The sequence below is a fragment of the Pan troglodytes genome, chromosome 10 (genome assembly GCF_028858775.2).
Source record: "Pan troglodytes isolate AG18354 chromosome 10, NHGRI_mPanTro3-v2.0_pri, whole genome shotgun sequence".
Classification (NCBI taxonomy): Eukaryota; Metazoa; Chordata; class Mammalia; order Primates; family Hominidae; genus Pan; species Pan troglodytes.
This window is the reverse complement of record NC_072408.2, coordinates 76,004,467-76,076,555: the sequence shown is the minus strand read 5'-3', so window position 1 is coordinate 76,076,555 and position 72,089 is coordinate 76,004,467. Positions and strand designations below refer to the sequence as shown.

Below are 72,089 nucleotides of genomic sequence, written 5' to 3'. Positions count from 1 at the left end.
GTAAAACAGTAACCTCTGAAGGGAGAGAGATTACAGAAGGCCGATGAATTAAAGAGTAGTTAAAAGCTAGGCATGTAAAACCACACATTACCCTTTAAAGGAGAACTTTAAACCTAACTAAATCATATTTGTTAAATTAGAAGAAAAGTTGTATGTAAGTGTAGTGAAAGCATATGCATGAATGACTGTCGTAACCCACTGATTAGATAGTCTTTGATTTATACTTGCTAAAAGAGTCCTGAATTCAGTTCCCCAACTACTGGGTCACTGTTTTCAAGACTGTTGGCCAGATTAAAGTCCATAAACTTGATCAGCCTGAAAACTCAATTGCAAGATTTAAGCTGTTTGTTCTGCCTGTGGCTTTAAGCACATGGTTAAAGTATATTATTTAAGTTTCTGCTTCTAGAGATGCTTTCAGATTTTCTTTTTAAATTTCATGTTACTTATTTCAACTTGCCATCTTAATGATTAATGCAGTCAATTGCTAAGTTATAACCCTGATATCATCAGGATTCCTTTAAGTAAAAGGTAATTCGAAGCGGTACTGCACTTCCCCATACCTAATGCTTTAACACTGTTTACTGATGGGTCTGGTAAACATGGAAAAGCGGCAGTCTAGTAGAGACCACACAATTCCATCACTCAGAGTTTACTAGCACTCAGAGAGCTGAGGTTACTCTGTTTATTTATTAAAGAACTTTTACAGCATGAAGTTAGCTCTGGAGACCACTCTGTGTGCTCTTTTTCTCCGACTTCAGCAATTGCTAGACCAACGTACACGTCCTGTTTTTATTACACACATTCGAGCCCACAGCTCTCTGCCTGGCCCATTGGCTTATGGCAATGATCAAGCAGATCTTCAGGTTGTAACATCACTGCTAGACCAAGCCACCCAATTGCATCAATTTTTCTACTAAAATTAGAGAAACTCATCTTAAACAACTTCAACTTACACAGAGACTGGCTAAACAAATTATCTGATGGTGCCCAGATTGCCAGCTCACAGGCACAGCCCCTCTTTCAACAGGTGTTAACCCTAGAGGATTGGAACCTAATCAGTTGTGGCAAACAGATGTTACATCCCTAAATTTGGGAAACTAAGATATATACATGTATCCGTTAATACCAACACTCACCTAATTAGTGCACATTAAAAAGAGAAATAAAGGGAAAGAATGAGTAAGAAAGAGACTAGAAAAGACAGATCAGAGACAGACACAAAAAGACTAAGGAGAGAAAGTAGGAAGAAAGGAAAGAAATATTAAAGTTACAGATATAAGAATGCACCTTTAGTAAGGAAGGTTATAAAACATAGTCAGAAAGTTAAGGCATGTTAAAGATTGTCTGTGAAAGTTGTGAAGAATGTTATGAAAAGGAATTTATGCAGGAAATATATAATTTTTGTTTTGAAGGTCTAAACAAGTTTTAAAACGTTAATTGTAAAAAAAATTCTGTGTGTAAACATATTGGCTAAAATAAAAAAGGTATCACCCAGTTTTTCTGTAAACTAGACATTAAAGTACAACAAGTTTTTCTTAAAACACTAACCTGCTCTTTAAAGACTGTAAAAAGTCTCTCAGCACAGGCACCACCCCTAGAATTTCCAGTACACCAGCACCAGCCTGGAGACTACATTCTTATCAAAGGATGGAAAGAAGAAAAATCTCAAGCCAGCCTGAGAAAAGCCCTACAGGACTCGCAGCCTCAACAATGTGGCTTCCGAAGACAACACAGGTCCCAGGCATTATGCTAAAGAAGGAAAAGGCTAAGCCAGATAATTTATTCATTTTAAATTCTCTCACTTTACCTACTACCTATACCTGCTACACTCTATTAAGCTCATCTCTTAAATCTGCCTTTTTTCAGTCCTGTCATCTAGGCAGACACTCCCTTTCCAGCTTCTAACAATATCTATGTGTCAATGTATGTTTTATTCTTCTGTCGTTTGGGTCAGGGTCTGAGGGCAGACCCCTGCAGCTAATGCCCTCAAGTGTGAGGAGCAATACCTCAGAAAACTATCCCAAAACCTACTTTACTCCACCTGTTGCTACTTTTCTGAGGAAAAAGTACTGAGTAATTATGATGAACTGTCACTTAAAAAGTCAAGTTTGGTTGAATTATATACATCTACTTTAGCATTATGCTTATGAATATTAACATCTGAAGCAAAATGCATATATGTTGTTAATTATAATTATAAACATAAAGCATTGTGATGTAAATCTACACTTACAGGAAATGATCATTACAAAGCAAAAAGGCAGGAACCGAAAACCATGGGACTGATAGCAAAACATCCTTTCTGAAAATTAGGGGAATTCTAACTATTTATGTACAGTTAACATTGCACGCAGCCAGACTTCTTTGTAGGATACTAATTTAGAGTAATCACTAAACCCTATTAATGTGCTAATTTTATTAAAACAAATTTTCAGTAATCCTTAATAACTCACAGACAATTAGGTTTGGGAGACAACTAGTTTGGGAGGAGGAAGTCAGAGCCAACTAAGAATTCCTGAAAAAATAACAAGAGCAACTCTGTATTTATAATTTAAAATTCTTTGTGAAATTTCCACTGCCTATTTTCTTGAAATTATGTTTTACATATCCGTGTTTCTCCTTACCAGTCTCTCTCGTTCAATCATGGAATTTGAGTGTCTGTTCATTTATTTATTTTTTTTTTACTTTTCATTGGTGTATTATATTTACTAAGTTAACACATTTTAAATGTACAGTTGAAAGAATTTTTACATACTCCCCGTGTAACTCCTGTGTTAACCATCTATAAGAGAAACACAGATGTGTAAAACGTAATATCAACATACAGGATATATCCAGTAACCCAAAGTCTCCCTATGCCTCCTTCCAATCAACATTTCTTCAAAGGTAGGCAGTATTTTTTTTTTTTTTTTTTTTTTTTTTTGAGATGGAGTCTCGCTCTGTGGCCCAGGCTGGAGTGCAGTGGTGCTATCTCGGCTCACTGCAAGCTCCACCTCCCGGGTTCACGCCATTCTCCTGCCTCAGCCTCCCGAGTAGCTGGGACTACAGGCGCCCGGTAGGCAGTATTTTTATCTCTGTCACCATTAGTTTTTTCCTGTTCTGGGTGTCATAATGATGGAATCAGAGAGTATGTTTTCTTCATGTCAGCTCGTCTCACTCAACATTATGTCTTTGAAATTCCTCCATGTGTTGCCACTTTGTAGCAGTGGCTTATTTTTTTCTGTGTAGTATTACTTTGTATGAATATGCCAGAATTTATCGATTCAACTACTGATGGATTTTTTTCATTCTTTTGGTAAATATGAATAGTTACTATGGATATTCTTATAGGTGTTTTTGGTAGACATATGCACTCATGTCTCTTGACTATAGTCCAAGCAATGGAATTGTTGGGTCATAGGATAGGTGTTTGTTTAGCTGCAGTAAATTCTGCTAGTTTTCCAAAGTAATTGGGCGTATTTAGACTCCTACCAGCAATGATGAAAGTTCTGTTTCTCCACACCTTTAGTATTGCCCGTACTTTTAATTGTAGTCTATCTGGTGTGTAGGAAGTAGCATGTTATTGTTTTTTTTAAACTAGCTCATTGAGATATATATATAAAATAAACCGCATATATTTAAAGTATACAAATAGATTTTTTTTTTTTTTGAGACGGAGTCTCTGGAGTGCAGTGGCGCTTGGCTCACTGCAAGCTCTGCCTCCCGGGTTTACACCATCCTCCTGCCTCAGCCTCCTGAGTAGCTGGGACTACAGGTGCCCGCCACCACGCCTGGCTAATTTTTTGTATTTTTAATAGAGATGGGGTTTCACCGTGTTAGCCAGGATGGTCTCAATCTCCTGACCTCGTGATCTGCCCGCCTCGGCCTCCCAAAGTGCTGGGATTACAAGCATGAGCCACCGCGCCCGGCCACAAATTGATGTTTTAAAATATGTATACACACCTGAAATGATCACCACCAAAACAATGAACATACCCATTATCTCCAAAAGTTTTCTGTGCCCCTTTGTAATTCCTCCCTTTCTTTAGCCTCACTCCCCCATTCCCAAGCAGCCACTGATATGCTTTCCGTGATGATAGTTTGCATTTTCTAGTTTTAAATAAACAGAATCACATAGTATCTACTCTTTGTTGTCTAGCTTAACTCTGCATAATTATTTTAAGATTCACCCATGTCATCGCATGTATCAAAAGTCCATTTTTTTGCTGAGTACTATTCCATTGTACAGCTATACTACAATTTGTTATTCCAGTCATCTGTTGATGGACATTTGGTTTGTTTCCATTTTGGGGCTATTACAAATAAAGCTGTTACAAACATTCGTGTCTCAAGTCTTTGTAGGGACATCTATTTTCTTTCTCTTGGGTAAATACCTAGGAGTAGAATGTCTGGATCACATAGTAGGTGTATGTTTAACTTTTTAAGAAACTGTTAAACTGTTTCCCAAAGGTTGTACCATTTTACAATCATATGTGTCTCATATGTAAAATCAGCATATGAGAGTTCAGGTTCCACCATATCCTTGCCAACACAGGATATGGTCAGTCTTTTTAATTTAGTCATTCTAATAGGTATGCAATAGTATCTCATTTTGCTTTTAATTTGCGTTTCACCAATGACTAATGATGTTGAACATTTTTTTCATGGGCTCATTTGCCATCTACATATGTTACTTGGTAAAATGTTTGTTGAAATATTTTGCCCATAAAAAACATTGTTTTCTTATTACTGAGTTTTAAGAGTTCTTTATATATTATAGATACAAATTCTTTTTTTTTTCTTTTTTTTTTGAGACAGAGTCTCACTCTGTCACCCAGGCTGGAGTGCAGTGGCACAATCTCGGCTCACTGCAACCTCTGCCTCCCCAGTTCAAGCAATCCTCCTGCCTCAGCCTCCCCAGTGGCTGGGATTACAGGTGCCCACCACCATGCCCAGCTAATTTTTGTATTTTTAGTAGAGACAGGGTTTCACCATGTTGGCCAGGCTGGTCTTGAACTCCTGACCTCAGGTGATCCACCCACCTCAGCCTCCCAAAGTGCTGGGGTTACAGGCGTGAGCCACCACGCCCAGACTAGATACAAATTCTTTATCAAATATTTGCTTTGTAAATATTTTCTCATAGTCTGTGACCTGTGGGTTGTCTTTCAGTCTCTTAACATTGTCTTTTGAAGAATAGTTTTCAATTTTGATGAAGTCCAATTTATTGATTTGTTTTTATGGGTTGTGCTTTTGGTGCTGTATCTAAGAAATTTTTGCCCAACCCAAGGTCCAAAGATTTTCTACTATGTTTGTTTTAAGAAGTTTTATAGATTTATGTTTTACATTTAGGTTTATGATCCATTTTGAGTTAATTTTTATGTATGGTGAAATGGTGCAATGTATAGATCCAAGTTCTTTTTTTTTTGCATATGGATATATACACACACACACACACATATATGCATACATGCAAACACACAATTTACATTTAGTAAACAAGAGATAAAACTGTAATCTCAAAAAAAAAAATTTCTTTCTTGGTGGTGATTTCCATTAAAGACCATCTCCAGATCCACTTCCTCTTCTGTGTCAGGCTATTGGCATGGAACTAAGTCTATCTGATGTGTAGTTGAACTGTGTTTGACTGTGTTGTGGTTTTAGTTAGTTTCTGTTCACCACTGACTTCAAGTGTTATGGAGTGGAATGAGGGCTTCTCTTCAGCAGAGCCTGGGATCTGAGAATTAACAACATCTTAGAGATCCACCTGTGCTTCCCAGCCATGTCACCTGGGGGAATCTCTTCCTGCTTTACAGCCAAGCTGTCAGGTTATGGGTTACTGGGAGTTTTCTTTGTTTTTCAGTCTAGTCTCCTGTTTGTGTGTGTAGAGGTCTCTTGAAGCCTTGCTGCTCACCCTCTGGCCTTTGGAGGACAGCTTCTCTGCTCTCCATGAAGGTCCAGAATGTTTCAGAGGAGTTTCTTAGCTTTCCTACTAAGTCTTTAGGCTTTGGTAGTTGAATGTCTGCATTGCTTGTGAGGATTCCTGACCTATCTCAACTTTCACAGTTGGACATTAGAGTGCCTCTGATGGATTTCTCTCCACTCGTCTTCCCTGTTCCCTTGCCTCCAGAAAGAGCTATGAACTTGCAGAAGACTCCACACACCCCAACAGGGGATCTCTCTTAACTTTTCTTCTCTCCTTCTAACTTTTTACCTACTACTGTTGTATAATGACCCATGGGAAAAAGTGAATGAGTGGATGCAGACTTGCTCTGTGGCTGGGTATCTTTGGGATTTAATCTGTTTCACTAGCCCATTATTATATATTGGTGAAAAACTAGCTAATTTCTCATTATTCCCATCCATGGTGTTTTTTTTCCCCAACCTGTTCTTGCTCCAGTGATGAGAGCAGCTGTGGGTCTTATCTTTCCTAGATAAGGGCTACTTTCTGGAGTTTGTGTTTCTTTTCTTTCTAGATTCCTTTGTGTCTTTAGTCCCTTCATTATTTTCTTTCTCTCTTTCTTTCTTATAGAGGTAAGAGTCTCGCTATCTTGCTCAGGCTGGTCTGGAACTCCTGGCCTCAGCTGCCCTAGTAGCCACCATACCTGGACCTTCAGTTCTCTGAAGCAGTTAAAAAAATTATGTCTGGCTTGTTTTGATTTTTAGCATGAGATTGACACTCTTTTGTGATTTTCTATAATAGAATCAGAAGCAGAACTGAGATTTGGTCTTAATAATTTGAGAATTGTACCTTTACAAATAAAACTGTTGATGGTTATATGAATAACTAACGTTCAGAGAGAAGTGATTGGCCAAGGTATAGAAATGAGGTAGGAGCTATCTTAGTCAACTCAGGGCTGTCATATCAAAATACCACAGACTGGGTGGCTTAAACAACAGAAATTAATTTTCTCACAGTTTTAGAGGCTGGAAGTCTGAGATCGGAACTAGCATCATTAGGTTCTTGTAAGGGCTCTCTTCCTGGCTTTGCAGACTGCCACCTTCTCCCTGTATCTTCCTATGGTGAATAAAGAGTTCTGATATCTCTTCTTCTTCTTATAAGGGTACCAGTTCTATTAAATCAGAGCTCCACTCTTATGACCTCATTTAACCTTAATCACCTACTTAAAGACTCCATCTCAAATATAGTCACATAGGGGGTTAAGACTTTGACGTATGAATTTGGGGGTGTAGTGAAGGGGGACAAAATTCAGTCCATAGCAAGGTCCTAGATGAATTATAATCCAACACTTTTGATTTCTAGTCCCTCCAGGGTGGCAAATGTGGGGTCAAGGGACTCAGTGTCGTGTTGTAATTTAAAAAGCATAGGCTGTAAAGTCCAAAAAACTTGAGCTTAAATTTTGGCTCTGCACTAAAACTGTAGGAGCTTGTGAAGGGTCTTCAATGAGCCTCAATTTCCTAGAAGATGTGAGAGTTTGATGGGATTACATATGTAAAGTGCCTATGTGTCTTGATTGTACTTGTAGGATTTTCACTTTTGGAGATGACTGAGCGATTGCAGAGAGAGGCTAATGTCATCGAAAGAAGATTTCATTGTAATTCAGTTATCTAGAGGAGGGGACATGCCATTCCACTCAGGACCACATTTGGAAGCACCTGGGTCAGTTAGAAGGCATAGGAGCAGGAGGAAAGCATGGCTCAAAGACTTTATTGTGATTTCCATGAGAAGGAAGGAGCAAGACAGAGTAAATAGTTTAAAATTTGCTAGTTTGAATAATTTCCACAGACTCTGGACTATAGGGATGGGCTCTAGTTGTTAGGTACCTGGCCCAGGGGTGATTTAGGATAGGACAAATATTGGCTTGGTGTGTGATAGTTAGATACAGCCACGACCCCCAAAGGTTTGGGGGTGTGGCTTTGGATTTGTTGTGTTGCAAATGAAAGGTGTTTTCCCAGGCAAGTTATTTACTGTGTCTAGGAATTAACTAGCAGTCCCTCCCCTGCCAGTAGGGCTCCTAAGATGTCAAACCAGACATCTTACAGAAACACAGAAAGTCATTATTAATACATTATCTCAGTTCCTGGCATATTAGTACATGCTTCATGAGTGGTGGTCTTTTCCATAATCACTCCTGTCTTTCTCTCACCTCAGCAGCTTCTGGAAGATTTTTCTCTCAGTAGTTCTGTCTGGATAACCCAGGCCTTGGTTTTTCCCTGTCATAACTACATCTTGATGGACCACACCTGGGTAAGGCTGAGAGCCCCCCATTAAGAGGGAGCCCTTCCAGATTCTGTTAGGGCAGGGGCAGGACTAGAAAATAAGAGTCATCTGGAAGGGGCCAGCTTTGTTGGGGGATTGATATCTCTATTTTCAGGCTAAAAGAGAGGGATTCTCAGTCTGAAGCCCTATGGGTGGTTGATTTGGGGTCACCACGCATCAGCATCCTGGCAACAGAGAAGAAAACTAGAAAATCTATTCCATCTGACTGGGCTGCCCATATTTAGCTACATGCTTCAGCAGCAACTGTGTCCAGGCTGGTGAAAGGGCAGTATTGGCCTCTCCTCAAGAAAGACTGAGGTCAGGCCAGGCGTGGTGGGTCAGGCCAGGCGTGGTGGCTCATGCCTGTAATCCCAGCACTTTGGGAGCGTGGAGGCCTAGGTGGGCAGATCACAAGCTCAGGAGTTCGAGACCAGCCTGACCAATATGGTAAAACCCCATCTCTACTAAAAATACAAAAATTAGCCAGGTGTGGTGGTGGGCACCTGTAGTCCTAGCTACTTGGGAGGCTGAGGCAGGAGAATCGCTTGAACCCAGGAGGCGGAAGTTGCAGTGAGCCAAGATCACGCCATTGCACTCCAGCCTGGGTGACAGAGTGAGACTCCGTCTAAAAAAAAAAAAAAAGACTGAGGTTAGCAACAGTTGCAATAGTTATAATGAACAGTTCATTTTTCTGAGTTGTCTGGGCTGTCCAGCTTCAGTATGCAGTAAGAGTAAACAAGATTGATACTCTGGACTGAGTAAGCACCACTGGAATCTTTGAACATCAAAGAAAAAGGTGCTGGTAGAAGAAAAAACATAATTTTCTGTTAACATGGCCAAATGAGGCCTTAATTAATTAAGCACCTCTGAATGGCAAAGCGGGACACAAAGACAGGGCACCATTCAGAATACAGAATTATGAAACCCATGGAAACTGCATAAATATCTTTTCTTTCCAAAGTCATCCTACCATAAAGAGATTATCCATGGCTGAATTCGCACCATCAGAGTTCACAGTTCCTGCAAGTGATATGAACTTGGGTCCAGATGCCTCACGGATATTTGCCCAAGCAACCTCTCCAAAATAAAGGTTAAGAAGCTGCACTAATCTCTATGATTCTGGCCAGTTATTCATACACTATGAAACTCAACTTCCTCTTACAGAAGATAAGGATATTAATATCTACTTTGTGGCTTTGTTGAAATCACACCATGATGACTATTGCACATTCACATTTAAACAATAAATAAATGATAGCTTCTCCTCTTCCCATCCCCAGTTTGCTCTCCTTTCTAAACAATAAGCAAGTTATTATCTCAAAACCATACAGTTACATGGAAATTAAACAACCTGCTCCTGCATGACTTTTGGGTAAACAATGAAATTAAGGCAGAAATCAATACATTATTTGAAACTAATGAGAACAAAGATACAACATACCAGAATCTCTAGGACACAGCTGAAACAGTGTTCAGAGGAAAGTTTATAGCACTAAACACCCATATAAAAAAAAGATCTCAAATTAACAATCTAACATCCCACCTAGAGGAACTAGAGAAACAAAAGCAAACCAACCCCAAAGCTAGCAGAAGACAAGAAATAACCAAAATCAGAGCTGAACTGAAAAAAAAAATGAGACTCAAAAGCCATTAAAAAGATCAGCAAATCCAGGCATTTTTTTTCTGAAAGAATCAACAAGATTGATAGACCACTAGCTAGACTAATGAAGAAAAAAAGAAAATATCCAAATAAACAAAATCAGAATGACAAACGGGACATTACTACCAACCTCACAGAAATACAAAAAACCCTCAGAGACTGCTATGAACAGCTCTATGCACACAAACTAGAAAACCTAGGAGAAATGGTTGATAAATTCCTGGAAACACATAAACTAGAGAACCCAGAAGAAAGGTTGATACATTCCTGGAAACATAACCTCCCAAGATTTAACCAGGAAGAAGTTGAATCCCTGAACAGACCAATATTGAGTTCCAAAATTGAACCAGTAATAAAAAGCCTACCAACCAGAAAAGACCCAGGACCAGATGATTCACAGCTGAATTCTACCAGATGCATAAAGAACTGGTACCATTCCTAATGAAACTACTCCAAAAACTTGAGGAGGAGGACACATTCCTAACTCATTGTATGATGACAGCATCATCCTGATACCAAAACTTGGCAGAGACACAACAAAAGAAGAAAACTTCATGCCAATATCCTTGATGAACACAGATGCAAAAATTCTCAACAAAATACTAGCAAACTGAATCCAGCAGCACTTCAAAAAGCTAAGCCACCATGATCAAGTAGGCTTTATCCCTGGGATGCACGGTTGGTTCAACATACACAAATTAATAAATGTGATACACTATATAAACAGAACTAAAAACCACATGATCATTTCAATAGATGCAGAAAAGGCTTTTGATAAAATTCAACATTCATTCATGTTAAAAATCCTCTAGGCATTGAAAGAACATACCTCCAAATAATAAGAGCTATCTATGATAAACCCATAGCCAAAATCATACTGAATAGGCAAAAGCTAGAAGCATTCCCTTTGAGAACCACAGCAAGCCAAGGATGCCCACTCTCATCACCTCTATTCCCATAGTACTGAAAGTCCTAGCCAGAGCAATCAGGCAAGAGAAAGAAATAAAAGGCATCTAAATAGGAAGAGAAGAAGTCAAACTATCTCTGCAGACAATATGATCTATACCTAAAAAACCCATAGTCTCTGCCCAAAAGCTCCTAGATCTGATAACTTCAGCAAAGTTTCAGGATACAAAATCAATGTACAAAAATCAGTAGCCTTTCTATACACCAACAACATCCAAGCAGAGAACCAAATCAAGAACATAACACCATTCACAATAGCCACAAAAAGAATAAAATACATAGGAATACAGCTAACCAGGGAGGTGAAAGAGCTTTATAATGAGAATTACAAAACACTGCTCAAAGAAATCAGAGATGACACAAATAAATGAAAAAAACATTCCATGCTCATGGATAGGAAGAATCAGTATTGTTAAGATGGTTATACTGCTCAAAGCAATTTACAGATTGAATGTTATTTGTATCAAGCTACCAATAACACTCATCACAGAGTGAGGAAAAAACATTTAAAAATTCATATGGAACCAAAAATGGGCCTGAATAGCCAAGGCAATCCTAAGCAAAAAGAAGAAACCTAGGAGCCAGGTGTTGTGGTTCACACCTGTAATTCCAGCACTTTGGGAGGCCAAAGTAGGCAGATCATGTGAGCTCAGAAGTTTGAGACCAGCCTGGGCAAAATGGGGGAACTCCATCTCTATAAAAAATACAAAAATCAGCTGGGCATGGTGGCACACACCTGTAGTCTCAGCTACTCAAGAGGCTGAGGTCAGTGGATCGCTTGAACCTGGGAGGTGGAGGTTGCAATGAGCTGAGATTGTGCTATTGCACTTTAGCTTGGGCAACAGAGTGAAACCCTATCTCAAAAAAAAAAAAAAAAAAAAAAAGACAAAGCTGGAGGCATCATGCTACCTGACTTAAAACTAACTACAAGGTTGGCTGGGCGTGGTGGCTCACACCTGTAATCCCAGCACTTTGGGAGGCTGAGGTGGGTGGATCACGTGAGGTCGGGAGTTTGAGACCAACCTGACCAACATGGAGAAACCCCGTCTCTACTAAAAATACAAAAATTAGCTGGATGTGGTGGCACATGCCTGTAATCCCAGCTACTCAGGATACTGAGGCAGGAGAATTGCTTGAACCCGGGAGGCAGAGGTTGCGATGAGCTGAGATCACGCCATTGCACTCCAGCCTGGGCAACAAGAGCAAAACTCTGTCTTAAAAAAAAAAAAACAAAAACAAAAACTATACTACAAGGCTACAGTAACTAAAACAGCATGGTACTGGTATAAAAACAGACACATAGACCAATGGAACAGAATAGAGAACCCAGAAATAATGTCACACACAACCATCTAATCTTCGACAAACTTGACAAAAACAAACAACGGGGAGAGGACTTCCTATTCAATAAATGGTGCTGAGATAACTGGAGAGCCATATGCAGAATACTGAAACTGTACCCATTTCTTACACTATATACAAAAATAGACTCAAGATGGATTAACGACTTAAATGTAAAACCAAAAACTATAAAAGCCCTGGAAGATAACATAGGAAATAACATTCTGGGCACAGGACCTGACAAAGATTTCATGATGAAGACATCAAAAGCAATTGCAACAAAAACAAACATTAACAAATGGGACCTAATTAAACTAAATAGCTTCTACATAGCAAAATAAACTATCAACAGAGTAAACAGACAACATACAGCATGAGAGAAAATATTTGCAAGCTATGCATCTGACAAAAGTCTAATATCCAGAGTCTATACAATACTAAAATCTATAAGCAAAAACAACCCCATTAAAAAGTGGGCAAAGAAGTCCGGCCATGGTGGCTCATGCCTGTAATCCCAGCACTTTGGAAGGCTGAGGTGGGCGGATCACAAGGTCAAGAGATCGAGACCATCCTGGCCAACATGGTGAAACCCCATCTCTACTAAAAATACAAAAAATTAGCCAGGTGTGGTGGCACACACCTGTAGTCCCAGCTACTCAGGAGGCTGAGGCAGGAGAATCTCTTGAACCCAGGAGGCAGAGGTTGCAGTGAGTTGAGATTGTGCCACTGCACTCCAGCCTGGGCAATGGAGCAAGACTCCATCTCAGACACTTTTCAAAAGAAGACATACATGCATCCAACAAGTATATGAAAAAATGTTCATCACCAGTTATTGAAGAAATCCAAATCAAAACCACAATGAGATACTATCTCATACCAGTCAGAGTGGCTGTTATTAAAAAAGAAAAAATAACAGATGCTGGTGAGATTGCAGAGAAAAGGATATACTTATACACAGCTGGTGGGAATGTAAATTAGTTCAGCCATTGTGGAAAGCAGTGCCATAATTCCTCAAAGAACTCAAAACAAAATTACCATTCAACCTAGCAATGCAATTATTGGATATACACTTGATGAGGTTTGGCTGTGTCCCCAGCCAAATATCATCTTGAATTGTAGCTCCCATAATCTCCACCTGTCTTGGGAGGGACCAAGTGGGAGGCAATTGAATCATGGGGGCAGGTTTTTCCCATGTTGTTCTCATGATAGTGAATAAGTCCCATGAGATCTGATGGTTTTATAAAGGACAGCTCCCCTGCACATGCTCTCCTGCCTGCCACCATGTAAGATGTGCCTTTGCTCCTCCTTTGCCTTCTGCCACGATTGTGAGGCCTGCCCAGCCATATGGAACTGTGAGTCCATTAAACCTGTTTCTTTATAAATAACCCAGTCTCAGGTATGTCTTTATTAGCAGCATAATGGACTAATAAGGTAAATTGATACTGGGAGTGGGGCGCTGCTGTAAAGATACCCAAAAATGTGAAAGCAACTTTGGAACTGGGTAACAGGCAAAGGTTGGAACAGTTTGGAGTGGGAAAGTTTGGAACTTCCTAGAGACTTGGATGGCTCAGAAAACAGGAAAATGTGGGAAAGTTTGGAACTTCCTAGAGACTTGGATGGCTCAGAAAACAGGAAAATGTGGGAAAGTTTGGAACTTCCTAGAGACTTGTTGAATGGCTTTGACCAAAATGCTGATAGTGATATGGACAATAAAGTTCAGGCTGAGGTGGTCTCAGATGGAGATGATGAAGTTGTTGGGAACTGGAGCAAAGGTGACTCTTGTTATGCTTTAGCAAAGAGACTGGTGACATTTTGCCCCTGCCCTACAGAAGTGTGGAACTTTGAACTTGAGAGAGATGATTTAGAGTATCTGGTGGAAGAAATTCTAAGCAGCAAAGCATTGAAGAGGAAGCAGAGCATAAAAGTTTGAAAATTTGCAGCCTGATGATGCAGTAGAAAAGAAAGACCTATTTTTTGGGGAAGAAATTCAAGCCTGCTGCAGAAATTTGCATAAATAACAAAGAGTTGAAAGTTAATCACCAAGATAAAGGGGAAAATGTCTCCAGGGCATGTCAAAGACCTTTGTGGTAGCCCCCTTCTATCACAGGCCTGGAGGCCTAGGAGGAAAAAATGGCTTCATGGACTTGGCCAGGCTCCCCTGCTGTGTGCAGCCTAGGGACATGGTGCCCTGAGTCCCAGCTGCTTCAGCTACAGCCATGGCTAAAAAGGGCCAACATAAAACTCAGGCCATTGCTTCAGAGGGTGCAAGCCCCAAGGCTTGGTGGCTGACATGTGGTGTTGGGCCTGTGGGTGCAGAGAAGGCAAGAATTGAGATTTGGGAACCTCCACCTAGATTTCAGAGGATGTATAGAAATGCCTGGGTGGCCAGGCAGAAGTGTGCTGCAGGGGTGGAACCTTCATGGAGAACCTCTGTGAGGGCAGTGCAGAAGGGAAATGTGGGGCTGGAGCCCCCACACAGCATCCCCACTGGGGCACTCCCTAGTGGAGCTGTGAGAAGAGGGCCATAGTCTTCCGGACCCCAGAATGGTAGATTCACTGGCAGCTTGCACAGTGTGCATGGAAAAGCTGCAGGCACTCAATGCCAGCCTGTGGAAGCAGCAGGGAAGGGAACTATAACTTGTAAAGCCACAGGGGTGGAGCTGCCCAGGGCCATGGGAGCCCACCTCTTGTATCAGTGTGACCTGGATGTGAGATACAGAGTCAAAGGAGATCATTTTGGAGCTTTAAGATTTGACTGCCCCATTGGATTTCAGACTTGCATGGGGCCTATAGCCCCTTTGTTTTGGCCAATTTCTCCCCTTTGGAATGGGTGTATTTACCCAATGCCTGTACCCCCATTGTATCTAGGAAGTAACTGACTTGCCTTTGACTTTACAGGCTCATAGTTGGGAGGGACTTACCTTGTCTCAGAAGAGACTTTGGACTGTGGCTTTTGAGTTAATGCTGAAATGAGTTAAGACTTTGGGGGACTGTTGGGAAGGCATGATTAGTTTTGGAATCTGAGGACATGAGATTTGGGAGGGGCCAGAGGCAGAATGATATGGTTTGGCTGTGTCCCCACCCAAATGCCATCTTGAATTGTAGCTTCCATAATCCCCACATGTCATGGGAGGGACCTGGTGGGAGGTAATTGAATCATGGGGCAGGTTTTTCCCATGCTGTTCTCATGATAGTGAATAAGTCTCATGAGATCTGATGGTTTTATAAAGGGCGGTTCCCCTGCACATGCCTTCTTGCCTGCTGCCATGTAAGACATGCCTTTGCTCCTGCTTCACCTTCCGCCATGATTGTGAGGCCTCCCCAGCCATGTGGAACTGTGAGTCCATTAAATCTCTTTTTCTTTATGAATTACCCAGCCTCAGTATGTCTTTATTAGCAGTATGAGAACAGACTAATACCCAAAAGAATAGAAATCAGTCTGCCATAAAGACACATATATGCATATGTTTATTGCAGCAGTATTCACAACAGCAAAGACATGGAATGAACTTATCAATGGTAGACTGGATAAAGAAAATGTGGTACATATACATCATGGAATACTGTGTAGCCACAAAAAAGAATGAGATCATATCCTTTGCAGCAACATGGATGGAGCTGAAGGTCATTATCCTAAGCAAACTAATGCGGGAACAGAAAACCAAATATTTCACATTCTCATTTGTAAGCAGGAGCTAAACAATAAGAACACATGGACACAAAAAGGGTACAATAGATACTGGGGCCTACTTGAGGGTGGAAAGTGGGAGGAGGGAGAAGATAAAAAAACTACCTACCAGGCATTACGCTTATTACCTGAATAAATAATTTGGACCCCAAATCCCTGTGACATGCAGTTTTCCTGTATAACAAACCTACACATGTATCCTTGAACCTAAAATAAAAGTTAAATATATATATGTATTTAATATACAGTGTATTTTTATATACTATATTTTAGGTGATATATATTTATATATATTTATCACCTAAAAATACAGCTATTAAAAATTGATCACAGTAATCAAGAGAGTGTGATACTGAAAGAGGGAAAGACAGATCAATGGAACAGAAATACACCCACACAAATATACCCAGTTAATTTTTGATAAGGGAACAAAGGCAATTCAATGTAGGAGGGATAGCCTTTCTCAACCAATGATGTAGGAGTAAATGGACATTCATTGGAAAAAAAAAAAAGAACTTTAACCTTGACCTCACACCTTAGGCAAAAATTAACTTAAAATGGATCATGATCTCAAATGTAAAACGCAGAACTATAAAATTCTATGAAAGAACACAGGAGCAAATCCTTGAGACCTAGGACTAAGTAAAGAGTTCCTAGATTTGAGACCAAAATTACAATTCACAAGAGGAAAAATAGATAAATTTTACCTCATTAAAATAAAAAACTTTTGCTCTGCAAAAAAATTTTTTTTAAATCCCTGTTGAAAGGATGAAAAGAAAAATTACAGACTGACAGAAAATATTTGCAAATCACTTATCAGACAAAGGCCTCTTACCTAGAATGTATAAACAACTCTGAAAATTCAACATAAAAAATAAACAATCCCACTAGAAAATTGGACACTGACACAGAAAGACGCTCACAAACATTTCACCAAGAGGATATATGAGTGGCAAATAAACACGTGAAAAGATGCTCAACATCACTAGCCATTAGAGAAATGCAAATTAAAACTACAATGAAATATTACAGCTAGTCTGAATAATAGACCAACATATTATTTTCAGGCTGCTATAACAAAACAGCATAGACTGAGTAAATTATAAACAATGGAAATTTTTTTTTTACAGTTTTGTAGACTGGGAAGTCCAATATCATGGCACCAGCAGATTTGGTGTCTGGTGAGAGTTCATAGAGAGTTCATAGATGGCTGCCTTTTCACTGTGTCCTCACATGGCAGAAGGGGCAAATTAGCTCTCTGGGGTCTCTTTTATAAGGGCACTAATCCCATTCATAAAGGCTTTGCCATCATGATCTATCTAATCACCTCCCAAAGGTCCCACCTCCTAATACCATCACCTTGGGAGTAAGGATTTCAGCATATGAATTTGCAGGGGACACAGTCAGACCATACCACCTGGCAACTCCTGTCATATCTCTGGGATATATGTCATAGATAAGTCATATCTTAAACATATGGAAAAAATGGATTTACCAAACAATCCAGCAGTACATTCTTGGTTGTATATCCCAGAGATATGTAATTTCCGCACAAGAACTTTTACACACATGTTCATAACAGCTTCATTTCTAATGGCCCCAAACTATAAACTATCCAAATGTCCTTTAATGAATAAATGATTAAACAAACTGTGGTATGTCCATGCGATGGAATACTACTCAGCAAGATAAAATGAACGAACCATTGATTTCATTGAATTGTCTACTTGTATCTTTTTGCATCTCATTGAGTTCCCTTATAATCATTACTTTGAATTCCTTTCCTGGAAATTTATTGATTTCCTATTCATTGGGGTCTGTTAGTAGAAAGTTATTATGTTCCTTTGGTAGTGTGCCATTTCCTTGTTGTTTCATGCTTCTTTGTTGATGTCTGTGCACCTGGCAGAACAATCACCTCTTCCAAAATTTCTAGAGTGGCTTTCACAGAGAAAGACTTTTACCTGCATTAGGTTTTAGTGTGCCAGTTGGGAAAGGTGTGGTAACTCCGTTTCCAGATAGGTGCAGTGGTATAATCTCCAATCAGCTTCTTCAGCTGCATTCAATGTCAGCAATAACTCTGAATGTCACAGTGGCCTAGGCTATAGAAGTTTGTGGTTGTGGTAGTGGCAGTGGCAGTGGCAGTAGCAGTGGTGTAGGTTGTTAATGTCTTTGTTGTCAAGGGCTTTTGGGGTCCTCCTATTCTCATTTTCACCACAATGGAGACTTAGCCAAGGGGATCCCTCTTGGTGTCAGGACTGATGGCCCTGTAAGCAGCTTCAGTGGCACTGGATTTCAGATGCAGTAGGTCTTGGGCTAGGGTCGTAGGCTCAGGTTCTTGCAAACCTATTATGGCACCTGAATCTTGTGGTGCAGGTTTGCTGTCTGTGGCAGGGTTGAATGTAGATTGCCCACAGTGCTAGGATCTGTGACTCTGAGACCCCCTAGCAGCTTGGGGCCAGGGGGTTGGGGTTGTAGCTGTGATTCTACCCTTGAGGGGCAGGGCACAGCCCTGGCCTGACTCCAAAGAAGGAGTACTCTGGAGTTTGAGCCTAGGCTGTAGGGTCAGCTATAATCCAGGAGCCAGAGTCAATAGGACTTAATAGCAACTTGGGTTCCTAGGGATAAGGCACTATGTAGTGGTGACTGTAGGCCCTGAGATGGTGAGGCTTGGCAGTATCCCAGACTCTGTGACATCAGGTGCAGTGGCAGCAAGTACTTCTGAATGGCTGATTATGGCTGTCATTTGGGCTCTGGGGGGCAGGGAACAGCACAGCAATGACTCCACCTCCCCAGGGAGAGTAGTATCTCAGCAGCTCAGACTCTAGGGGGCTAGTCCAGCTCCAGAAAAGCAGGGTACTAGAGCTGCTTAGCCTGTAGAACTGTAGCGTGGAGTGTCTTAGTTCAGCCACACTGCTTTGCTTCCCTGGGATTCAGGGTACTATATCAGCCCAGTCTTGAGATGTTCTACTGCTCAGCTTGTCCAAGGCTCCAATTCTCCAGCAGAGCATGGTGCCATTCCAGCTGGGGTGGAGGGGGGTTGTGACTATCCCTGGGATGCAGGGCTCCACAGCACTGTTCCTGTAGGAAGCAGTGCACAGTTTCAGCTCAGGCCACATGGGGCAGGGGCAGCCACAGCTGAAAGAGGTAGACGGAGTTCTACCAAAGCATTTCCCCAGGAGGGACTGCAAAACTTCAGCTCTGGCCCAAAGATTGAGAGGGAAGGGTAAGTGGGGTGATTCCACCTTGACCCCACTGGAGAGTGAGTGCTACGGGCTTCTAATTGGCCGTCTTACTGACATCACTCATCTCTGTATCAAAAAAGAAACAAACTTCTGATATATATATCTTGGAAGAACCTCAAAAAAATTATGCTGAGTAAAAACAGCCAAACTCAAAGGGTATATATTGGATGATTCCATTTACTAACCATTCATGAAATAACATAATAATAGAGATGGAGAACAGAATAGTGGTTGCCATTGGTTAGAATGAGAGAGAGGAGATGGATGTGGCTATAAAGTGATGACATGATAGAGTCTTGTGGGGATGGGACAGTTGAATACCTTGACTGTGGTGGTGGTTATACAAGTTTCTACATGTACTAAAATTGCATAGAGCTACACACACACACACAAGTATATGTATAACTGGTGAAATTTAAATAAGCTCTATAGGGCTGGGTGCAGTGGTTCACGCCTATAATCCCAGCACTTTGGGAGGCTGGGGCAGGATGATCACTTGAGCCCAGGAGTTCAAGACCAGCCTGAGCAACACAGGGAGATCCCATCTTTACAAAAGGTTTTTTAAAAAAAATTAGCCAGGTGGCACATGCCTGTAATCCCAGCTACTTGGGAGGCTGAGGTGGGAGGATCACTGGAGCCTAGGAGGTCAAGGCTGTAGTGAGCTGTGATCACACTACTGCACTTCAGCTTGAGTTACAGATTGAGACCCTGTCTCATAAATAAATAAATAAATAAATAAGCTCTATAGATTGCACCAATATCTATTTCTTGATTTTGAGACTGTACTGTAGTTGTGGAAGATATTGACATTGGGGGATGCTGGAGGAAGACTGAACAGAATTTCTCTGTTATTTCTTTGCTGCCACTGGTGATATAATTACCTCAAAGTAAAAGCTTTTAAACAACTGCTATGAAATTTGCAAATAAAAAATATTATTTATAATAAATAGATTGGCTAGATATAATGAAAAAACTTCTTTAACTTTCAAAAAATTTGAAAAAATTTGTTGAACTTTCTTAAAAGTAAAACCTACTTCCTTTTTTCCACCTCTCATTGAGAATCTTTCAACAGAATCATCTTGACAATTAGAGGCTTGGTATGGACAAAACAGGCCAGTGAGAAATATATTTATCTGGTTTCATAATATTCATACTGAGCTGGATATTCTGTCATTTTAAGAAAAAGAAAAAATAAACCAGGCATGAAAATGTACCACTTATCTTTAATTATTTTTTCTGGGTGTATCACAAGTTACCTGGACCTCAATACTGTTTTGTTTTATGATTGTAAATGGAATATAGATGTTGCAAAATTGTAAACAATAGACTTTTTTTTTTTTTTAAATGAAACAGGGTCACACTCTGTTGCCCAGCAGTGGAGTAATCATGGCTAATTACAGCCTTAAACTCCTGGGCTGGAGGAATCTTCCAAGTAGCTGAGACTACAGGTGTGTGCCACCACGCCTGGCTAATATTTTCATTTTTTCTAGAGATCATCTCACTGTGTTGCCTGGGCTAGTTTTGAACTCCCGGCCATGGGTGATCCTCCCACATCAGTCTTCCAAAGTGCAGGGATTACAGGCATAAGCCACCAAGCCCAGGTAAAACCATTTTTAAAAAGAAAGTGAATTCCCTCAGAATCCCACCCCAAAGAAACCACACATATTTTTTGGTAAGTCAGATAATTCAATATATACTATTGAATAATTTGCTCTTTTTCACAGCACAATATTTCATACACAAATTTCTTTGCCAGTGCTCCCCGTTATTGCCATTGTTTGGATGTACTATAGTTTATTTAACCAATTTCCCATTGATGGACATTTGGATCCTTCCAATATTTTTATTAAATTTATTTAGTATTTTGAATAGTTTGTCTGTGTTTGCTGTGTATTACCCCAAAAAGTAGCAGTGGTTTAAAATAATAATCATTTATTTCACTTATGATTTGGTGGACTGCAGCTCTTCTGGTCTAGGCCACCCTGGCTGATTGCTGGGTTTTCTCAGATGTCCGTAGTTAGTGGTTGGTTGGCAGCTAGGTGATTTCAGATAGCTTCATTCATACGTCTAACAGTAGGCAGGCTGTTGTCTAGAATCATAGGAGGCAGCTAGTCTCTTATCATCCAGAAGGCTAGCCTAGGTTTATTCACATAGTGGCAGATTTCCAAGAGCAGACTGAGGTCTAGCCCTAATCCACAAGCACTTTTCAAGCTTCTGGTTGTGTCATCTTTGCTAATGTTTCATGACCAAAGTGAATGATATGGCCAATCCAGAATTGAGGAGTGAAGAAAACAGACCTTACTTCTTGATGATAGGATCTACAACATTACATTACGAGGGCACAGATGTCAGATTAGGAAGAAATTGTGGCCCTGTGTTCAATCTACCACAAGGAGATAATACAATCACATAGTTTTAGATAGATACAACGTTAGAAATCAATAACCATCATATATACAAACAACAACCAGCTAGGAGAGAAAATAAAAGAAAATATTTTACTTTCTTTTTTTAATTTAATTTAATTTTATTTTATTTATTATTATTATACTTTAAGTTTTAGGGTACATGTGCACAATGTGCAGGTTAGTTACATATGTATACATGTGCCATGCTGGTGCGCTGCACCCCAACTCGTCATCTAGCATTAGGTATATCTCCCAATGCTATCCCTCCCCACTCCCCCCATGCCACAACAGTCCCCAGAGTGTGATGTTCCCCTTCCTGTGTCCATGTGTTCTCATTGTTCAATTCCCACCTATGAGTGAGAATATGCGGTGTTTGGTTTTTTGTTCTTGCAATAGTTTACTGAGAATGATGATTTCCAATTTCATCCATGTCCCTACAAAGGACATGAACTCATCATTTTTTATGGCTGCATAGTATTCCATGGTGTATATGTGCCACATTTTCTTAATCCAGTCTATCATTGTTGGACATTTGGGTTGGTTCCAAGTCTTTGCTATTGTGAATAACGCTGCAATAAACATACGTGTGCATGTGTCTTTATAGCAGCATGATTTATAGTCCTTTGGGTATATACCCAGTAATGGGATGGCTGGGTCAAATGGTATTTCTAGTTCTAGATCCCTGAGGAATCGCCACACTGACTTCCACAATGGTTGAACTAGTTTACAGTCCCACCAACAGTGTAAAAGTGTTCCTATTTCTCCACATCCTCTCCAGCACCTGTTGTTTCCTGACTTTTTAATGATTGCCATTCTAACTGGTGTGAGATGGTATCTCATTGTGGTTTTGATTTGCATTTCTCTGATGGCCAGTGATGGTGAGCATTTTTTCATGTGTTTTTTGGCTGCATAAATGTCTTCTTTTGAGAAGTGTCTGTTCATGTCCTTCGCCCACTTTTTGATGGGGCTGTTTGTTTTTTTCTTGTAAATTTGTTTGAGTTCATTGTAGATTCTGGATATTAGCCCTTTGTCAGATGCGAAAATTTTCTCCCACTTTGTAGGTTGCCTGTTCACTCTGATGGTAGTTTCTTTTGCTGTGCAGAAGCTCTTTAGTTTAATTAGATCCCATTTGTCAATTTTGGCTTTTGTTGCCATTGCTTTTGGTGTTTTAGACATGAAGTCCTTGCCCATGCCTATGTCCTGAATGGTAATGCCTAGGTTTTCTTCTAGGGTTTTTATGTTTTTAGGTCTAACGTTTAAGTCTTTAATCCATCTTGAATTGATTTTTGTATAAGGTGTAAGGAAGGGATCCAGTTTCAGCTTTCTACATATGGCTAGCCAGTTTTCCCAGCACCATGTATTAAATAGGGAATCCTTTCCCCATTGCTTGTTTTTCTCAGGTTTGTCAAAGATCACATAGTTGTAGATATGCGGCATTATTTCTGAGGGCTCTGTTCTGTTCCATTGATCTATATCTCTGTTTTGGTACCAGTACCATGCTGTTTTGGTTACTGTAGCCTTGTAGAATAGTTTGAAGTCAGGTAGTGTGATGCCTCCAGCTTTGTTCTTTTGGCTTAGGATTGACTTGGCGATGCAGGCTCTTTTTTGGTTCCATATGAACTTTAAAGTAGTTTTTTCCAATTCTGTGAAGAAAGTCATTGGTAGCTTGATGGGGATGGCATTGAATCTGTAAATTACCTTGGGCAGTATGGCCATTTTCACGGTATTGATTCTTCCACCCATGAGCATGGAATGTTCTTCCATTTGTTTGTATCCTCTTTTATTTCCTTGAGCAGTGGTTTGTAGTTCTCCTTGAAGAGGTCCTTCACGTCCCTTGTAAGTTGGATTCCTAGGTATTTTATTCTCTTTGAAGCAATTGTGAATGGGAGTTCACTCATGATTTGGCTCTCTGTTTGTCTGTTGTTAGTGTATAAGAATGCTTGTGATTTTTGTACATTGATTTTGTATCCTGAGACTTTGCTGAAGTTGCTTATCAGCTTAAGGAGATTTTGGGCTGAGACAATGGGGTTTTCTAGATATACAATCATGTCGTCTGCAAACAGGGACAAATTGACTTCCTCTTTTCCTAATTGAATACCCTTTATTTCCTTCTCCTGCCTAATTGCCCTGGCCAGAACTTCCAATACTATGTTGAAAATATTTTACTTTCAATAGCAATAAAATAATTTTTTAAAAATCCAGAAATAAATCTAATAAAAGACACATAAGATCTATATGAAAGAAAAAAGGTGTTAAGGAACATAAAACTTGAACAAATGGAAAAGTCTATTATATTCTTGATTAAGGAAGACTGATATAAAAATATCAGTTCTCTCAAAGTTGGCCTACAAATCTAACTAAATAGATCCTAATGAAAATATCAAGAAGATTGGTTTTATTTTTTGAAAGTAGATAAATTCTAAAGTTTATACAGAAAAATGAATATGGTGATTTTAAAATGTCTAAAAATTCCTTAGGAAGTACAGTTTAATTCCCTTCTCCCTAAAGTGTGACTAGCTTACTTCTAATGAATATGATAAAGTGACAGCGTGCCATTTCTGACATTAAGTCATAAAAATTATGTGTCCTTCTCCTTGCTTTCTCTCTCTTGGATCATTTGTGCAGGGAGAAGTCAGTTGTAATGTCAGAATATTCAAAAAGCTCTATGGAGAGGTCCATGTAGTGAGTTACTGAGTGAGGAACAACAAGTGAGGAACAGAGGCCTCTTGCTAAAACTAACTTGGAAGTAGATCCTCCAGCACCAGTCAAGTCTTTGGATGACTCCATCCCCAGCTGATATCTTTTCTACAATCTAATGAGACACCCTGAGCCAAAACTACCCTGGAAAGTGACTCCTAAACTCCTGACATACAAAAATGATGAGAAAATAAATGTTTATTATTTAAGCGATTACATTTGGAGGGAAAATTGTTATACAGCAATAAATAACTAATATAATGAATAAGCAATAATAGACATAAACCTTAAAAGCAAGAATAATAAAGGGGGATTAACCTGATTATATAGTAAAACATATTCTAAAGCTATAATAATTAAAACAATGTGGTAATTGCATATGAATAAATATAGATATCAAAGGAGTAGAATAGGAGGTTGATAAATATGTACATATCCACTGAAAAAAGTTAGTGTATGATAATGGCAAAATTTCAAATCAATAGGGCAAAATAAGGATTATTCAATAAATGGCATTGTAGGAAATGAAGAGCTAGCTGAAAAAATAAATTATATCCATACTTCACATATTATACGAAAATGAATTATGGATAGATCAAATATTTAAATAGTAAACATAAAAAAGGATTTTAAAAATTATGGGAAAATTTAAAAAAGAAAACCTCTGAGTGGAAATATAGAAGCCTTAAGAGATTAGTAAGTTTACTTACACACACACACATTCTCCATGGCTCAAACATTGTGGACAAAGATAAATGACAAACTGGGAAAATCTTTGCTGCTTGTATCAAATATAAGGTAACTGATCATCCGAATTTATAAAGGAGTGAATATAAATTGATAAGAAAAAGACCAACAACCCTATGAAAAAAATGAGTAACAGACAACTGACACAGAAAAGGAAATACACATGGCTTTTAAATAAATAAAAAGATACTTAATAACCCTCATAATATAAGAAATGTGAATTAAAACTACAAACTGATGCTACTTTTGATCTAATTAGTTGGCAAAAATCAAAATGCTTGACAAAATCCTATGTTGGTAAGGGTAAGGGGAAACACTCTCATATCTTGCTAGTGGGAAAATGAACTGGTACAATCTCTTCAAGATCATTTTGGCAATTTTGTTATCTGTCAAAACTACAAATTTACTCAGCCAATCCATTTCTAGGATTATGTCTCATAAATATATATAGTCACACGTGTAAAATGACATGTATAAAGTTATTCTCCTTGGCATTATTTATCATAGCAAAACATTGGGAAAAACTTAAATACATTGAAGAGGAAACATTAAATAAATCATGTCACACACATAAAATGAGATAATATGGAGTTATAAATAAGATCAAGGAAGTTAATTATATACAGATATAGCATGTCTACAGGATACATTTAAACATTAAAAAGCAAGGTGCAGATGCTTAACACTGTGGGAGGCAAAATAGTTTACTGACTTTCAGCAAGTCACTAAACAAATGGAAAATCAAAGAGTAATAACAAACCCTGGAGGAGGTAGGAGATCAGTACCCAGAGTTTGTACATTATTTGACATGTCCAGTTTGGAATACTGGCAAGTATATTACACAGCACAAAGGAGGTGGATGGGAGCAAAGTTGTACTGAGTTAAGGAAATAACTACAGATAGAAACGTAGGGGAAGAGGGGAATAGAGCTATATAGGATTAACATTTTTATACACCACTGAAATTAAGCAATTATAAATCAGAAGCTGATTCTGATAAGTCAAGGTATATAAGGTATAGCCTAGATCAACTACTAAAAAAACTTTTTAAAATAGAGAAAAATAATTAAGAAAATTAAAATGTTTCATTAAAAATATTCACCAAAGGCAAAAGAAAGCAGTAATGAAGAAATAGCAAAATAAAGATATGAGACATAGAAAATGAAAAGCAAAATGGCATATGTAATCCAACTATATCAATAACAACACTAAATGTGAATGAATAAAAAAATTAGTAACAATTCTTCACAAACTCTCCAAAGTACAGAAGACAAGGAAATAGTTCCCAATAGGTCTTATAAGGCCAATATTACCCTGATACCAAAACCAGACAAAGACATTACAAGAAAAGAAAGGCACAGACCAATAATTCTTACAAAGATGGATGCAAAAGCCTTCAAAAAATACAAGCAAACTGAATGCAGCAACATATAAAAAGAACTATAGACCATGACCTGGTAGGATTCATCCCAGGAAGGCAAGGTTGGTTTAACATCTGAATGTCAATCTATGTAATATAACACATCAATAGAATAAAAAGGAAAAATCACATGATTATCTGAACAGATGCAGCAAAAACATCTGAGAAAACATCCAGCCTCCTTTCATGATGAAAATACTCAACAAACTAGAAATTGAAGAGAACATCTTCAACCTGATAAATGACATCCATAAAAACCCACAGATAACATCATACTTCATGGTAAAAAACTAGATGCTTTTCTCCTAAGATTAGGAACAAAACGAGGATGTCCACTCTCGCCATTTCTATCCAACACTGTATTGGAGGCCCTAACCAGGCCAATTAGGCAAGAGAAAAAAACAAGAGACTTCCAGATTAGAAAGAAAGTTAAACTATCTCTATTCACAGATGACATGATTTTGTATGTAGAGAATCCTAGGGAATCCACTAAAACCTCTTATAAACTATGAAACAAGTACAGCAAGGTTGCAGAATACAATATCAATATATAACTTTCAATTCTATTTCTAGATACTTGCAATAAAAAACTCAAAAGTGAATATAAGAAAACAATTCCTTTTACAATAGCATAAGAAAGAATGAAATACTTAGGAATAAATGTAACAAAAACTGCAAAACTTATACTCTGAAAACTGTAAACCATTGTTGAAAGAAGTTGAAGAAGATCTAAATAACTGTAAAAACATCACATGTTCATGGATCAAAAGACTTAACATTGTTAAGATAGCAACACTCTCCAAACTGACCTACAGATTCAATCAAATCTCCATCAGCATCCCAGTTAACTTCTTTGCAAAACTGACAAGCCGATTTTAAAATTGATAAGGAATTGCAAGGTGCCCACAATCTTGAAAAAGAACAAAGTAGGAAGACCCACATTCCCTGATTTCAAAATTTACATAAAGCAACAGTATTCAAGACAGTGTGGTACTGGCCAGGATGGCTAGAATTAAAAAGAGGATAAATAAGGAACACTGGCAAGGGTGTGGAAAAACTGGAACCCTCTTACACACCTGGCCGATATAGAATGGTGCAGTTATTTTGAAAAATAGTCTGGCAGTTTCTTAAGAAGTTAAACATAGAGTTACCCTATGATCCAGAAATTCTACTCCTAGGTTTCAATTCAAGAGAGAAATGAAAACACACATCATGCAAAAAACTCATATACAAATGTTCACAGCAGCATTATTCATAATAGCTAAAAAATCAACTCAAATGTTCATTGTCTGATGAATGCATTTAAACAATATTTCTTAAACCTTTTTAAAAAGTAAGCTGGACACAGTGGTGTGTGCCCGTAATCCTAACTCCTCAGGAGGCTGAGGTTGGAGGATTGCCTGAGCCCAGACGTTCAAAACCAGCCTGGGGAAAGTAGCAAGACTCCCTACCTCAGAAAAATGGTCTCACTTGTTCTTTCGAAATTATTTTCGTTTCTGTGATGGTTTTCCTTCTTTTATTTCCTCCTTCAGTCTGTCATTTAGTATTTTATTTCCTTTGATTATCTGACCATCTATATTGTATTCTTGCATTGTGTTCTTTCACAAAATCAACAATTGCTTCATTGTCTATTGATTTCAATTCATGGTAAAACGTTTGGCAGCCCCGAATGTTTGCAGGGCCTGGGGCAAGAGTAAAACAGAAACCCCAACAGCCATTTGCCTAAATTTAAAAGGTATAAGTCAAGTTTTGGAACTATTGAATAAAATACATTCTGCTGTCTTATTTTGACCAAAATACCTTTAAAACAACATAAAAATATGCAGAGATGATCTTTATATGATTGAAATGCAGTCAATATAAAAGAGAACTAAATTTAATTATTACTGCACATGTCTAGGTGTTCTGTTCATGGATAAGCAATAAAAGAAACAAATAAATAAATGAAACAAATATATTTTATAAATTATATTTATTCCATGAATTTTATGTCTTCATTTTAACACAATCACAATATCAACAAATGTCATACTATTTTCAATTAATTTCTGTTCCATTGAAGGTAATAATCTAAAGGATTACAAAAGAAACATTTTATTCAAAGTGTCCCAAATTTCCACAAAGGGGTACACTTTGAACACAAAGAGAAGCAATAAAATCAGTGAGGCACTTAGTGGAAAACAATACTTTATTATGCAAAAATTTTTTGCTTTCGTGTTGAGAGGAAAAATATGACAGGTTAATTAATTTGTCATTTCTGTTTCCTGAAACTTCTGACACTCCAATCCTCACTGATCTGTGCAGCAGTGTCAGTAGCAGTCAACCCATAAATCTGAATAATAGTTGGGCAGAGTTACCTATTGTTTTAAAGATATTGGGCAAAGGATTTGGAGAAGCATTTCCCTGGCGTTATTCACAAAAAGTTTAGATTAGTTGTGCTGTGCTGACACGGAGCATCAAATCCAAAACTGACAGAGCTGCCTATGTGTTCTTTAATAAATGTGTGTGCTTGTGATATATGGGTCCCTCTGAAGTGTGGAACCCAGAGCAGAGGCCTCTTTTTTCTGAGTCGATGAGTGATACATATTTGGTACTTTTCATCTTCTCTATACCATGTTTTTCTGGTTAATTTTGTCTCATGCCATGTTTGACTGCTCTTTCTCACATCTTTTTTCTCTAGTATCCTTATCTACCACTGCAAAGGCAAATACTTCAGATCATATATCCTCGTTGGCTCTTTCCGGGAGCTGCTACGATCCGTCCCCAGCCCACTATGCCAACAGTCCATTCACACCACCTGTTAACACTACTTAACTATTTTTACATTTGAGGATCTTCATCTGGTATCCAGTTTTGCTTGGTGTTATGGGTTGAATCGTGTTCCCATGTAAGTAAAAAATATGTTGAAGTCCTAACTCCTAGTACCTCAGAATGTGACCTCATCTGGAATTAGGGTCATTGCAGGTGTAACTGGTTAAAATGCGGTCATATTGGAGTAGAGTAGGCTCCTGATCCAATCTTAATGGTATCCTTATAAGAAGACAGGCACGGGAGGTCAGAGACACACATGGAGAATGCCATGTTATGACTAAGGCAGAGACTGGAGTTATGCAACTGCAAACCAAGGCACACCAAAAATTGCCAGTAAACCACCAAAAGCTGGGAAGAGGCAAGGAAGGACATCTCTGCAGTTTCAAGAGGAAGCATAGCCCTGTTTACACCTTGATTTTGAACTTCTAGGTCCCAGAACTGAAGAGACAATGAGTATCTATTGTTTTGTGGTACTTTGTTATGACAGCACTAGGAAACTAATACACGGTGTGTTTTACCCATTTCTTGTTGCTCTGGTTCATTTCTAAAAGAGATGAAACTTTGGATCTAAGATGTCATCAAGTTCATGGTGTCAACGATTCTCCACATTTGCAGTAGAGTTATGAGATTAGAATTGTCTACATGATTGCCCTAAAAGGAATGGGTTTCTATTCCATCTACTAACCCACAAAAGATCCTTAATAAATAAATATATGTGAGAAGTATTTTCATATATGGAGGCAACTAAACTTCTCCATAGCATAAGTGTGACTGCAATTTGGAAGACGTTTGAATTATTATGAGATCATTTGTTCCTTGCAAAGTTTTTGCCTTCTTAGAAACAGAGGCTCCCTGTAAGTAAACATAACCAAGTTGTGGTAAAAGTCCATGTCCTCCCAGTCCCATATGGGGACATAGGCTTATGATGTCAGAAAAACATGAAATTCTGTTTTCCACTGAGGACTCTGGAGGCCTCAACATAGTCACTATTCCATACCTTTCTACACTCCCACTACTCTCCAAAAATAGTAGTTCACTGGAGGGTGAATATTTTGTAAAAATGTGTAGTTCTTGGGGTTTCAACTTTCTTTTGTTTTTGAGACAGAGTCTCGCTCTGTCTCCCAGGCTGGAGTGTAGTGGCGCGATCTTGGCTCACTGCAAGCTCCACCTCCCAGGTTCACACCATTCTCCTGCCTCAGCCTCCCAAGTAGCTGGGACCACAGGTGCCTGCTGCCACACCTGGCTAATTTTTTGCATTTTTTAGTAGAGATAGGGTTTCACCGTGTTAGCCAGGATGGTCTCAATCTCCTGACCTGGTGATCCACCTGCCTCAGCCTCCCAAAGTGCTGGGATTACAGGCGCGAGCCAATGCGCCCAGCCGGGGTTTCAACTTTCCACCAGGAAAGGTAAGAAGTGGAAGATGGCCTTTCAAGTATGGTTTGACCATTCTGAATCTATCATCATGACACTTGGCTTGTGCAAATCCCAAACATCCATTGATTAATAATAACATTCTCTGACAGCTCCTTTCCCATTTCTCTCCTCTTCTTTACCTGTTTATTATTTTTAAAAAATTAGATAGAGTCTTGCTATATTGCCCAGGCAGCACTTGAACTCCTAGGCTCAAGCAATCCTTCTGCCTCAGCCTCCTGAGTAGCATGGATTACAGGTGCATGCCACCATGCCCAGCTTCTCTGCTCTTCCTTAGAACAATACTCTTATTACTATTATTATTGTGGTTAAAAAAACACACAATGTTGTATTTACCATCTTTGTATTGGGCCATTCTTGCATTACTATACAGAAATACCGGGCTGGGCATGGTGGCTCACGCCTATAATCCCAGCACTTTGGGAGGCCAAGGTGGGTGGATCACGAGGTCAGGAGATCGAGACCATCCTGGCTAACACAATGAAACCCCGTCTCTACTAAGAATACCAAAAAAATTAGCTGGGCGTGGTGGCGGGCGCCTGTGGTCCCAGCTACTTTGGGAGGCTGAGGCAGGAGAATAGCGTGAACCCAGGAGGCGGAACTTACAGTGAGCTGAGATTGTGCCACTGCACTCCAGCCTGGGTGACAGTGCGAGACTCCATCTCAGAAAAAAAAAAAAGAAAGAAATACCTGAGACTGGGTAATTTATAAAGAAAAGAGGTTTAATTGGCTCACAGTTTGCAGGCTGTATAAGCATGGTGCTGACATCATCTGGCTTCTGGGGAGGCCTCAGGGAACTTTTATTCATGGTGGAAGGCAAAGTGGGAGCTTGCATGTCATGCGGTGAAAGCAGGGGCAAGATTGTGGGGAGAGGTGCCACACACTTTTAAATGACCAGATCTTGTATGAACTCAGATCAAGAGCTCACTTATCACCAAGGGGATGGCCTAAGTCATTCATGAGGGATCTGCCCCCATGACCCAAACACATCCCACCAAGGCCACCTTGAAGATTGGGGATTATATTTCAACATGAGATTTGAGTGGGGACAAATGTCCAAACTATATCATTCCATCTCTGCATCCCCCTTCTCATGTCCTCCTAATATTGCATAATACGATTATGCTTTCCCAATAGTCTCTTAAAGTCTTAACTTGTTCCAGCATTACCTCAAAAGTCCAAAATCTCAAATGAGACAAGCCAACTCTCGTCCACCTATGAGCCAGCTTGTAAAATCAAACAAGTTATTTAGTTTCAAGATACAATGGGAGGACCAGCATTGGGTAATCATTTCCATCTCAAAAGGGAGAAATCAGCCAAAAGAAAGGGGCTACAGGCCCCATGGAAGTTAGAAACCCTGCACTAATTCTTAAAGCTTTGAAATAATCTCCTTTGACTTCATGTCCCATATACAGGGCACACTGATATGAGGGTTGGGCTCCCAAAGCCTTGAGCAACTCTGCCCCTGTGACTTTGTGGGTTCTGCCCCACAGCTGATCTCACAGGCTGTTGAGTGCATGCAGCTTTTCCAGGCACAGGGTGCAAGCTGCCAGTGGATCTACCACTCTGGGTTCTTGAGGACAGTGGTCCCCTCCACTAGGCAGTGCCTCAGTGAGGACTCTGTGTGTGGGCTCCAACTACACATTTCCCCTCAGCACTGCCCTAGCAGAGGTTCTTTTTGAGGGCTCTGCCCCTGTAGCAGGCTTCTGCCTGGGCACCCAGGCTTTTTCATATATCCTCTGAAATACAGATGAAGGCTGGCACACCTCATTCACTCTTTCACCCTACAGGCTTAACACCATGTGGAACGCACCAAGGCTTACAGTGGCTTTCACTCTCCAGAATGGCGGCATGAGCAGTATCTGGGGTCTTTTGAGCCAAGGCTTGAGCCAGAGTGGCCAGAATGTAGGGAACAGTGTCCTGAGGCTGTGCAGGGCAATGGGGCCCTGGACCTGGCCCATGAAACCATTCTTCCCTCCTAGGCCTCTGGGCCTGTGATGGAGGTGCTGCCATGAAGGTCTCTGAAATGGCTTTGAGGTCTTTTTCCCACTCTCTTTGATATCAGCACTTGGCTCCCTTTTAGTTATGCAAATATCTCTAGCAAGATATTGCTCCACAGCCTGCTTCAATTTCTCTCTCGAAAAACCTTTTACTCTCTTTGCCACATAGCTAGGCTGCAAAATTTCCAAATATTCTCTCATCTTCCTATCTTCTTCTCTGCCCTCCAAACTCTTCCAGCGTCTGCCTGTTACCCAGCTCCAAAGTCAGTTCCATATTTTCAGGCATCTTTATAGCAATGCTCCACTCCTCAGCACCAATTTTCTGTATTAGGCCATTCTTGCATTGCTATAAAGAAATATCCAAGACTGGGTAATTTATAAAGAGGTTTCACTGGCCCATGGTTGTGCAGGCCATACAAGCATGGCATCAACATTGCTCATCTTCTGGGGAGGCCTCAGGGAGCTTTTACTCGTGGTAGAAGGTGAAGTGGGAGCTTGCACATCACATGTTGAAAGCAAGAGCAAGAGAGAGAGAGAGAGAGAGGTGGGAGAGGTGCCACATACTTTTAAATGGCCAGATCTCATGCAAACTCAGAGCAAGTGCTCACTTATCACCAGGGGGATGGCCCGAGTCATTCATAGGGGATCCACCTGATAATCCAAACACCTCCCACCAGGCCCCACCTCCAACGTTTCAACATGAGATTTGGTTAGAGACAAATAACCAAACTATAGGCCAGGTGCAGTGGGTCATGCCTGCAATCCCAGCACTTTGGGAAGCCAAGGCGGATGGATCATGAGGTCAAGAGATCGAGACCATCCTGGACAACATGGTGAAACCCTGTCTCTACTAAAAATACAAAAATTAGCTGGGTGTGGTGGTGCACACCTGTAGTCCCAGCTACTTGGGAGGCTGAGGCAGAAGAATCACCTGAACCCGGGAGGCAGAGGTTGCAGTGAGCTGAGATCACGCCATTGCCCTCCAGCCTGGTGACAGAGTGAGACTCCATCTCAAATAAAATAAAATAAAATAAAATAACCAAACTACATCAATCTTAATCATTTTTTACTTAAAAATGATTACATTTCAGTAGCGTTAAATATATTCACATTATTGTGCAACAGATATCTAGGATGCTTTCATCTTGCAAAACTGAAACTTTATACCCCCAAACACTAATTCCTCTTCCCCCAACCTCCAGCCCTTAAAAACTACCTTTCTGCACTCTGTTCCTATAATTTCTGACCACTCTAAATACACCATATGAGTGGAATCATATAGTATTTGTCCTTTTATGAATGGTTTATTTCACTCAACATCATGTCCTTGAGGATCATTCATGTTGTAGCATATGACAGAATTCCTTAAGGCTGCATAGTATTCCATTGTATAAATATACCACACTTTCCTTATCCATTCATCTGTTGATGGACATTTGGGTTGCTTGCACCTCTTGGCTATTATGAATAATGCCACAATAAACATAAGTGTGCAAGTATCATTTAGAGACCTTGCTTTCAATTATTCTGCATGTATACCCAGAAATGAGATTGCTAGATCACATGGTTTTTCTATTTTTAATTTTTTGAGGAACCGCCATATGGTTTTCCACAGTGGCTGTGCCATTTTACATGACCACCACTAATACACAAGTGTTCCAACTTCTCCATATCCTCTCCGACATGTGTTATTTTCTGTTTTTTTGACAGTAGCCATACTGGTAGGTGTGAGATAATATCTCATTGTGGTCTTGATTTCCATTTCTTTAATGATTGGTGATGCCGGGCATTGTCCTGTGCATTTATTGGCCATTCATATATCTCTGGAAAAATGTCTATTTTGATCCTTTGCCCATTTTTAACTTGAGTTTTTGTTGTTGAGTTGTAGAAGTTCCTTATATGTTCTGGATATTAACCCCTTATCAGGTACATAATTTGCAGTTATTTTCTCCCATTCTATAGGTTTTCTTTTCACTGTTTCCTTTAGTGTGCTAAAGCACTTAAGTGTAATGTAGTCCCATTATCAATTACTGCTTTTCTTGCCTAGTGTTTTTGGTGTCATATCCAAAATATCATCGCCAAATCCAATGTCCTGAAGCCTTCCTCCCATATCTTCTCCAGGAGTTTTATAGTTTTAAGGCTTAGAGTTAGGTCTTTGATCCATCCTTTTTAACTTAATTTTTGTGGGGTAGGGTAAGGATTCAATGTCATGCTTTTGCATCCAGTTATCCCAACACCCTTTACTAAAGAGACACATTTCCCTATTGTGTGGTCTAGGAATACTGCCAAAGTTTATTTGACCATACATACAAAAGCTTATTTCTGGGCTCTCCATTCTGTTCCATTGGTCTATATATCTACTTTTATGCCATTATCACATCATCTTAATTGCAGTTTTTTTGTGGTATGCTTTGAAATCAGTAAGTGTGAGGCCTCCTACTCTGTCCTTTTTCAAGATTGTTTTGACTATTTGGCATCCCTGGAGGTTCCATATGCAATTTAGAATTTTTTTCTCTTTTCTGTAAAGAATGCATTGGGATTTTCATAGATATTGCATAGAATCTTAGATTACTTTGGGTAGTATGAATATTTTAACAATATTAAGGCTTCCAAGCCATGAACATGGGATGTCTTACATTTATCTGTGTCTTCTTTGATTTCTTTTAGCAATGCTTTGTAGTTTTCAGTGTACAAGTCTTTCATGTCCTAAGTGTTTTGCCCTTTCTTATGTTATAGTATATAGTATGCGTTTTTGTAATTTCCTTTTCTGGTCAATGTTAGTGCATAAAAACACAAATGATTTTTATGTGTTGACTTTGTATCCTGCAATTTTTTTGAAAGTGTTTATTGTAATTTTTGTGGAATCTTTAGAATTTTCTAAATATGAGATCATATTGTTAGCAAATAGAGATAATTTTACTTCTTTTCCAGTTTGGATGTCTTATACTTCTTTTTCTTGCCAAGTAGTTCTTGCCAGACTTCCCATGTTAAATATTAGTGGTGAGAGGGCAAATCCTTGCTTTATTCTTAATCTTAGAGGAAAAGCTTTCAGTCTTTCTCCATTGAATGTGATGCTAGTATGGGCTTGTCTTATATGACCTTTATTATATTGAGGTAAGTTCCTTATATACCTATTTTGTTGCATCTATATTCATCAGCAATATCAGTCCATTATTGGTCCATAGGTTTTTCTTTTTCTTTTCTTTTTTTGTGTTTGTGTGTTTTGTTTTGTTTTGTTTTTGAGAGAGTATCTCATTCCTGTTGCCCAGGCTGCAGTGCAGTGGCATAATCTCAGCTCAGCACACTGCAGCCTCGACTTCTCGGGCTCAGGTGATTCTCCCACCTCAACCTCCTGAGTAGCTCCAAATGCACATCACACCTGGCTGATTTTTTTTTGTTTTAATAGAGACGGAGTTTCACCATGTTGCCCAGTCTGGTCTTAAACTCCTGGGCTGAAGAGACCCACCTGCTTTGGTCTCCCAAAGTGCTAGAATTACAGATGTGAGCCACCATGCCCAGTCTCTTGTGTTTTATTCTGGTTTTGTTATCAGCTTACTGCTGCCCTCAAAGACTCAGTTTGGGATTGTTCCCTCCTCTTCAATTCTTTGGAAGAGTTTGAAAAGAATTGGTATTAGTTCTTTAAATGTTTGGTGGAATTTTTTTGTGAAACCATCAGGTCCTGGGCTTTTCTTCACTGGGAAGGTTTTGATTACTGCTTCAATTTATTTACTCATATTATGTTTATTCATATTCTTTATTTCTTCATGATTCAGTCTTTGTAGGTGGTATTCCTCTAGGAATTTATCCATTTCTTTTACATGATCCAATTTGTTGGCATAGTTGTTCACAACAGTCTCATAATCCTTATTTCTGTGACAATGGTTATAATGTCCTCTCATTCATTTCTTTTTTTTTCATTTTTTATTATACTTTAAGTTCTAGGGTACATGTGCACAACATGCAGGTTACATATGTATACATGTGCCATGTTGGTGTGCTGCACCCATTAACTCGTCATTTACATTAGGTATATCTTCTAATGCTATCCCTCCCCCCTCCCCCCACCCCACAACAGGCCCCAGTGTGTGATGTTCCCCTTCCTGTGTCCAAGTGTTCTCATTGTTCAATTCCCACCTATGAGTGAGAACATGCGGCATTTGGTTTTTTGTCCTTGCGACAGTTTGCCGAGAATGATGATTTCCAGCTTCTCATTTGTTTCTAAAGTTTTTTATTTTACTTCTTTTTTAGAGATAGGGTTTCGCTATGTTGCCCAGGCTGGTCTTGAACTCCTAGGCTCAAGCGATCCTCCCACCTTGGCCTCCCAAAGTGCTAGGATTACTGGTATGAGCCACTGCACCTGGCTTTCTAATTTTACTTATTTCAGTCTTCTCTCTTATTTTCTCAGTTGGTCTAGCTAAGGGTTAGACAATTTCATTGATCTTTTCAACAAAAACAACTTTTGGTTTCCTTGATGTTTTTCTATGGTATTTCTATTCTCTAATTCATTTACCTATGCTCTAATCCTTCTGATAACTTAGGGTTTAGTTTGTTGTTCTTTTCTAGTTCTTTGAGGTATGAGATTAGGTTGTTGATTTGAGATCTTTCTTCTTCTCCCTCACTTCTACTTTCACTGCATTCCATAAGTGTGATATGTTGCATTTTTGCTTTCATTAGTTTTCAGATATTATCTAAATTCACTTGTGTTTTCTTCTCTGACCCATTCATTAAGAGGGCACTGCTTAGTTCCCACAAATTCGTGGACTTTCTTGTTTTCCTTCTGCTATTGATTTCTTGTTTTATTTCATTGTGATTGGAGAAGATACTTTGTATGATTTCAATCTCCTTAAATTTGTTAAGATTTGTTTTATGGCCTAACATGTGGTCTATCTTGGAGAAGCCTCCAAGAGTACTTAAGAATGTGTATTCTGCTGTTGTTGAGTGGACATCAGTTACAGCCAACTGATCTATACTGTGTTCATGTCTTCTGTTTCCTTGTCGATCTTCTGTATGGTTGTTCTGGCCATAAATGAAAGAGAAGTATTATGTCTCCTGCTATTATTGTATTGCTGTTAATTTCTTCTTTCAGTCCTGTCAATGCTTCACCTATTTGGGAGTTCTAACATTAGATGTGCATATATTTATAGTTGTTATATGTTCCTGATGAATGGACCCCTTATCATTACATAACATCCTTTCTTGTCCTCCTGACAGTTTCTACTTAAAGACTATCTTGTCTAGTATTACATTATGGCCACCCCTGCTGTCTTGTAGGTTTCCATTTACATGGAATCTTTTTCTGTCCCTTTACTTTTAGCCTATGTGTATCTTAAGTATAAAGTAAGTCTCTTGTAGAAAGCATATAGCTGGATCTTGTTTTTAAAAATACGTTCAGCCAATCTACATCTTTTATTTGGTGTGTTTAATGCATTTACATTTAAAGTAATTGCTGATAGGAAAGAACTCACTATTGCCAGTTTATTAATTGTTTTCTGTTTGTTGTGTAGCTTTTTGTCCCTCCTTTCTTCCCTTGCTGTCTCCTTTTGTGTTTTGTTGATTTTTTTGTAGTGACATATTTTGACTCCCTTCTCATTTCCCTTTGTGTATATTCTGTAGATATTTTCTTTGTGGTCACCATTGCAATTACATAAAACATCTTAACATTGTAACATTCTATTTTATGCTGCTAACAACTTACCTTCTTTCATGTGTAAAACTCTGCTCCTTTACATCCTGCCTCTCTTCATGTTATGTTATGAATAACACAAATTTTCTCTTTTTATAATGAGTATCCAGTAATATACATACATAATTACTTCTAATTTTTTTTAATTCAATTTTATTTTATTTCAAGACAGGGTCTCATTATATCACTCAGGCTGGAGTGCAGTGATGGGATCATGGCTCACTGCAGCCTCAACCTCCTGGGCTCAAGCAATCCTTTTGCCTCATCTACCCAAGTAGCTAGGACTACAGGCACGCACCACCATGCCTGGCTCCTTTTGTTTTTGGAGAAAGATGAGGTCTTGCTATGTTGCCCAGGATGGAAGAGCAAAAATAAATTGATTAGAAAAAAAACCCAACAACCCTATGAAAAAAATGAGTAACAAACAGACAATTTACTCAAAAAAGGAAATACATATGGATTTTAAGCATATAAAAAGTTGCTAGGCCTGCCCAGCACTGCCCGCCCCATGTCAGAGTCCCAGCCCCCTTCGCCTGTGTCCATCATTCCATGCAGAAGCACCACCAGCATGTCTGACAAACTGCCCTACACAGTCACTGACATCAGCCTGGACGCCTGGGGACACAAGGCCCTAGACATTGTGGAGGCTGACATGGTGGGCCTGATGTACATGAGGGAGTTGTTCCTGGCTCCAAGCCACTGAAAGGCACTCACATCACTAGCTGCCTGCAAATGACAGTGGAGACCATTGTCCTCATTGAAACCCTCATTACCTCAAGTGCTGAGATGCAGTGGTCCAGCTGCAACATCTCCACCTAGAACCATGTGGCAGCTGCCATTGCCGAGGCTGGCATTCCAGTGTGCGCCTGGAAGGGTGAAAGAGATGACAAGTACCTGTGGTGCATTGAGCAGATACTGTATTTCAAAGATAGGCCCCTCAACATGATTCTGGATGATGCTGGTGACCTCAACCAACCTCATTTACACCAGGTACCCACAGCTTCTGTCAGTCAGCTGAGGCATCTTCGAGGAGACCATGACTGGGTCCACAGGATGATGGCCAATGCGATCATGAGGGCACCTACCATCAATGTCAATGACTCCATCACCAAGAGCAAGTTTGACAACCTCTATGTCTGCCAGGAGTCCCACATAGATAACATCAAGTGGGCCACACACGTGATGATTGCTGGCAAGGTAGCGGTGGTGGTGGGCTGTGGCGATGTGGGCAATGGTTGTGTCCAGGCCCTGAAGGGTTTTGGGGCTTGCATAATCATCACCAAAATCGACCCACTCAACACACTGCAGGCTGCTACTGATGGCTAAGAGGTGACTACCATGGAGGAGGCCTGCCAGGATGGCAACATCTTTGACACCACCACAGACTTTTTCAATATCATCCTTGGCCGACACATTGAGCAGATGAAGGATGTTGCCATTGTGTATAACATTGGACCCTTTGACATGGAGATCAATGTTAAGTGCCTCAACAAGAATGCTGTGGAAAAGGTGAACATCAAGCCCCAGCTGGATGAGGCAGTGGCTGAAGCCCACCTGGGCAAGCTGAACATGAAGCTGACCAAGCTGACCGCAAAGCAGGCCCAGTACTTGGGCATGACCCATGATGGCTCTTCAAGCCTGATCACTACTACTACTTAAAGGCAGGCCTGCCCTTCACCTTCCAGTTGCTGTCCTTGCCCAGGCCCCAGCTTTCCTCCCCAAGAGCAAACGACACCAATCCCATTGACTCCCTAAGGCTGATTCCTCAGTTTTTGACCTCTACTGCATCCCTCATATGGTTCCAAGTGTCACAGGGGAAGCTGAGAGGCACCTCCTCAAACCCTGGTCATGATGGGGGTATGAAGGAGACATCCACTGGGAACCAGCTCAGTGGTCTTGGAACTGCTAAGTCAGTCCTTCCTTAGCCTGAAGCTGGCAGTGGGGTCACGAAGCCCATGTACTTTACCATCCAGTCTTCACTTGGCCTACAGACTTATGCCCATGGTGCTTGGTTTACAGGTTCACTGGTTCCTCAGCCCATGACAGATGAGAGGAGCTATATATATTGAAGGGCAAGGGAGAACTGAAGGGCAAGGAAGAACTGTTCCTGAGAGCCTGGCTTAGTGCTGGGCCTTCTCTTAAACCTCCTAACAATGAGGTTGGCACTTTTAGTCCCTATTTTACAGGGGTTAGAATAGTTAAGTGACAACCAAGAAAGGACAAAGAAGTGACAGCTTGAGGTTGAGAGAGGACAGAAAAACATAAAAGCAGGCATAGACCTGCCACCATTTTGTAACAAGAATGGTTCTTATCACAACTCTCAGTCAAAAAGAGAGTAATTTGGTTTATAATGTCTATATAGTGTTTGTAATGTTAAAATAAAGGAGTTTGGTAAATAAAAATTTGGGTGCCTAAAAGAAAAAAAAGATGCTTAATGACCTTCATAATACAAGAAATGTGAATTAAAACTACAGTCTGAAGCTACTTTTGGTCTATTACATTGGCAAAAATCAAAAGGCTTGAAAAATCCTATGTTGGCAAGGATATAGAGAAACAGCCACCTTCATACATTGCTGGGGCAAGAATGTTCAATCTCCTCAAGATCATGTTGGCAATGTTGTTATCTGTCAAAACTACAAATTTACTCAGCCAATTCATTTCTAGGATTTTGTCCACTAGTTTCACATGTGTAAAATGACATGCATAAGGTTTCGCTTCAGCATTATTTATTATTGCAAAACATTGGAAAAAACCTACATGCACTGAAGAGGAAACTGATTATATAAATTATGTCACACATATACACAATGAGATAATATGTAGTCGTAAACAAGATTAAGGAAGTTAATTATATACAGATATAGTATGTTTGCAAGATATATTTAAACATTAAAAAGCAACGTACAGGGCTGGGTGCAGTGATTCATGCGTGTAATCCTAGCACTTTCGGAGGTCAAGGTGGGTGAATCACTTGAGCCCAGGAGTTTGAGACCTGCCTGGGCAACATGGTGAAACCCCATCTGCACAAAAAAATACAAAAATGAGCCGGTCGTAGTGCCTCATGCCTGTGGTCCCAGTTACTTGAGGCTGAGGCTGGGGGATCACTTGAGCTGGGAAGTGGAGGTTGCAGTGAACCAAGATTGTACCACTGCACTCCAGCCTGGACGACAGAGTGAGGCCCTGTGTCAAAAACAAAAACAAACAACAACAACAACAACAACAAAAACCCCCCAAAAAACCCCCACCAAAATTACTAAATTCTGATATATGTCCTCATCAGTACAAGTACTGATACAGGCTACCACAAGTATAAACCTTGAAAAAAGTATGCTAAGTGAAAGAAGCCAGTCACAAGAGACCACATATTGTATGATTCCATTCTTGTAAAATGTGCAAAATAGGGAAATTATTATAGAGACAGAAGGTAGATTAGTGGTTGTCTAGGTCTGGGTGGGAAGAGTGTTAGAGGATAGGTGGGTAATAGCTAAAGAGTAAATGGTTTTTTTTCTTTTCTTTTTTTCCTTTTTTATTGTGGTAAAATATACAAAACATAAAATTTACCATCTTAACAAATTGTAAGTGTACAATACCGTGGCATTAAATACATTCATAATGTTGTGCATCCATCACCACCATCCATCTCCAGAACTCTTTTTATTTTGTAAAACTGAAATTCTACCCATTAAACAGTAACTTTCAATTCTTCCCTCCCCATCCCCACCATTCTACTTCCTATGATTTCGACTACTCTAGGTACCTCACCTCATATAAATGGAATCATAGTTATTTGTCTTTTTGAGATTGACATTTCACTAAGCAGAATGTCCTCAAGATTCTTCCATGTTGTAACACATGTCAGATTTTCCTTCCTTTTTAAGGCTGGATAGTATTCCATTTGTATGTAGATGCTTTACCACATTTTGTGAGCCCTTCATCCCTGGATGGACGCTTGGGTTGCTTCCACCTTTTAGCTATCGTGCCTAATGCTCTGAATATGAATGTACAAATATAAACATTCTTATTCATTCTATTGACATACATAGATTTTTAAAAATGTGACAGATTCATCTATGATCAAACTCTTTTGAAAATCTGTGGCAGGATAAGTATACCAATGGTTCACTATGTTGAATCTCGGTTTACCACTTCACTAATTTCTGCTGTTATCTCTATGACTGTCTTTCTTCAATTTTTAAAAAATTTGCTATTCTTTTGTTATCTTATTGCAGGAAATGCTTAAATCAGGGGATCAACAACCTTTTTTTAAAGGGCCAGATGGTAAATGTTTTAGGCTTTGTGGTGGTAAATATTTTAGGTTACTCTGCTGTCAGAGTACAAAAACACTCATAGAGAATAAACCTTTATTTACAACAACTAGCAGTGGGCTGGATTTGGCTTATGGGCCACAGTCTGCTGATCCTTGGCTTACAGCATTAGATCCCTCATCGACCTGTTTCCATTGTTCATTGTTTCTCTTGGCTTTTATCCATGTTTTGTCTTCTGGTAAATCCAATAATTTTTTATTGAGTGTCAGAATAGCATTTGAAGAACTGTAGGTAGTTTGAAACTCTGCATGATGTTAATCTTCTCCAGATAACTTACTTTTGCTTTTGGTAGCAGGTAGACCAATGTCACTAGCAGTTCCTCTTAATTCCCATAAACCAACAGGGATTGAGACAATCTGAAGCTAAATGAGTCTTTTGGGGTTCCAAATGAAAACTTGAGGTGTACACCTTCTCTTAGCAGCCTTCATCTTCAATTTTGTTCCTTCAGCACCGTGCATCTGTTGAAACCCCTACTGAGCTTCTAGACCTCTTGGCCTCCTTCAGAATTGGCAGGAAGAGGTGGCCTCAAATACCAGACTCTTATCTTTGGGCTTCTCTCCTTTCCTAGACACTAACCCCACAATTCTTCATGCATTACTTGCTTTCTGAGGCTTCAGAAAGATATATTTTCTCCAGCTTTTCTGGTTGTCTTCTGTGAGAGAGGAAGCCTAAACCATCTATTTTACAATTGCTTGAAACAGAGCTCTCTTTGTGGCAACCATTCTGGGTCAATATTTCCTATTACAGTGCGCCTTTTCAATGTACACATTTGAGCCTTCAGTTTGCAAAATTACATTTGGGTTTTCTACTAAGAATTTTAATTGTGACTGTTAGATTTCCTTTGCCTACCTTCTTGTATTTCTGTAACTCAGTGGTGCTCAGCTTACTTTTTAAAAAAGGTTTAAGAACTATTGCTTTTTAAAAAGGGATTTAGGACGCTAAGGCAGGAGGATTACCTGAGGCCAGAAAATGGAAACCAGCCTGGGGAATGTAGTAAGACTCTCCACCTCAAAAACAAAAAATTGACTCACTTGTTCTTTCAATATTGATTTTAGGCCAGGCATGGTCGTTCACACCTGTAATCTAAGTAAGCATTTTGGGAGGCTGAGATGGGCAGATCACTTGAGGCCAGGAGTTTGAGACCACCCAGGCTAACATGGCAAAACCCTATCTCTACTAAAAATAGAAAAAAAAAATTAGCCAGGCGTGGTGGCACACACCTGCAGTTCCAGCCACTTGGGAGTCTGAGGCAGGAGAATCACTTGAACCCAGGAGGCGGAGGTGCAGTGACCCGAGATGGCTCCACTGCACTCCAGCCTGGGTGACAGAGTGAGACTCCGTCTCAAAAAAAAAAAAAAAAAATTATTTTCATTTCTATGATGGTTTCCTTTTTTCTTTTATTTCCTCCCTCAGCCGGTCATTTCTTATTTCATCTCCTTCAATTATCGGACCATCTATGTTGTATTTTTGCATTGTGTTCTTTTACAACAGCAATAAGTGCCTTATTGTCTACCAATTTCAATTCATAGTAAAAATGTTTGGCAGCCCCACTCTTTACATTTGCAGGGCCTGGGGCAAGAGTAAAAATGGAACCCCCAGCCACATGTCTAAATGTAAAGGTTATAAATCAAGCTTTGGAGCTATTAAATAAACATCCTGCTCTCTTAATTGGACCAATATACCTTTATGAGATTAAAATATGCAGAGAGATGGTTTTTATATGATTGAAATGCAGTCAATAAAAAACAGAACTAAATTTAATTACTACTGCACATGTCTAGGTGTTCTATTCATGGATAAGCAATGTTTGCATAAAAAATAAACACATGTATTTCATAAATTATATTTATTGTTATTTTTTTGCCTCATCTTAGCACAATCACAATATATCACAACAAATGTTATACTGTTTTCACATAATTTCTGTTCCATTCACAGAAATGATCTAAATGATTACAAAAGAAACATTTTATTCAAAGTGTACCAAATTTCCACAAAGGGGTATCAAATGTTTACACTTTGAACACAAAGAGAAGCAATAAAATCAGTAGGGCACTTAGTGAAAAATAATACTGCATTATACAAAAATCTTTTGCATTTATGTTGAGGAAAAATATGACAGGTTGTCATTTCTGCTTCCTGAAACTTCTGACACTCCAATCCTCGCTAAGGTTGACTGCCAGTAGCAGTCAACCCATAAACCTGAATAATAGTTGGGCAGAGTTACCCATTGTTTTAAAGATACTGGGCAAAGGACTTGGAGAAGCATTTCTCTGGGGACTGAATGGCGTTGTTCACAAAAAGTTTAGAACTATTAGTTGTGCTATGCTGACTCCGAGCATCAAATCCAAAAGTGACAGAGCTGCCTATGTGTTCTTTAATAAATATCTGTGCTTGTGATATATGGGTCCCTCTGAAGTGTGGAACCCAGAGCAGGGGCTCCGTTTTTCTGGGTCAATGGGTGATACTGGCACTTGGTACTTCCCATCTTCTCTGTACCATGTTTTTCTGGTTAATTTTCTTCATCTGATGCCATGTTTGACTGCTCTTTTTCACATTTTTTTTCTCTAGGATCCTTATGTACCAGTGCAATGGCAATACCTCAGATCATATATCCTCATTGGTTCTTTATAGGAGCTGCTACAATCCCTCCCCAGCCCACTATGCCAACAGTCCATTCACACCACCTGTTGTCAACACTACTTAACTATTTTTACATTTGAGGATCTTCATCTGGTACCCAGTTGTGCTTAGTGTTATGGGTTGAATCGTGTCCTCATGTAAGTAAAAGATATGTTGAAGTCTTAAGTCTTAGTACTTCAGAATGTGACCTCATCTGGAATTAGGGTCATTGCAGATGTAATTGGTTAATATGAGGTCATATTGGAGTAGAGTAGGCTCCTGATCCAATCTTAATGGTATCCTTATAAGAAGACAGGCACGGGAGGTCAGAGACACACATGGAGAATGCCATGTTATGACTAAGGCAGAGACTGGAGTTATGCAACTGCAAACCAAGGCACACCAAAAATTGCCAGTAAACCACCAAAAGCTGGGAAGAGGCAAGGAAGGACATCTCTGCAGTTTCAAAAGGAAGCATAGCCCTGCTTACACCTTGATTTTGAACTTCTAGGTCCCAGAACTGAAGAGACAATGAGTATCTATTGTTTTGTGGTACTTTGTTATGACAGCACTAGGAAACTAATATATGGTGTGTTTTACCTGTTTCTTGTTGCTCTGGTTCATTTCTAAAAGAAGATGAAACTTTGGATCTAAGATGTCATCAAGTTCATGGTGTCAACAATTCTCCACATTTGCAGTAGAGTTATGAGATTAGAATTGTCTACATGATTGCTCTAAAAGGAATGGGTTTCTATTCCATCTACTAACCCACAAAAGATCCTTAATAAATATATATGAGAAGAATTTTCATATATGGAGGCAACTGAACTTCTCCATAGTGTGTGACTGCAATTTGGAAGGTGTTTGAATTATTGTGAGATCACTTGTGTCCCTGCAAAGTTTTTGCCTTCTTAGAAACAGAGGCTCCCTGTAAGTAAATATAACCAAGTTGTGCTAAAAGTCCATGATGCCCTCCCAGTCCCATACGGGGACATAGACTTATGATGTTAGAGAAATGTGGAATTCTATTTTCCCCTGAAGACTGTGGAGGCCTCAATGTATTCACTGTTCTGTACCTTTCTTACACTCCCACTACTCCCCACAAGAAGTAGCTCATTGGAGGGTGAATATTTTATAAAAATGTGTACTTCTTGAGGCTTCAACTTTACATAAAGAAAGGCAAGAAGTGGAAGGTGGCCTTTCAAATGTGGCTTGAGTGTTCTGAATCATGATGACACTTGGCTTGTGTAAATCCCAAACATCCATTGCTTAATAATAACATTCCCTTCTAGTTACTTTCCCATTTCTCTTCTCAATTTTTAAAAACTAGAGGTGGATATTTGTGTTGCTTCCACCTCTTGGCTATTGTGAATAATGCCACAATAAACATGGGTGTGCAAGTATCATTTAGAGACCTTGCTTTCAATTATTTTGCATGTATACCCAGAGGTGGAATTGCTAGATCATACGGTTTATCTAATTCTTTGAGGAACCTCCATACAGTTTCCCACAGTGGCTGTACATTACCACCATCAATACACAAGGGTTACAACTTCTCCACATCCTCTCCAACATATATTATTCCTGTTCTTTTGATAGTGGCCATAATGATATGTATGAGGTAATACCTCATTGTGGTTTTGATTTCCATTTCTTTAATGATTTGTGATATTGAGCATCATTCTGTGCATTTATTGGCTATTTGCATATCACCTCTGGAGAAATGTCTGTTCAGGTCCTTTATCCAGTTTTAGCTTTATTATTATTATTATTATTTTGTCGCTGAGTTGTAAGTTCTTTATATATTCTGGATACTAACCCTTTATCGGGTACATGATTTGCAATTATTTTCTCCCATTCCACAGGTTGCCTTTCACTGTTTCCTTTAATATGCTAAAGCATTTAAGTTTGATGTAGTTCAATTTATCAATTACTGCTTTTGTTGCCTGTTTTTGGTGTTATATTCAATAAATACTTGCCAAATCCAATATCCTGAAGGCTTCCTCGCATAATTTTCTAGTTTTTTAGTTTCTAGGAGTTTTATAGTTGTAAGTCTTAGAGTTCAGTCTTCGATCCATCCTTTTAAATTTTTGTATGTGGTATAGGGTAAGGATCCAACATCATGCTTTTGCATCCAGTTTCCCCAATGCCATTTAGTGGAGATACTCCTTTCCCTATTGTGGAAAAGTGTGGTCTAGATACAGTGTCAAAGTTCATGTGGCCATATGTACAAAAACTTATCTCTGGGCTAATTTGTTCCATTGTTTTATATAGCTATCTTTATGACGTCATCCCATCATCTTAATTGCAGTTTTTGTGGTATGTTTTGAAATCATTTAAGTGTAGGCCTTCCACTCAGTCCTTTTTCAAGATTGTTTTGCCTATTTGAGGTCCCTTGAGGATCCACATACAATTTAGAACTTTTTCTATTTTCTGTGAAAAATGCATTGGGATGTTGATAGATATCACATTGAATCTGTAGATTGCTTTAGGTAGTATGGATATTTTAACAATATTAAGTCTTCCAAGTCATGAGCATGGGCTCTTAATCCATTTATCTGTATCTTCTTTGATTTCTTTACAATGTTTTGTAGTTTTCAGTGTACAAGTCTTTCATGTCCTAAGTATTTTATCCTTTTTCATGTTATAGTATATGGTATGTATTTTTAATTTCCTTTTCTGATTGGTCACTGTTAGTGCATAAAAACTCAAATGACTTTTATGTGTTGACTTTGTGTCTTGCAATTTTGCTGAAATTATTAGTTGTAATTTTGTGGTGTCTTTAGAATTTTCTAAATATGAGAGCATACTGTCAGCAAATAGAGGTAATTTTACCTCTTTTCCAATTTGGATGTTTTATATTTCTTTTTCTTGCTTAATAGCTCTTGCCAGACTTCCCACATTAAATATTAGTGGTATTAGTGGTAAGAGTGGACAATCTTGCTTTATTCCTAATCTTAGAGAAAAATCTTTCAATCTTTCTCCACTGAGTGTCATATATGACCTAAATATACATATATATAAAGAGAGAGGGTCTCGCTATGTTGCCCAGGCTGGAGTACAGTGGCTATTCACAGGCGTGATTCCACTACTGATCAGCACAGGAGTTTTGACCTGCTCCTTTTCCGACCTGGGCCAGTTCACCCCTCCTTAGGCAACCTGGTCATCCTCTGCTCTGGAAGGTCACCACACTGATGCCCAACTTAGTACAGACACCTGATCAGCATAGCGCCCTACAGCCCAGAACTTCTGGCCTCAAGTGATCCTCCTGCCTGCCTCAGCCTCCCGAGCAGCCAGGAATACAGGCATGTGCCACCATGCCCAGGGGACCTTTATTATATTGAGGTAAATTCCTTATCTACCTATTTTGTTGCTACTGTATTAATCCAAAATGTTGGTCCACAGTTTTCTTGTGTTTTTGTCTGTTTTCAGTATCAGGGTACTGCTATAGACCTCTCTCTCACTTCTACTTCCACTGCATTCCATAAGTGTGATATGTTGCCTTTTTGTTTTCATTTGTTTCCAGACAGTTTTTAAATTCACTGGTGTTTTCTTCTCTGACCCATTCATTAAGAGGGCACTGCTTAGTTTCCACAAACTCGTGGACTTTCCTTCTGCATTCTTGTTTTATTTCATTGTGATTGGAGAAGATACTTTGTATGATTTCAATCTCCTTAAATTTGTTAAGATTTGTTTTATGGCCTAACGTGGTCTATCTTGGAGAAGCCTCCACGAGTACTTAAGAATGTGTATTCTGCTGTTGATGAGTGGACATCAGTTACAGCCAACTGATCTATACTGTTGTTCATGTCTTCTGTTTCCTTGTCGATCTTCTGTATGGTTGTTCTGGCCATAAATGAAAGAGGAGTATTATGTCTCCTGCTATTATTGTGTTGCTGTTAATTTCTTCTTTCAGTCCTGTCAATGCTTCACCTATTTGGGAGTTCTAACATTAGATGTGCATATATTTATAGTTGTTATATGTTCCTGATGAATGGACCCCTTATCATTACATAACATCCTTTTTTGTTCTCCTGAGTTTCTACTTAAAGACTATCTAGACTATCTCGTCTAATATTACATATGGCCACCCCCGCTCTCTTTTAGCTTCCCATTTACATGGAACTGTTTTCCATCCCTTCACGTTTAGACTTTGTGTGTCCCTAAGTCTAAGGTAAATCTTTTGTAAAAAGCATACAGTTGGATCTTGGTTTTTTTTTTTTTAAATCCACTCAGCCAATCTGTCTTTTAATTAGTGTTCATCACATCTACCTTTAAAGTAATTGCTGATAGGAAAGAACTCACTATTGCCATTTTGTTGTTTTCTGTATGTCACGTAGCTTTTTTGTCCCTACTTTCTTCCATTGCTTTCTTTTTTGTTTTGTTGTGTGTTTTTTTTTGTTTCTTTTTTTTTTTGTAGTGACATGCTTTGATTCCCTTCTCATTTCCCTTTGTGTATATTTTGTAGGTATTTTCTCTGTGGTTACCACTGCAATTACATAAAACACCTAAACATTGTAACATCCTATTTGATACAGCTAACAACTTCATTCATGTATAAAAACTCTACTCCTTTACATCTCTGCCCCCCTCCACTTTGTAATTAATAACACAATTTTCTCTTTTTATAATGAGTATCCATTACTCAGATATATAATTACTTTTTACACTTTTATTTTTTGTATTCAAAACTGGTACCTGGGCATGGTGGTGCACACCTGTAGCCCCAACTACTCAGAGGGTAAGGCAGGAGGATTACTTGAGCCCAAAAGTTCAAGACCAGCTTGGGCAACAAAGCTAGACCCCAACTTTAAAAATAATAAATAAATTCAATGCTAGAATTAAATGTAATTTACACACCTACATTACAATATTATAGGACTGTATATATTTCTATGCATTCACCTTATCAGGAACTTCTATACTTTGAATGTATCATCCCATTCCCTTCTAGTCTGCAAGGTTTCTGCTGAGAAACATGCTAATAATTGATTAGGAGCCCTCTTGTACATGATGAGTGCTTTTCTCTTGCTGCTTTCATGATTCTGTTTTTGATAGTTTATTATAATGTGTCTTGGAGATTTATCTTTGCTGGCATTTTCTTAGTTTCTTTTATATGTCAATTTCTCTCATATCTAGGGAATTTTTTGCTGTTATTTCTTCTAATAGGTCTGTGCCTTTTTCTCTATTTTTCTTCTGAAACTCCCATAATGTTGTTCTATTTGATGGTGTCCCATAAGCCCCTTAGGCTCTTTGTATTTTTTCATTCTCCTGTGCCTCAGCAATTTTGAAAGTCCTGTCTTTGAGTTCACTATTTCTTCGGCCTTTCCAAGTCTGTTCAGTCCCTCTAGAGATTTTTTTTTTCAATTCAGTTATTGTATTCTTCAATTGCAGAATTTGTTTGGTACTTCTTTACAGTTTCTCTTTGATGATATTCTCAATCTGTTTATGCATGATTTTCTTGGTTTTGTTTAGCTATCTATGCTCTATTTTAATTAAGCATTCTTATAATGGTATTTGTTAATTCTCTGGCACCTCATTTACCTCCATTTATTTCAAGTTGGTTTCTGGAAATTTAATTGGTTTCTTAAATGTGCCATGTTTCCATTTCTTTGTTATGTCTCATTAATTTTTGTTGGGATTTTAGTATTGAAGAATCAGCCATCTCACCCAGATTTTCTGATCTTGTTTTCTATATCAAAGACTTTCTCCATTCAGCCTGGCTAGAGATTCTGGAGGCTTCTTACGCCTTTTCTGGGAATGCATCCTCTTTAGGCTTGTGTGTGAATTCTACTTGAAGAGGTTTGCAGGGTTTCTAATCAGAAGTTCCCCTGCAATACTGTGGCGTCTTGGGTGCTATAGCAAGTCATGGTACTGGAGCTTCGCCTAGTGTCTGTCTGTGGTACTGCAGACTCCGGAGCAGTGTGTTCCCAGAGCTTACAGCTGGTGCCCCCTTGCTGTGCTCAGATTCAGGCAAAAATACAGAAAGCGGTCCCTCAGCCAGGTCCCTAAAACTTAGAATGTTGGATATATGTTCTAGTCCTTTTCCTCTGCAGATAGAAGTTTGAAGATTTCCTCCCAATTGCTCCACGCTGTGCAGGGGTTGGGGGCTGGGAGGCTCTGGCAAGCGACAGGTAGTTGAATTTTCCTACCTGGCTTTGATGCCGTTGATTTTAGTCTCACTTGTGGTAAAGCAACCTGTAACCGGTTTCTGGATTTCTCACAGAGGGATTTGGTCTACCATTGTTAAATTCATTTATCCATGACAGAAGAAGGGTCTTGGGCTTCCTGTTCCATCGCCTTGCTGACATACTACAGTACTCTTCTAAAGACTGTTTCTGGGATGGGCACAGTGGCTCACGCCTGTAATCCTCACACTTTGGGAGGCCAAGGCAGGAGGATAACTTTTGAGTCCAGGAGTTCAAGACCAGCCTGGGCAACATAGTAAGGACCTCATCTCTACAAAAAGTTTTAAAAAATTGTCAGGCTTGGTGGTGAATGCTTTTAGTCCCAGCCACTTGGGAGGCTGAGGTGGGAGGACTGCTTGAGCCCAGGAGGTTGAGGCTGCAATGAGCCATAATCACATCACTACACTCCAGCCTGGGTGACAGGGCAAGACCCAATCTCCACAAACAAACAAAAAAACTGTTTTCACTATCTCCCCTCTTATTCCCTCCTCAGTTCACTCAAATCACCCTTTTGTCCTCACCACTCCATTCAAACCATACTCTCAGCCACTACTGAACTTAATTGTCAAATGAAATGGTCAATTCAGTCTTCATCTTAGTCAATCCTTCAGTAGTATGCCAGACACTTAATGTTTCTCCCTCTTTTATGAAACTTTGCTTCAAGGCCCCCCATGCAAATTTAATTTTTTTTTCTCCTCTCTCAGCTCTCTTACCTCACAGGTTGTCCCCTCAGTCTTATTGAGTCACTCTAATTTTGTCTCTCTTAAATATAGGAGAACCCCGGGGTTCAGCCTGCTGAACTAGTTACATGAACTTAACATTGGCAGGGTGTGATGGATCACAAGGTCAGGAGTTCAAGACCATCCTGGCCAAGATGATGAAACCTCGTCTCTACTAAAAATACAAAAATTAGCCGGGCATGGTGGCAGGCGCCCATAATCCCAGCTACTCGGGAGGCTGAGGCAGAGAATTGCTTGAACCCAGGAGGCGGAGGTTGCAGTGAGCCGAGCTCACACCACTGCTCTCAGTGAGCTCATCCGGTCCCACTGCTTTAAATACTATTTATATACCCATACTTCCCACACTTTTTTTTTGAGATGGAGTCTCACTCTGTCTCCCAGGCTGGAGTGCAGTGGCACGATCTCGGCTCACTGCAACCTCCACCTCCTGGGTTCACGCCATTCTCCTGCCTCAGCCTCCCGCGTAGCTGGGATTACAGGTGCCTACCACCATGCCCAGCTAATTCTTTCGTATTTTTAGTAGAGACAGGGTTTCACCATGTTAGCCTGGATGGTCTCGATCTCCTGACCTCATGATCCGCTTGCCTCGGCCTCCCAAACTGCTGGATTACAGGCTTGGGCCACCACGCCCGGCCCTATACTTCCCACAATTCTATCTCTAGCCCTGACACTGACCTTGAATTCCCAATATGTATATTCAAATCACTACTTGGTGTGTCCACTTGGTGGTCTGTTTTCTCAAACTCAACATATCCAGCATGAAATTTTTGATACCTACCCCCTCAAAAGTTTCCACCCCATTCCCCAGTCTTTCATTATTAGATGACTTATTTTTTCCTTCTTCATTTTCTTAGGTCAAAAACTTTGGAGATGTTCTTTTTTTCCTCATATTCACCTATACAGCAACAGACGAAGTTAGCTTTACCTTAAAAATAAACTCGGAATCTTTGTTTCCACTGCTATTACCCTAATCTAAGAAACTATACTTTTTTCTCTTACCCATATTAAAGCCTTTGCTTTAATTCCAATTGGTCCACCTGCTTCTGGAATTGTTCCCTAACAGCTTATTTTTCAAATAGTAACCAGTGATAAAACGTAGGATTATATCTTATCTGCTCATATGCTTCCAAATTTTGTCATACCAAGAAAAAACCTGAAATCTTTACCATTCCCAATAAAGCCCTACAAAATCATGTCCCCAAATATCTTCTTGAACCCATTTCTGACCATTCTTCTCTTCCCTCATTCTACCAGCCTTTTGCTGCCTCAATTAGGGCACTTGCACTATTACTTCTGCGAGAATGTTTTCTCTGGCTGGGCATCATGGCTCACACCTGTAATCCCAGCACTTTGGAAGGCCGAGGTTGGTGGATCACCTGAGGTCAAGAGTTCGAGACAAGCCTGGCCAACATGATGAAACTCCATCTCTACTAAAAATACAAAAAAATTAGCCGGCATGGTGGTGGGCATCTGTAATCCTAGCTACTCAGGAGGCTGAGGCAGGAGAATCGCTTGAACCCGGGAGGTGGAGGCTGCAGTAAGCCGAGGTCGCGCCATTGCACTCCAGCCTGGGCAACAAGAGCGAAACTCCATCTTAAAAAAAAAAAAAGAATGGTTTTCTCCCTGATAGCCACATGACTATCACTCCCTCTCTATATTTTCAGCTCTGTTCAAACCACACTTCATAAGGATCTTCCTTGACAAACATATATAGTAATACCTTGCTTTATACTGGTTAATAATTTTTAACACAAACGGATATATTTGATCATCGTCTGCCTTTCCTCACTACAAATAATCTTCAAGAGGTGAGGGATGTTATGTTACATTCATGGCTATATTCATTTTGGCACCTGGATATGCGACCAGAATATTTGTTAAATGAATCCTACCTGAAGAGAGATACTAACTATAGCTTATCTGATTTAGATCCCATAATGACCTCACATAAACTCTTCTTCCAAGACATAAGACATCCTGAATACTGCAGCACCACCTCTTCTTGGCTAACCCTGAAAAGTGCATATATGTGAAAGCCCAAAAAATGAAATTCCTGAGCTACGTCTTTTCTAAGTTATCTCTATAAGATTCAACAAGATCTCAGACATAGCAGATTGGGAGCCCTACAGATTGAGCAAAATTGCTGGGTACAGTGGCACGCACCTGTGGTCCCAGCTACTCAGGAGTCTGAGGCAGGAGGATCACTTGATCCTAGGAGTTCAAGCCTGGGCAACATAGTAAGACCTATCTCTAAAAAGATTAAAATATCCACTGCTTCATGCAAATATTAGCTAATCTTGAGGTGGAGTTTTTAGTTTGACCCTAGCACAGTGCCTGACATCTAATGGGCAACTCAGTAATTCTGAATGAATGAATACACAGAACCCAATAGTACTTAAGGTTTCTCAAATGTTGGAAGACACTATTCATCACCAAAATCCTGGCTTCCCCAACCCATCTTGGCAAGCTGTCATGTAATGGTAGTTGCTTTCAACAATGCTAAGGTTTAATCTGTCCTGGAATGACTCTGGTTCTCGTAATCTCTACCTTGGCCAATTTCTCCAGGAAGCAGGCTCCAATTGAGGTCATCATTCTGAGATCTGAGAGCTGTTAGGACTCTGAAAAGTATTTGAAAAAAATGAGATACCACACCACCATAAGGGCAGAAATGGTTTGGCACAGGTAGATTACCACCAGGTGCAAACGTGTCAGGAAGATATACAAGCTCACCAGAGTGGCCCCAAGTTGCATGAAATTCTACAGCAGTCTGCTTCATAAGGGAGAATGACTGTTAAGTCCCCATTCGGGTACATTACTTGTACTAATCACTGTGTCCCAACCAAGACAACAAATAGAGAAATTTTTGTGTGGCATCAACTGCAACTCAATGTTTCAAACTGTTTACCTTTTTGTGGACCTAGAGATACCATAATTGGTAACTGAAGTCCTCCCAGCCCCCAGTCCAGTACTTGGTACACTGGTGACCAGGCCCTTGGCTTCCCCCACCTAGTGCTGTATGAAGACTAATTTTATGGCTATCTGGAGAGAAAGTGGTGTTAAGCCTTACAATCTCCTTTGATATTATTTGAAAGAAAATATATCAAAGCAATAATAGTTTCAAAATATGCTTTTTCAACCTACATGTTCCTCTTTTTCATGTTGAGATTCTCTGATAGAGCAGAAGACTCTTTATAACATTAACTATTTGTTACTTCCATGCCCTCATTGGACTATTATCTCCCATTTCAAGTAAAATGTACTAAAACAAAATTTCAGATAATATAAATAGAAAATTTTAAAGTAGTATTTGACATGTTTTTGGAAAAACACCTAAGTATTATTTTAAATATTTATTACTATCACCTTCTAGGTATGATGGTCACTTAAACGATCTAGAATTCAGCTAGACTTATACAATAGTAAGCATATTTCTATTATTTTATTGATTATAAAATACATCATACTTGTGTATTAAAATATATACCGTCCAAAAAGTAAAAACGCTTGGATGCCAGCAATTCTGGTTGGTTATGGCACATTAGATGCCCTGTGAGACTTCCTCCTTGATTACATCCCTCTACTTTCTTGCCCCTAGAAAACTATGCTGAATTTTATTAATGATTTCTTACGTTGCTTTTCTAATGTCTCTAAACGTTAGAATCTCTAATATAAAAGGAATACTGTGTGAATTCGTCTGTGACTTGCTTATTCCAGTAAAGATGTTAAGTTTTTTATTTTTATTTTTTTTTTGAGATGGAGTTTCGCTCTGCTGCCCAGGCTGGGGTGCAGTGGTGTGAGCTCGGCTCACTGCAACCTCCGCCTCCTGGGTTCAAGCAATTCTCTGCCTCAGCCTCCCGAGTAGCTGGGATTATGGGCGTCTGCCACCATGCCCGGCTAATTTTTGTATTTTTAGTAGAGACGAGGTTTCATCATCTTGGCCAGGATGGTCTTGAACTCCTGACCTTGTGATCCATCACACCCTGCCAATGTTAAGATCTTTTTAAGTTCATGTAACTAGTTCTTAAATTTGCAGGCTCCATACTATTTTATTGCATGAATGTCCTACTATTTATCTATTCTATTGGTGGCTATTTGAGATTATTCCAGTTTTCTATTACAAATGATGTTGCTATAAACATTCTTGTAAATGTCTCCTAGTGTAAAGATATGAGTTTCTCCTGGGGATATATGCACATTTACTTTACCAAGTAATGTTAAACTAGATTCCAAAATTGTCGTATGAATTTATACCCCTTCCAGCAGTATTTTCACTTGCACCGTATACTAGCCAATACTCAAATTACATTTTGAACCTTTTTTTTTTTGCCAATATTGTAGGTAAAAAATGGCACCTGTGATTTTAATATGCACTTTCCAGAATAAAATTAAATTTTATTTCATATATTTATAAACTTCTGTGAAATGTCAGTTCATGTCTGTTGCCCTTTTTTTTTTTAATTTTCTTTGGGGCAGATCTGTTTATTACTAACATGGTGCACTGTAGTTTTAGCAAATTTAATTGTTTTAGTTTCTCAGTGACAATAATACAGATGGTCAAAAATAGGCAACAAAATCTCTTTTCTAGTTCCTCTACCTGGTCACCATTTTAAAAACACAAGTTCTTCATATATACAGATATATTTATATATTACTGTACGAAAACGCATTTTAACAGACTTCACAGCTCATTTAAAGCTTCAGTTTATAATCATTCATGTGAAAGATTTCTACATGGAATGTTCACTTAGAATTCCTCATTGGGATTCCAGTGTTCTATGTTAGAAATGCAGAAGTCCTTCTTCAGTGCAATGCTAGACATTTTACCTTTGTTCATCATTTACTTTCATTCAAGGGTTTCCTAACCTCACTTTTGTACCTTCATTTTTGTTTGCTTGACTAATTTCCTTTAGTATATTTTCAGGTAAGGCAGGTTGATATCTGTACAAATAATCATATAGACGACGATGAGAAATGAGGTATCCTAACTCAGGCATAGTTGTAGAATCAACATAGTGAAAAGAAACTGCAAGATCAGAACAAGAACCAGGACCCTCTACAGGAGGAAAACAGTTGTAATTCCAGTGCCAAAAGGTTCTGGGTAGATAACCTTTAATTAAATGTTCTGGCATAAAGGGATGAAAAGTTTCTTTTCCAGTGGTATCTCTGGAATCTCCTGCTTCCACATTTATAATTTCCATGCATCTCCCCAGTGCTGTCTTCAATGGAGGAACTAAATGTACACTTGTCTGTTTCAAATGCATCAACAAATCTCTTCAAGGTTTCTTTGCTTAGCACATATTCTGCTCCTCCACTCAATGTAGCCCTGCTTTACATATAGGGTTTTAATTTTCTCCCAAAGTAAATGGGTTCTTCAGGGTAATATTTTGAAAGAAGCCATCTCAAATTATCTAGTATGACATATGTGTCATCATCTGCTTTCAAAAGCCAATCAGCATCTTCTAAATAATGCTCATGAACATACTGAAAAGCTTTGTTTTCCAGTATAGCTGATCTCTGCCTTCTTTGGTTTTCAATCCCACAGTAGGGAAGTCTTTATTTTCTTCTGAACTCATAACACTTTGTGACAATGCTGGGCCCGTGTAACTTTGATAAGTTTGGCCTTTTTCTCTAGGTTTTAAGGGCTTGTCATAACCCAGCAAAGAATTTTAACTTTCTGATAGAGGTTTTCAGCGATGTCGGTGTTCTCATCTTTATGTTGGCTAGAATCAGCATTGAAGTTCATTTGTCCTTCTAGATGATTGTGCCATTATCATCTGAATGCCTCGCATGAGGATCATTATGAAGAGTATTAGGCTGGGTGTCACCCTATTCTCCCAAAATACTAAATAGCTGAGAACATTAAAAAAAAAAAATCCTATTGCCGATCCACAGAAGAAGGCTAAAAAATTCAGCCAGGATTTAGAGGCCATTTCTCGGAAGTCTATTTCTCACATCAACCGCGGCTCCCTCTCGCTCCTCCTGGGGGCGAAGAGGAAGACGACACGGGATCGAGGACCTCTGGTTCTCTGGGCAGCCGCACAAGTGGCTCCTGGCCAAGAGTCGAAACCGCCCGCTGCAGCTCAAATGATTCAGCGGCAGCGGCGGCGGCCCGAGTTGACCATTTTTCTATTGGGTTTCTATTGTTCTCATATATGTATGGTTTATTATCTATTCTTGATAAAAGTCCTTTCTCAATTATCTGTGTTCCAATATCTTCTCCTAGTCTGGGACTTTTCGTTTCACTCTTTTAATAATCAGGAGTTCTTAATTTTATTCAAATTTATCAATCTTTCCCTTTATAATTTGTCCTTTTATGTCTTAAGAACTCCTTCTCCAATCCAAGGTCATACAATTATTTCCTATAATTTATTCTTAAGAGTCTGGCTTTGCCTCTTACATTAAGTCCACATTTAATCCACCTAGAATTGATATTTATGTATGAGATTCCCATTCTATCATAAATCTAGTTTTCATATGTGGTTTCTAGTCTCTGTATATTGTTCTATGGTCTATTCCTGCATCAAGTCTGTATTATCTTACTTACAATACGGCTTAGTATCTGGTAAGGCAAGTCTCACTCCACCTCCCTCTTGGTTATCATTTGTTTTTGAGGTTCCATATAAAATTTAGAACCAGATAGTCATATTCAGTAACAAAAACAAACTTCTTGGGATATTATTCTGATTTGCATTGATGCTATAGATTTGGGAGGAGCTGTCATATTTAATGATACTGATTCCTCCTACCCAACAACAGGAGTATTGATGTCAACGATGCCAGTCTGTAGAACACACTTTCAGGAGCAAACAGATGTCCATTGATTTGGGTCTATCTTAATGTCTTTCAGTAAAGGTTTAAAACTTTCTACAAAGAGAACTTTGCACACCTTTTATTAAATTTAAAACTAGCTACATTATATCTGGCTTCTAAATTGACTTTGTATTCATTGATCTTGCTAAATTTTTAAGTCTATTAATGTATCTGTAGATTCTTTCAAAATATACATATCACCTCATATCTTCAAATAATGACCTCTAAGAGTCAGTTCTACCGTCACATTCTCTGGGTTGGCTTTTCTGACTCCTAACGTGGATCACTGCTCTGCTACTGAATCTTACAAAATACCTTACCTCACCTGTAAACAAGGAATCCCAATAGGACTGTTTTTAACACTTACATGAAATAACATATGGAAAAGCACATATTAGTCTCTTTAGTTCCTTTCTTCTGGACAGCCAATTGTTTTTTCTTTGTATGCTCAAGGTATTTTGCACATTGCAATCACTTTGAGTTACTCACTGAATGGAAATTATTTTATTTCCTGGCTCCTAAAAAAACAGAAGTAATATTCACTGTCTTTGTATCTCCTTCCTGAATACCACATACATAGACATTCAAATGCTATATGTATATAATATATATAATATATAATATATATTACATAATATATATATAATATAATATATATTATATATTATATATAATATATTATATATATTATATTATATTTATGTTATATATATAATATATATATTATATTATATATGTAATATATATATAATATATATATTATATATATATATATAGCCTATAATAGGCTTTCACCTAGGGCTAAAAACAAAAACAAAAAGCAGCATTACATAGCTAAGTAAAATTAAGACCACTTTCTTACACCTACCATGAGAATTCTACTCAGAATGTTAGGATACTATAAATTTCCTTAAAAAAAAAAACACAAAAAAACGTAAATGTATTTTCAGGCCAGGTGCAGTGGCTCACGCCTGCAATCCCAGCACTTTTGGGAGGCCGAGGAGGGTGGATCACTTGAGCCCAGGATCCGAGACCAGCCTGGGCAACATGGCAAAATCCGCCTCTACAAAAAATACAAAAATCAGCTGGGTGTGGTGGTGCACATCTGTAGTCCCCGCTATGCGGGAGGCTTGAGCCCAGGAGGTTGAGGCTATGATGAACCATGATCATGCCACTGCACGCCAGCCTGGGTGACAGAGTGAGACCCTACATAAAAATAAAAGTATTATCTAAGGATTCTCTAAGGTAACAATCTAAATACTAAATAACTTCCTTTTAAATGACTCTCATTGTGTGCACTAAGTAAACTTAGAAACATTTTCAGTATAAGAATGGAAATAAAAAGGGTTTGATTTGATTAGCTAACTCCACCATAATAGAATATATTAGGTTAATTCTGGTTTGATAGATTAGAAAAGGATCTTTCAGATCTTTCTTGGTTCCTAAATCAGATCTTTAGTTCCTGGGTCTGCCCTTTACTGGTTGTATTACTGAACTGTTTCCTCAATTATTAAAATGGAAATACCAAATCATGATTTACCGATTCATTTCTTATGTACGCCTATCTCTAGATGGAAGCACACAACTAACATTTAAATATATTTAAGCCACTCTAACAATCACGAAATAGTTAAAAATAAGATACCCATTTCCACCACTAAAATAGATTTTTTAAAGCACTAATTACTGAAAAGAATGTGGAGAAATACACATTTTCACATACAGCTGCGGTAAAAGTAAATCGGGACAATTTAATGTGTCAAAAACTCAAATATTCGTACTCTGAATCAAGCACTCCAAGAAATTCATTACTGGAACACAGATATTTGCACTAAGATTTACCTATAAGGAAATTCATTGCAGCATCCTTTATAATACTCAAAAACCTAGTGAAATAGCCTGAACACCCAGTGGCAAGAACTGGTTAAAATTATGTTACAAGTTGAAACACCAGGTAGCCATTAAAAGTAGTTTAAAGGCACAATTTGTCAATCTTTAATGTGCATACAAATCACTGGGGATCTTGCTCAAATGTACATTTTGATTTCGCATGGTACATTCTGCACTTGTGACCAGTTCCCAGACCAGGTGATGCCAATGTTGATACCCTGTAGACCATACTTTCAGGAGCAAACTTAGAGCATTTAAGAAAATGTCAATATTCTAAAAGCCCTCAGTTGGCCCCACATAACCTAACTATACATTCTCTCTATAAAACTGACTTAGTCACACAAAATACATCATATCCAAGAACTCATGCTACTAGTAATGTTTAGAGTCAGCTGTTTACTTCTAAACTATGTCAATGGTAATTTTGCTTGTGATTTCATCTCAGTATTACGTAAACCAATGAAACATTTGAGTGCAAAAGAGAATTGGCTCAATGAAAACTAAGTTTACTTTGGTTTTTCTTTTTGAGACAGGGTCTCACTGAGTGTCTGTCGCACAACCTGGGGTGCAGTGGGACAATCTTCACTTGCTGCAGCCTCGACCTACCACGCTCAGGCGAAGACTCCCACATCATTCTCCTGAGTAGCTGGGACCACAAGCCTGTGCCACCACACCCAGCTAATTTTTGTATTTTTGTAGAGATGGGGTTTCACCATACTACCCAGGCTAGAACTCCTGAGCTCAAGCGATCCACCCGCCTTGGCCTCCCAAAGTGCTGGGATTACAGAGCCACTATGCCCGGCAAGTTAAGTACTTTGTAAATTCAACCTCCTGGGCTCAAGCCTCCCGCATAGCGGGGACTACAGATGTGCACCACCACACCCAGCTGATTTTTGTATTTTTTGTAGAGGCGGATTGTAAAGTCTCCATAAAAATGAGCTGCTTTAAAAATTGGAACTACAATCTTCATGCACTGCTGGTGAGAACGTAAAATGGTATAGTAGCTGTGGGAAAGTTTCATGATTCCCCAAAAAGTTAAACATAGAATTACCATTACCCAGCAATTTCACTCCTATATACCCAGAACTGAAAACAGGGACTTACAGATAGTTGTACACCTATGTTCATAGTAGCATTATTCACAATATTCAAAAGGTAGAAACAAGCTGTCCACTGACAGATGGATAAACATGTGGCATATATGTACATAAAATGGGATGATATTCAGCCACATATTGACACATGCTACAACATGGATGAATCTTAAAAACATACCAAGTGAAATAGCCGGGCGCAGTGGCTCACACCTGTAATCCCAGCACTTTGGGAGGCCGAGGTGGGCGGATCATGAGGTCAGGACATCGAGACCATCCTGGCTAACACGGTGAAACCCCATCTCTACTAAAAATATAAAAAATTAGCCTGGTGTGGTGGCGGGCACCTGTAGTCCCAGCTACTCGGGAGGCTGAGGCAGGAGAATGGCATGAATCCGGGAGGCGGAGCTTGCAGTGAGCCGAGATTGCACCACTGCACTCCAGCCTGGGCGACACTGCGAGACTCCGTCTCAAAAAACAAAAAACATACTAAGTGAAATAAACCAGAGCCAAAACACAAATATTGTATGACTCTGTTTATATGATGTACCCAGAATAGGCAAATTCAGAGACAGAAGTACAACAGAGATGATCAGGGACTGGGGCTAGGGTGGGAAAGGGGAGTTTGTTTGGGATGATGGAAAAGTTCTGGAAATGGATAGTGGTGATGGTTGCAAAACACTGTGAATGTATTTAATGCCACTGAATTGTATGCTTAAAAATTGTTAGAATGTCAACTTCTATATGCTTTACAATTTTAAACATGCTGACGCAGCTCTTACAATAGTTGCTAACAAGACAGTGAGGCAGAACTACAATTCAAGATCCTTCATTCAAATATTAACATTTGCTTGCCACAAGCTGATGTAGACACTTGGGATTTAACAGAAACTACAATAAGATCCTTGCTTTCATGGGACTTTATATTTGAACGAACAAGCAAAATACATAGTGCTAGGTCATAAATGCATGGGAAGAGTAAAGAATAAAGCAATTAAGGGAGGTAGCAGTTTCCATTCAATAGAATGGTAAAAACAAACCTCACTGAGATTCTTCTCAGGCAGCTATCTCCAGCATTCCAGGCAGGGGAAATGGCCCACACAACGGCTCAGACACATGATGATACCTAGCCTGTTTGAAAAACAAGGCCAGAGTGGCTAGAATGGAGTGAGCATGGGGAAAGGTATTGGCAGATCTGGTCAGAGGTAAGAGAAGCCAAATTGGTTGGGCGCAGCAGTTCATGCCAGTAATCCCAGCACTTTGGGGGGCTGAGGCAGGAGGAGCTTGAGTCCAGGAATTTGAGTCCAGCCTTGGCAAGATGGCAAAAAGCCCATCTCTACAAAACTGACAAAAATTAGCCAGGTGTGGTGGTGCGCACCTCCAGCTACTCAGGAGGCTGGGGTGGGAGAATTGCTTGAGATCAGGAGGTGGAGGTTGCAGTGAGCTGAGCTCATGCTACTACACTCCAACCAAAGTGAGAGTGAGACTCTTATATCAAAAAAAAAAAAAAAAAAAAAAAAAGGTGGGGGGAATGGGGGAGCAAATCATGGAGAGACTTTTGTCAGGACTACCAGGACTGCAGCTTTACTCTGATAGAAATGAAGAGCGGGCTGGGTGAGGTGGCTCAAACCTGTAATCCTTGTGCTCTGGGAGGTTGAGGTGTGAGGATCGTTTGAATCCAGGAGTTCAAGGTTGCAGTGAGCTACGGTCACACCACTGCACTCAAACCTGGGTGACAGAGATCCTGTCTCTTAAGAAATGGGGAGGCACTGCAGGATTTTTTAAGAAACAATATAGACTGACAGCTATACTGACAACAGACTGTGCAGTGGCAAACGCAGAGAGCAACCCCAGCATTAGTAAGAGATCCCAGGTATTTTCTGGTGGTAGAGACAAAGTATTTTCCCTGTAGATGTAGGGTGTGAGGAGTCAAGAGTGATCTGTTTTGGGCCTACACAACTGAAATGATAGTATTTATATTCGCTGTTGGGTAAGACTGTGAACAGGCAGATAGGGGAGAGGAGGGGCTGAAATATTAGCCCATCTGAATTGGAAATATAAATTTCGAAACTGACAGCATGTAAATCCTACAGCCATGAGTCTGGATAAGAGCACCAAGTGTAGAGACTAGGCCCCTGGAAGTGCCCTCAAAAATTAAAAGGTTAGGGGAGAGAAACAGCAAAGGAAACTAAAAAGAATAAACATAAATTTGACTCCGTTTTTACCTTTCCTATTAACCAATCAAATAACTAGTATCGGCCAAATCTAATTAGAGGGCACATTCTGTCTGCGTGTGTAAGCAGAAGAAACAACTGTCAGAAGATAAATTACTCTAGATAACTTACTGCCCAGGTACACATAATAGAGATAAGAGGAGGTGGGCCATACGTCTTTTAGTGTTCATTCATAGTTAGATGATTTAGTAAGTCAAGGAAAACATAAAATGGACTGCTATAGAAGTAGGCAGTCTCTCACTGTGCACAAGCATACACAGCATGTGTTTAGTGTGAAATATAAAAGGCTCAAGTTTACACACTTGGAGTAGAATGGGCTGCCAGTATCCTTGATCAATTTCTAAGTTGTATAAAAATAACTTCATCAGAAAAGTGTTTATAATACATAACCTAAGATATACTATTGTGAAAAGGCAGCCATCACTAAAATCCTTTAATAACTATTTTTTTTTTTTTTGAGATGGAGTCTCGCTCTGTCGCCCAAGCTGGAGTGCAGTGGCGCGATCTCTGCTCACTGCAAGCTCCGCCTCCCGGGTTCACGCCATTCTCCTGCCTCAGCCTCCCAAGTAGCTGGGACTACAGGCGCCTGCCACCATGCCTGGCTAATTTTTTATATTTTTAGTAGAGACGGGGTTTCACGGTGTTAGCCAGCATGGTCTCGATGTCCTGACCTCATGATCCGCCTGCCTAGGCCTCCCAGAGTGCTGCTGGGATTACAGGTGTGAGCCACTGCGCCCGGCCTACCTTTAATAACTATTAGCTCCAGTTTTCACGTTCTACAAATAACTTCTGACGGTATTCTTAGGTTAGATGCCTAGGTAAGATTCTTGCATTTTGTGTTAAGATGATTTTTTCCCCTTACTTGAGCAAAGTTGAAGAGGTCATGATGTAAAATGATAACCTATTTCAGGGGGAATAAAGAGCTAAAGTGGTACACGGGACTGGTTTCTATACTGTAATGGGGAGGGGTCAAATTTCTAGACCCAGTGCCTACATTTTCTGCATGTTAGACCCACCTAGTTCATATCTGACAGCTATAGTAATTGTGTAGCTAGAACCTGTATTTACATGAGACAAGATACCACCCTAAAATGCTATGGCCTATCTTACTCAAAAGTATCTAACACAGTATCTTGTAGAGTAGGTACTCAACATTTGTGCAAATGAAAATTTTAAAGTAGTATGTTCCTAAATGGTTAGTTTGGGTATCAGTAAAGCTTAAAATCTTACAGTGGTGGTGGCTCAGTATCATGACATTCAGTAAATAACTGAAAATTTAGAATTGTAAAATCATTCTAACCTCTACTCACTATATTCTGCTAGTCATAACCTTTCAGAGCCCATTACATCCCTTTTAAAAGCAGAACACTGGCCAGGTTGGTGGCTCACGCCTATAATCCCAACACTTTGGGAGGCCAAGGCAGGAAGATTGCTTTTGACCCCAAGAGTTTGAGACCAGCCTGGACAATATGGCAAAACCCCATGCCTACCAAAAATATAAAAAAGTTAGCCAGGCATGGTGGCATGCACCTGTGATCCCAGCTACTCAGGAGCCCGGGGTAGGCTGCAGTGAGCCATGATCACACCACTGCGCTGCAGCCTGAGTGACAGCAAGATCTTGTCTCAAAAAAAGAAAAACAAAAAAAGAATACTAATTGTCTTATAGGATAATTAAGAAACTAATGAAGCAATAGGTACAAAAACAATTTTTTAAAAATGTTGATGGTTGACCAGGCACAGTGGCTCACGCCTGTAATCCTAGCACGTTGGGAGGCAAAGCCAGACTCATCACCTGAGCCCAGAAGTTCAAGACCAGCTTGGCCAATGTGGTGAAAAACCGTCTCTACTAAAACTACAAAAAAAAAAAAAAAAAAAAAAAAAAATTGGCGGGGCGTGATGGCTCACACCTATAGTCTCAGCTACTCGGGATGCTGAGGCTCAAGAATCACTTGAACCTGGAAGGCACAGGTTGCAGTGAGCCAAGAATGCGCCACTGCACTCCAGCTTGGGTAAGAGAGCAAGACTGTCTCAAAAAATAAAATGTTAATAGCAATCCCCTAAAAAACAACAGGACAGCATCGGTGATTGTGTTCTTCAGCTGGGTTGACAACCGTTAAAGTGAAAACTGATGAAGACAATTACTGCCTTCTCCGTCCCATAGCTTGATCCATCTACCCTCTCCCAGGGGATGAATGTGTTACTAGATGGACTGCCACCATAAAAATGGGAGCCTTATCTTAGATAGCAAATCCTGACAATCTCACAGATAAACACTGTTACTTCTAAACTAAGCCATGGCCACACCACAATGCCCTCAATTTCTATTTCAAAGAAAACATAAGTCACTAAATATGACATCTTAAAATTTCTACCACACACCTACAGCCCACAAACTTCTATTTTTATCTACCCTTATCTTCTCTCCTGACAGGAAGAGGTGTTTCTCTTTTATCTATTCTTTTATCAATTTAATCTGCAGCCAAGAAGCTTTTTGAAATGCTGATTATGACACTTCACACAATTCAATGATTCCACATGATTCTTAGGACAATCTTTAATGTGACCTACAAGCTCCGGAGAGCCTAGCCTTGCCAACTGCTTGAGCTCCACACATAGGCTATGTTCTTCACTCCCTGCTTCAGCCAAACTGGCATTCTTTCAGTTCCTACTAGCATGCTCCTCTTGCCAAAAGCCCTTTTTGCAAGTCTCTGCCTAAAAGGTACTTCCCTTTCCCATTCACCAAGTCATTTTTTTCCTACAGATCTCAGTATAACATTAAAGTAGTAAATTTCATTTTTTAAAGTTTTTCTATAAAATGAATATAGATTTTTGAAAGGTAAAGTATATATCATTTATCTGGAACTGACAATAGTTTATCAGAACTAATGTACCACACGAAAATCCAAGAACTGTTAATGAACTATAAATGGGAGAAAAAGACCAACAACAGCATTGGAAATCATTTCTAATAATTATTGTTTCATGGTAATGGCTCTGAAACAAAACTAGGAAGACTGGGAAAAATCTGTCCACAAATCTTTTGTAAAAAAAAGCTTCTCTCTTTCACTAAATCAGGTCTTGAACTGAGTCATATGTAGTGTGGCATCTGGCCAAAAAATATTCCTAATGATCTTCTCTTAAAAGTTAAATGACCTCACAGGGTAGGGACGAGAGTCTCAACTAATTCAGCACAAATAGGGATTGATCAATGGAAACATGTAACAAACAGTAACAGGAAATCTAACAAAAACCTGAACCACAATTTTAGTGGAGGCATGGAAAGAGATCCCAGTGATGGTAGTATTATTTCTCATGTTCATATTCACTTGTTTAGAACTGTTACCTTTAATACTCTGAAGCTTGCAGGTTAAGAAATCTGAGGCCTGATATTAATACCTGGCACAGAAATATCTACTGAAATCACTGAAACTGAAGTCTGTTACTGTTTCAAAAGTACCCCATAATGTTTCCAAGCTAACCAGTAAAATATTTTTGCTACAAACATTTTTACTTAAGTCTAGTGAGGTTAATAATCCTCTAAAACTAGACAAATGCTTTCTGAATCTTCCATTTAAAAACCACGTAACAGCCTGGAAATCTGTCAGGCCTCTTAATCCTAATTTTAGCCCAATTATCAGTCGCTTTAAAGGCATCAAAATGTCAATACACAAGAAAACCACCACTATCTGGCTTAAAGATAGAATACAGACAACAGTCCGATTTCTGCTATACTGCATATTGCCAATAAACATTAACTACTTAAAACCATACACAATGGTTACCAAATAACAAATTAAACAAAAAAGACAAACTGCAAAGTCTTATCAAAGGTTTGTTTTATTTTCAATACAAGATAAATACCATGCTTGTTACTAGTGCAGTTTAAGGCCGACAATGGCCATATATCAAACTGCCGAACAGTCACCTAAAATGCTAAAGAAAGGAAAGACAAAGTAAACATTAAACACAAAATTGCAATTACAAACATTTTAATAAAATGGAATGAGCTTTTTAATTGAAGCTAATATGAAGTCTAATTCTCATGGACAGCAAAAAAAAAAAAAAAAAAAAAAAGTCTATTAGATCAATTATCACCTTACCTTTTTGCACAGAAATCTTATTGTGAAGTCACCATAGAGTCAATAGCTAAAATTTTAAGACTTTCTTTGGCCTTCTGATATTAAACAAATTATTTACAAACTGTGATCAGTAATTCGTGGATATTGGTAAAATGATACAATTTTTTTTGTTGTTGTTAAGGGCTTTCCATTAAAAATTGTAAAACAACTTTGTAAGGCTGTACAGGGCTGTAAACTACTTTGCTAATATACCATGGGATGCAGAGGAAGGAATAATAGACCTTTTTTTTTTAAGGCTAAAGTTATCAATATTATAGATGCATTCCTTAAAATACATTATGATTTATACCCAAAGGATCCTTTCCCATTAAATACCACCTGAGTACTACAATTTTCAAAGTAAAAAAATAAACATGAATTCACCATAGTTATTTTAAAATAATTTAACTTACAGAATGTTGAGAAGTGTTACGCAGTAACAGTGCGACAAAAAGAACACACTTTCAAAACAAAATGTTTTCGCTAAATGCAGGGTCTAATTATGAAATTAATGTAAAACATTTACACCCATGGCAGAGTTTTAGGATACTCCCACGTGAAAAAAACTCTTGGTAGTATTTACTATGCAGTTACCACTTCAAGATGTGTGTGACTTCAATTAAATTCAACCTAGTATTTAAAAGACTCCATTACAATATGTTAATACAGCAGGAAGTCTTTAAAGACATTAAAATCTGTCGTATATAATCAAGTATTTATACGTCCCATACAAAAACCATAGTAGCTGCATACTCAGTGAATGCCACAACCTGAAATTCTAAAAAAAGAACATTGGTTAAAACAAACCTAAATCAATCTGAATAGTGTTGCCTGAATATTTAGAATATTCACAAAAATTCATATTGCTTCTCTCTAATGCCAAGAAAGAAGAGTATAAGAACTTCCTCCCAGAAGCCTAGACATTTTAATACATTTTCTATTTCAACTTACAATGAAACTTTAATCCTGAATCTTGATTTATCTAAATCAAAAATCTCACATTACGAACACAAGGAATGCCATAGGTAAGGCCACATCTTAATAAATTTATAATTTTTGGTTGAATATTTATTGAAAAAATCAGTCTAAGGCTTCTAAGAGTCAAGTTGCTTAAAAAAATAAAACAAATACACCAGTGTTTAAACTGAAGTTAAGGTTAAAAAAACTCATACACACACACACACACACACACACACACACACACAGTAAGAACAGAAAAATAGAATGCTTTGCTACAAAAATCCCACTTAATATATTTTAGCACAAAAATGTCTAATATACACTGGATAAGCGTGCATTTACGTACATACAACTAGGGGAAACATTTACAGAGGGCTACGGGATGCAAATGAACTTAATGAGTAATAAAAACCAGTTGTTATCTGTAAAACAGAGAATCTCAATACTGTATTCTCAGTCAAGAATTAGAACATAAACTTCCTCTTAAGCTGAAGCTTAAAACACAAAATTGGAGGCATTTTAGAAAATACAGAAAATGCAATGATCATTCAGGTATGAAAACCAAAATGTCGAGAGCACTCCAACAGAAAAGTCTTGTAATGCATCTCATTGTATAAAACAGTATGTATTTAGATTGGCACAGTTAAATACATAAGGGAAAGAGAAAGTCTTTGCCCTTTCCACAATTTTCCTTCACTATAAAATATTATACAACATTCATTAAAACCTCCATGTTTATTTTAACAACTGACCTGAAACTAGTAAAAAATAAAGCAATATTCTCCACAGGAGAATTAAATGAAAATAGTATCTTAAGCTACAAGTTATCTGTGTATTCCAAATTGTCATTAACTGCTTAAGAACATTCTAGGTAAAAGGACCATTAAATGGGCTAAACTATGATCAAAAGCCACTGCAACTTACTCCAAACCTTATGAAAATTGACAAAAAAAAACACACATCTGCAAATTTACACTGGAATATGCTTTCCACAACATAGTTCCTTTAACCAAAAGCAGCACTTTCAATCCAAAGTGTTGCCTCAGAAGCAGTACCATTCAGGTACTGTATCACTCATCTGTTTAACTTTACTACTGGCTGAAAGGAATGTGACTCTATAGCACTAATAAATGCTATGTTTTAAAATTCAACTCGTTTGTTTTCATATCCACTACAGTTATTAACTAAGGAAAAAATGAAAAGGTCTCTGAGACACTGTTTTTGGTGTCTATGCAAGGATTTATCTCTTTGGATTGTTTTTACACATTAAAAAAAGGAAGAGTTTTCAAATAACATCAACGCATAAACAACTGAAGGGGGTATGAAGAACAAAACAAGGCTTGCAATTTTCACCTTTACTGCTATACATTCACGTGTTATCAGGTAGAGAAGGACTTTGCAAAATTACTTGGTCAAACCAAGAAGTTATTTCCTTCTGACAACACTTAAAATAACGGATTAGCAGCAAACAAATCTAGTACACTCACACTGTCTGCAACAAAAGTCATGTAATGAGATCAGCCAAGCAAGGAGAAGAGTGATATAGAAGGAGCAATTAAAAGGTTCCATTGATAAAATATGAAAAGGTAAATAAAGGATTTAATTAGTATAAAATTTCCAGTTTCATTTCAAGTGCAGTTAGATTTTTGTGATTCCATTTTTAAACTGTTCAAAGAAAATTTTATTTTCATGGACATTTTACTTACCTTTTAACCCTTTACTATTAACTAATTTCTCTTGTAATATTTATATGTCCATACTTCTTCGCATTAGGGCATTGTAGTCAAAATATTAAAAAGCCAAGAAATGACAAAACAATATACAGAAAACAGGAAAATTTTGATACAACTCTAAAATAATGTTAAAAAAGCAACCGCATTTTCAACAAAATGCTTTAAAAAATCATTTCTGAAAGCGAACAGTTCTGATAAACATCAACGATCCCACACACAGATACTTCAAACACAAAATATTTTAAAATAAAACTGGCAGTGATATGGGTAATTCAAAACAGCTAATTTTGTCAGAAGTGGTTTGATAGCAGACAAGATGAAAGTGAAGAACAGCAGTGGAAATTTCTGGAGGGTTTCTACAGTTGCACATAACATAGTATCTAGGGTATTTTAACACTTTAAGCATTGTCCTAGAATTTGGGTACTCTGTAACAACCAATGTGTATTAACAGAAGATCTCTCAAAGATAATCAGATCTTAAAAACATATTAACGTGCTCAAGAATTTTAAGTCAAATTTCTGAAGTAGTGATTTCAAATTACATTCCCATAAAAACACCTAATCAAGTTGACACCCTGCCTCTGCCAATTTTGCAATCAAGAACACATGCTAGTCAGGTGCTTTTAAAGTGGGCCTATATGTAAGGCAGGTTTGAAAAAAATCTTTAAGTAACTATAGCATGAATCAATACGCTGCATGAATATACATAGTATTCCTTAAACTGTGCAGACACGGTTTATCTGTAATTTCCCATTACAAATACTGGGGAATACAACCGAATGTTAACGAACATCACATCCTTCAAAAATTTATACCAATTGGAAAATATAAGGCTCTCTTTACTCACATTTACCTGCTGCAGGGCTGTATTTACACTGACTATGGCTTAAGAAATAAACCATAAGATCAATAAAAACAGCAAGTAATTGTAGCATCAAATCAGAATTGTCAAAATTTCTTCAATGTTAGCGGTTCACAATTAAGTGTTTCGGTACATCTGTGTTGTAATTAACCTGCATTACACATCAAATATGTACAGGTTTTTACTTATGTGTTAAAACCTCTGTTTTTTTGACCCCTTACAC

At 38.9% G+C, this 72,089-nt stretch overlaps 2 pseudogenes; one reads left to right on the top strand and one right to left on the bottom strand.

Annotated features, from left to right (window-relative positions):
• The first annotated feature begins 38,858 nt into the window (after window positions 1-38,858).
• On the top strand, window positions 38,859-40,215 carry LOC467063 (adenosylhomocysteinase-like; annotated as a pseudogene).
• A 994-nt stretch (window positions 40,216-41,209) lies between these two features.
• Window positions 41,210-59,556, bottom strand: LOC129136656 (glycoprotein-N-acetylgalactosamine 3-beta-galactosyltransferase 1-like; annotated as a pseudogene).
• Between the last annotated feature and the right edge of the window lie 12,533 nt (window positions 59,557-72,089).